At 45.0% G+C, this 72,089-nt stretch overlaps 1 protein-coding gene across 1 annotated transcript; it reads right to left on the bottom strand.

The window, feature by feature from the left end:
• Positions 1-34,649: 34,649 nt before the first annotated feature.
• On the bottom strand, positions 34,650-64,844 carry OCLN (occludin). The gene is made up of 9 exons (XM_044276036.1): positions 64,623-64,844; positions 56,850-56,933; positions 54,374-55,043; positions 52,684-52,845; positions 43,411-43,547; positions 41,434-41,634; positions 41,088-41,259; positions 39,274-39,315; positions 34,650-35,827 (listed from the first exon to the last, which is right to left on the bottom strand). Exons 2-9 carry the CDS (start codon positions 56,897-56,899, stop codon positions 35,729-35,731), a joined length of 1,533 nt encoding a protein of 510 aa, XP_044131971.1. The 5' UTR covers positions 56,900-56,933; positions 64,623-64,844; the 3' UTR covers positions 34,650-35,728.
• Positions 64,845-72,089: the final 7,245 nt, after the last annotated feature.

The following is a 72,089-nucleotide window of genomic DNA, read 5'->3' as shown; positions in this document are numbered from 1 at the left end:
CATTAAAGGGGTTGTCCGGGTTCAGAGCTGAACCCAGACATACCCTTATTTTCACCCAGGCAGCCCCCCGGAGACTAGCATCGGAGCATCTCATCTCAAACTTCCACCCGGCAGTGTGTTCGGTGACGTCACCGGCTCTGATGAGTGGGCTTTAGCTCTGCCCTAGCCGTTTTACTGGCTAGGGCAGTGCTAAATCCTGCCCATCAGTGCCGGTGACGTCACCGAGGTTCCTGGCAGCCCCATGGAGAGCCCCGGTACGTCACTGGACCTCCAAAAAATGCCTTTGCCATGCGCGATTTTGCACAGGGCAAAAGAGGGCATCGGAGCATGAACTGCTCCAATACTCCTGTCACAAGTCGCTTAATAAATGACCCCCAGTCAGTGTTTTATCAGTGATTTCCATCAGTGATTGTGAGCCAGAACCAGGAACGGGTGCTGTCCACATCTTTTGCGGCCCCATTGAAGTGCTGTCCGCATTTTTTGCGGCTCAGATGCGGAACCAAACCACGTTTGTGTGAATGCGCCCTTATACCTGATCTCTGTGGAGGCTTCACTCCCGGGTTTGGCTCACAATCGCTGATGGAAATTACTGACCAAAACACTAGGGCACTTTGACTAAGGGACTTGCAAAACTTTTAGACGTAAAAAGTGTTACAAGTCCCCTTTTCTGTCTGGCTGTGCGACACCATTTTGGCGCATGGACGGTTTTGCGCTTTGTAGCCAGTTGACCATGACAGGGGCAAGGTGAAGGCTGAAACTCTAGCCTCAGCAAATTTGAACTGCTCCGATACTCCTGTCAGGAGGGCTGCCTGGGTGAAAATGAAGGGATGTCCGGGTTCAGCTCTGAAACCGGACAACCTCTTTAAATTATGGCGCAAGGTTATTTTCTCCCAGGCTGTGAGCTCTGCAATGCGATTGGCCAGCACTACAGAAGAACAAGGGCAGACTCCGCCTACTATAACTTAGTGAGCGGAGATACCGGAGGGCATAGCAGGAGAACGGAGCGGCACCCAGGGATAATAGTAAGTGCAGTGAGATCCCCGGGCGCCGCTCTCCATGTCTGTATTCTTAGTTCACAGTGTAATAATCGGTGAAAGGTCCTCTTTAAGTCTGACACCTAGTGGTTTCTTGTAAAACAGGTTCATATTCACTAAGACTGGTCTAATTAGTTAGGCATTAAAGGGGTTGTCCGGGTTCAGAGCTGAACCCAGACATACCCTTATTTTCACCCAGGCAGCCCCCCGGAGGCTAGCATCGGAGCATCTCATCTCAAACTTCCACCCGGCAGTGTGTTCGGTGACATCACCGGCTCTGATGAGCGGGCTTTAGCTCTGCCCTAGCCGTTTTACTGGCTAGGGCAGTGCTAAATCCTGCCCATCAGTGCCGGTGACATCATCGAGGTTCCTGGCAGCCCCATGGAGAGCCCCGGTACGTCACTGGACCTCCAAAAAATGCCTTTGCCATGCGCGATTTTGCACAGGGCAAAAGAGGGCATCGGAGCATGAACTGCTCCGATACTCCTGTCACAAGTCGCTTAATAAATGACCCCCAGTCAGTGTTTGATCAGTGATTTCCATCAGTGATTGTGAGCCAGAACCAGGAGCGGGTGCTGTCCACATCTTTTGCGGCCCCATTGAAGTGCTGTCCGCATTTTTTGCTGCTCAGATGCGGAACCAAACCACGTTTGTGTGAATGCGCCCTTATACCTGATCTCTGTGGAGGCTTCACTCCCGGGTTTGGCTCACAATCGCTGATGGAAATTACTGACTAAAACACTAGGGCACTTTGACTAAGACCTCATGCACACGACCGTTGTGTGCATCCGTGGCCGTTGTGCCGTTTTCCGTTTTTTTTCGCGGACCCATTGACTTTCAATGGGTCCGTGGAAAAATCGGAAAATGCACCGTTTTGCAGCCGAGGCCGTGATCCGTGTATCCTGTCCGTCAAAAAAATATGACCTGTCCTATTTTTTTGACGGACAACGGTTCACGGACCCATTCAAGTCAATGGGTCCGTGAAAGAACACGGATGCACACAAGATTGGCATCCGTGTCCGTGATCCGTGGCCGTAGGTTGCTTTCATACAGACGGATCCGAAGATCCGTCTGCATAAAAGCTTTTTCTGATCTAAGTTTTCACTTCGTGAAAACTCATTTCCGACAGTATATTCTAACACAGAAGCGTTCCCATGGTGATGGGGACGCTTCTAGTTAGAATACACTGCAAACTTTGTACAAGACTGCCCCCTGCTGCCTGGCAGCACCCAATCTCTTACAGGGGGATATGATAGCACAATTAACCCCTTCAGGTGCGGCACCTAAAGGGGTTAATTGTACTATCATATTCCCCTGTAAGAGATCAGGGCTGCCAGGCAGCAGGGGGCAGACCCCCCCCCCTCCCCAGTTTGAATATCGTTGGTGGCACAGTGTGCCTCCACCATCGCCCCCCCTCCCTCCCTCTATTGTATTAAATCGTTGGTGGCACAGTGTGCCAACCACCATCGGCCCCCCTCCCTCTATTGTATTAAATCGTTGGTGGCACAGTGTGCCAACCACCATCGGCCCCCTCCCTCCCTCTATTGTATTAAATCGTTGGTGGCACAGTGTGCCAACCACCATCGCCCCCCCCCCCCTCCCTCTATAGCAGTAACATTGGTGGCAGTGTGCGGTCTCAACAGTAGAAGATTCATACTTACCTGCTTGCTGCTGCGATGTCTGTGAACGGCCGGGAGCTCCTCCTACTGGTAAGTGACAGTTCTTTAGCAATGCGCCGCACAGACCTTTCACTTACCAGTAGGAGGAGCTCCCGGCCGGACACAGACATCGCAGCAGCAAGCAGGTAAGTATGAATCTTCTACTGTTGAGACCGCACACTGCCACCAATGTTACTGCTATAGAGGGAGGGGGGGGCCGATGGTGGTTGGCACACTGTGCCACCAACGATTTAATACAATAGAGGGAGGGAGGGGGGGCCGATGGTGGTTGGCACACTGTGCCACCAACGATTTAATACAATAGAGGGAGGGAGGGGGGCCGATGGTGGTTGGCACACTGTGCCACCAACGATTTAATACAATAGAGGGAGGGAGGGGGGGGCGATGGTGGGGGCACACTGTGCCACCAACGATATTCAAACTGGGGAGGGGGGGGCTGCCCCCTGCTGCCTGGCAGCCCTGATCTCTTACAGGGGAATATGATAGTACAATTAACCCCTTTAGGTGCCGCACCTAAAGGGGTTAATTGTGCTATCATATCCCCCAGTAAGAGATCGGGTGCTGCCAGGCAGCAGGGGGCAGTCTTGTACAAAGCTTGTAGTGTATTCTAACCTGAAGCGTCCCCATCACCATGGGAACGCCTCTGTGTTAGAATATACTGTCGGATCTGAGGTTCACGAAGTAGCTCATATCCGACAGTATATTCTAACATAGAGGCGTTCCCATGGTGATGGGGATGCTTCAAGTTAAAATATACCATCGGATTGGAGAAAACTCCAATCCGATGGTATAAAAGAACTCCAGACTTTACATTGAAAGTCAATGGGGACGGATCCGTTTGAAATGGCACCATATTGTGTCAACATCAAACGGATCCGTCCCCATTGACTTGCATTGTAATTCAGGACGGATCCGTTTGGCTCCGCACGGCCAGGCGGACGCCAAAACGACTTTTTTTTCATGTCCGTGGATCCTCCAAAAATCAAGGAAGACCCACGGACGAAAAAACGGTCACGGATCACGGACCCACGGACCCCGTTTTTGCGGGCCGTGAAAAAAAACTGTCGTGTGCATGAGGCCTAACGCTGGGTTCACACCTGAGCGTTTTACAGCGCGTTCCTACGCGCTGTAAAACGCACAACAGGCAAGAACCAATGATTCCCTATGGGAAGGGTTCACACCTGGGCGTTTTACAGCGCGTACGATCGCGCTGTAAAACGCCCGACGCTCAAACAAGTACAGGAGCTTTTTTTGGCGCGTTTGACGCGCGTTTGGGCCATAGACTCTTTGGACAACACTGCTGTCAATCACCCAAACGCGCGTCAAACGCGCGTTCACTATTAAAAAAACGTGCATAAAACGCGCGACAAAAACGCGCATAGAAACGCGCGTTTGAGAAACGCCTAGGTGTGAACCCAGCGTAAGGGACTTGCAAAACTTTTAGATGTAAAAAGTGTTACAAGTCCCCTTTTCTGTCTGGCTGTGCGACACCATTTTGGCGCATGGACGGTTTTGCGCTTTGTATCCAGTTGACCATGACAGGGGCAAGGTGAAGGCTGAAACTCTAGCCTCAGCAAATTTGAACTGCTCCGATACTCCTGTCAGGAGGGCTGCCTGGGTGAAAATGAAGGGATGTCCGGGTTCAGCTCTGAAACCGGACAACCTCTTTAAATTATGGCGCAAGTGTGCTGAATTATGGCACACATCTCCATGAAAGTAGTCAAATTGTGGCACAACTCACCACTCAAAGAAGAGACAAAAAAGTACGCCAGACTTGGGGTGGAGTAGAAATGAGACTGTTTTTACAACTAAACTAGACACACAGAAAAAGCCGCACTTACATAAATAGATCGGAAAATAGGCGTAAAAGTTTAAAAACTTCCGAATTAGGGCTCATGTACACGACTGTATTTTTTTTCCATGTTCGTTCCATTGTTTGTTGTCCAACTGTCGAGAACAGGGTAAAACTGCCCGGTCAATAAAGGGACGTGCTGCTTTTTATTGACTAAAATAGTCACAAGTCGCTTAATAAATGACGACCCCCAGTCAGTGTTTAATCAGTGATTTCCATCAGTGATTGTGAGCCAGAACCAGGAGCGGGTCTAAAACACAGAACAGGTGCACGTTTCCCTTAGCGCTCATGCACACGAACATGCCATGCAAATTGCGGATCTGCAAAACACAGATGCCGCCCGAGTGCGTTCCACAAATTGCAGAACGGAACGGACGGCCCATTATGGAAATGCCTATTATTGTCCGCAAAACGGACAAGAGTAGTACATGATCTATAATTTTTGCGGTGCCACGGAACGGAGCAACGGATGTGGACCGCACACGGAGTGCTGTCCGTAACTTTTGCGGCCCCATTGAAGTGCTGTCCGCATTTTTTGCGGCTCAGATGCAGAACCAAACCACGTTTGTGTGAATGCGCCCTTATACCTGATCTCTGTGGAGGCTTCACTCCCGGTTTTGGCTCACAATCGCTGATGGAAATCACTGACTGAAACACTGGGGCACTTTGACTAAAGGACTTGCAAAACTTTTAGACGTAAAAAGTGTTACAAGTCCCCTTTTCTGTCCAGCTGTGCGACACCATTTTGGTGCATGGAAGGTTTTGCGCTTTGTAGCCAGTTGAGCGTGACAGGGGCAAGGTGGAGGCTGAAACCCTAGCCCCAGCAAATTTACTTCCATTTGCACCTGGAAACAGGTGCAAAGGTTGGCTAAAAACTACACCAGCCAGGTGCTGGCGCGGTTTTTACTCCAGGCGCGCAGCACAGAAGGGAAAATGAAGACCGACTTAAAAAGCCGGTCTTAGTAAATGTGTCCCACTGACTGTGTGAAGGCGGCCTTAAGGGCTCATTCATACGACCGTATTGGTCGTCGTGCCCGTACTACGAACTGCAATACATGGGCACTAGTCGCGTGAGCTCCGTGCTGTGGTGCGGACCCATTGACTTGAATGGGTCTGCGATCTTCAAGACACAGCAAAAGATAGGATATGTCCTAAATTGTATGGCCCTGAGAGAAAGCCCAGTGGAGGGCTGCAATGCAATGTGGAAGCAGTCTAAGGGCTTATTCACACCTCAGTGAACCATGGACAACACACAGATCCACTGATTGGAGCAGATTTATCAAAGCTGGTGTAAAGGAAAACTGGCTTAGTCGCCCATAGCAACCAATCAGATTCCACCTCTTATTTTTCAGAGTTCCTGTAGAAAATAAAAGGATCAATCTGATTGGTTACTATGGGTGACTAAGCCCATTTTCTTTTTGTAGATTTCACTTATTCCCATCTAAAACTGCCATAGAATCCCAAGCAATACACACTTCTAACACATGCAGATTTTCAAGCTAATTCTACAGCATGTTTTCATGTTGGGTGGTTTCGTACATACAGCATTTTTTATTAAATGCTATAGTGTTTGTGCCAATTTTTCGAGCCAAGGATTCAAAAGAAATGGAAGTATAAAAGACAGACTTACAATATGCCGATACTTCTTGCTGTATTCACTTCTGACCTTGTCTCACAGGCTCAATAAAAACCTGCACTTAAAAAACAAAAGAACTAAATGTTTTTTGGCCTAAAAACTTGTTAACTGTTTTTTGTAACTGTTTTTAGGTGTTTTTGTCCATATTTAGCACCTGGGATTTTTTAATGTTATTTTTTTATATGACTTCGTGCAGAGCAGTTTGGGGAAAAAAACCATTGGGAAAAAATAAAATAAAAAAACATTCAAAAAAGCAAGACACTGCTACTTTTGCTTTTTGAGGCCGGACAGAAAAGCAAAAAAATTGATGATTAATGGGACAAAAACGCCAGACAATGAGGGAAAAAATGCCAGACCCAGAGGTGCTGTGGTATTAATAAAACGCAATCGACCCAAAAAAAAAAATCACCACAAGAGTGAAAAAAACACCTCTACCAAAAAAAAACTATTGTGTATTCTGTGCTTAATATTTTCCATAAACTTCCATATAACATCTGGAACTGTTTTTTTTTTTGTCTAAAAATGCTGCAAAGCTGTATCCTAAAAGGGCATAACCCCACCGTCTTTTAATTAATACCTTAATTTAGGATTCATTCCTGGATTTGGGTTTAAAAACTGCATCAAAAGCTATGGTCCGCATTTATCAATCCTGTACTCCAGAAAACTGTAACAGATCTCCTGGCACCCCGACTGGGTACCTCCGTTGATGGATGCTCCTAGTGCTTCCCGAGAATTCCAAGCACTCAACTTGACACCATAACCACCACAGACCCCATGAACCGCCGCAGCTTGGTTGGGGTCTCACTGTCCTCCACTCACACTGGACCCAAGACCGGGCTTCAGCTTCCAGTGAATGAACCTCTCCTAAATCCAGAGAGCAGGAACCATGAACAAGCTCTTACAAGAGCTTATACTCAGGGGAGTGTTGTGATATAGCAATCCCCATGAGTGTAGTTATCCCATCCCCCAAACATGAGCCAAAACTTCATGAAGGGGTAACTGGACTTTGTGTGGCTGTCATGGCCCATAACAGGTAAGAACTAGTGTTAGGGACCACTCATGGAGGCGACCTTGACGTGGTGAGTGGCTTATTACGCTTTGGCCAAAATGTACACCAATGCCTCATTCAACATCCAGCATAGAGGCAGGGCAGAGTGCTGGTTGCAGAATGCGATTGCATTTGTGTTTTTGCGTTTGTATCTGTATTTCGCCATAGCAATGTGCACCTGCATAGGGTTGTGCGGACTGAACCCCCCACATTTTTTTCTTTGTAGTATATATTGGAGGCGTGGCGATCTCCATGCAGTCATGCACACCTGACCAGTTAGGCTGCCCTGGAGGCTGGTTTTAAAGTCAGTATAAAACTGAGTCTGCATATAATGCACCTACCAGAAGCCATTTGGTTCCAGGAGAAGTATATAGTGGGCTCAGCATGCATGTTGGTACTTGCATCCCTGGATCCGATGAAAGCTGGAATGGCACCGGATGGGGTTAAAAGCAGAGTGTGCTTGGCGTGCATGCTGTACCTGCGCTCCCTGGACTTTGTGTGGCTGTCATGGCCCATAACAGGTAGGAACTAGTGTTAGGGACCACTCATGGAGGCGACCTTGACGTGGTAAGTGGCTTATTACGCTTTGGCCAAAATGTACACCAATGCCTCATTCAACATCCAGCATAGAGGCAGGGCAGAGTGCTGGTTGCAGAGTGTGATTGCATTTGTGTTTTTAAGCTCTTACAAGAGTTATTGTGATATAGCAATCCCCATGAGTATAGTTATCCCATCCCCCAAACATGAGCCAAAACTTCATGAAGGGGTAAAGCAGGTCTCTTTATTGAACACACAAGCATTCACTTATATATACATTTTCCAACAAGGGTACCACCCCCGTGGACCTGGTTGGGAACTGAGGACATAACATAGCAGCCAATCCTTACAGTTTTACAGTTTAAACACAAAAACTATACATTCAACAAACGCAATGGCATTGTCTGTGATGCACTCAATAACAGAATAGGCATTGTCTTTGACGCAATCAACAAAATACAATTACCAAAACAATGGGCTCTGCCTGTGATACAATTACCAAACATAATGGGCTAACTTAATCACTCACAAGCAGAAAACAAATTTTTCCCGAAAACACATCTAAACCCCACATATACCCATAATTTATACATCCATGGATAGCTCTGATCTGGGTGAACAACATATCCAAAAATCACCCAGATCCGAGCAGGGGTTCCCAAATTCCATGGAAGTCATATTTGGCCGACTGCAAGCATGGCTTTCCTGGCCAAAACAGTTCCACAGATTTAGGTCTACCTTCTTCTTGAAAGTTAGTATATGGGCCATAATCCTGAGGAAAGAGGCTGGCAAACAGGCCCCTCCAAAACCCAGTGGTGAGGTTATTTTCGCCACACATCTCCCCCTCCCAGGGAAGACTAACCATATACCTGACCTCACACCGAACGGTACCTGAGTTAGTCTGGCAGCCCACCCACAACCAAATACTGGATCTGTTTAATTTGGTAGCCTGTCTCTGTCCAGTGAGTCCACCAAGGTTGTGTGTTGCTCCATGGCTTAGAGTGGAGGTTGCTTTGTGGGCACGGATCAGCGGTACTCTGCCCTGGTGCCAGCGCATCAGCTATGCTAGTCTGTGGGGAGTCAGCCTCTGGACAAGAGGATAGGGGAGGGCAGAGGCCAACTGCGCTCTGACCAGATGACAGCTCTTCCGCTGGGGTAGCCTGGGGGGAGTCAGCCTCTGGACAAGATCATAGGGGAGAGCAGAGGCCGACTGCGCTCTGCCCAGATGCCAGCTCTTCCTTTGGGATGCGGTCAGGCAATCCTACCCCCAGGACCTTGTTGCGGATCGGCTGTGGAGAGGAGGGATTGCTTAATCCTCCTCCTGGCATATCCTGCAGGGTTGGTGGGGGATCTGTACCGGCTGTCCAGCATCCCTGTAGGTCTGTTGCAGAGACCGCTGATCCATCTGCACCATCGGAGTTAGGGGTGCTGTCCCCCTGTGGTTGGGGAGAGAGACCGGTTGTCTCCTCTCCCTTCAAGGTACACTGCTGCTGGGGAATGGAGACGATGCTCTCCTCCCCCTGCAAAACATACTGCCGCTGGGGAGCAGGAACGACTGTCCTTACTTCCTGAAACTCCGGCTGCCGTTGGGGATCTGGGCCGACCGCCCAGCATCCCTGTAGGGCCGGTGGAGAGATCTCGGTCCCATCTCCACCTGCCATATGGGTTCCCCCCAGGACCAGTCTATGAGGTCCCCTACCTCTGTAGCTGGTACTTAAGCAGGGGATACTTCAGTCGGGTCTTCCCAGCTGTAGGGTTGTAGGTCTGGGACTGCCACCCAGCTCTCTGGCAGTGTATATTGGGGTCGAATTGAGCTGAAGAAGTATTGGTAATCCTGCTCCAGCTCCCACTCCATTGTTACTAGAGATGTCAGGTCTTGTCTCACCTCTCTCGCTGTAGCCCAATGATGCATAGCCTCCCTGTAGTCATAGATATCCCAGAACCGGGACTCGCCAGCATCTCCGAACTCCGGTTCTGCGAAGGACTCAAACAACAGGCCAGGGCCATCATAATCCTCATCCTCAGGTCTGTCATGCTCAGCCATTCAGGGGGAGTGCCGAATCACATACCACCAGAGCGCCTGGTAGGCGTTGTCTAGCCAAAGCTCCTTCCATACCAGGCTCTCGAGTTCTGTCACCCACTCATCAAGGGGCTGCTCTCCCAGAAGGGGCATTCGCAGGGCCACTCGCATCCGCAACTGCTTCTCCTCACTGGGGATACTCTTGCCCCACCGACGCTGTACATCTTCCAGGGCCTCGTGCCAGACGCCTTTCCGGACTGCATCCCTCCAGTCCCGGCCATCCTCCTTCTCATAGTGGAAAGCTGTCCGAAGACTAGCCGATTCCATCCTGCTGTAGCCAGGGGAGCTGTACCTCAATATACTCCACAAACGGTGTCTCCGAGCTGCTTCTCCTCACACCAGGACGCCATCCCACTGCTGCCACGACTGTAACGGACTGGGTACCTCCGTTGATGGATGCTCCTAGTGCTTCCCGAGGGCTCCAAGCACTCAACTTGACACCATAACCACCACAGACCCCACAAACCTCCGCAGCTTGGTTGGGGTCTCACCGTCCTCCACCCACACTGGACCCAAGACCGGGTTTCAGCTTCCAGTGGGTGAACCTCTCCCAAATCCAGAGAGGAGGAACCATGAACAAGCTCTTACAAGAGCTTATACTCAGGGGAGTGTTGTGATATAGCAATCCCCATGAGTGTAGTTATCCCATCCCCCAAACATGAGCCAAAACTTCATGAAGGGGTAAAGCAGGTCTCTTTATTGAACACACAAGCATTGACTTATATACACATTTTCCAACAAGGGTACCTCCCCCGTGGACCTGGTTGGGAACTAAGGACATAACATAGCAGCCAATCCTTACAGTTTTACAGTTTAAACACAAAAACTATACATTCAACAAACACAATGGCATTGCCTGTGACGCACTCAATAACAGAATAGGCATTGTCTTTGACGCAATCAACAAAATACAATTACCAAAACACAATGGGCTCTGCCTGTGATACAATTACCAAACATAATGGGCTAACTTTATCACTCACAGGCAGAAAACACACATTTTTCCCCAAAACACAGAAAACACCTCAAAACCCCACATATCCCCATAATTTATACATCCATTGATAGCTCTGATCAACATACCCAAAAATCACCCAGATCCAAGCAGGGGTTCACGAATTCCATGGAAGTCACTTTTGGCCGATTGCAAGCATGGCTTTCCTGCCCAAAACAGTTCCACAGATTTAGGCTGTGCGGCCGGTCTGTCTTCTCCTTCAAAGTTAGTATATGGGCCATAATCCTGAGGCAAGAGGCAGGCAAACAGGCCCCTCCAAAACCCAGTGGCGAGGTTATTTTCGTCACACTGGCGCACACCCCACTTGTACAAATATTTGTGACACCCTACTGGGAGAAGAGGTATCTTTTAATAATTGTGGTACATCTCATGTCAGCGTCAATGAAATGTCCCCCCACTTGTGTAAATGTGGCCTATTGATGTTATGCAGTCTAGTTATTTTGTTAAAGCCAACAGAAGAGAAAAACTTCAGGTTTTTTATTTATCATGTTTGAGGAAAAACATATTGTCTTGTTGCAATCCAAGTTTTGACTGAAAAAGTCTTCACAACTGTACTGTGAAGGCAAGGGTGCACTTTGGGGTACCTATTACAGCGGCACCACCATTTTTATCTTCTTTTAGGCTTTCTTTTTTATACAGTTATGAAAAAGTAATTTTTGATATGTGAAAGTAGAAAGGGAGTTAATCTCGAGAGAAAGGAAGGTATGCCAGGAATGTGAACTATCCACATATAAAAGCCAGGCACACTGTGTCCGGCTCTGGGAACCCTGAGACAATATATCTATTGTAGTGTGTAGCAGAACTAGTTTCAGACTTGTAGTGTATTATAACCACATAGATGAGGACCTACTTCCTCTCTGCATTTAGAGCCCCCATTTAGAATAGTAATGGGGGACACAAAACCCTGTTTTCCCAGCTGATGGGGTCCCAGTGTTGGAACTCCTAAGGCTACTTTCACATTCATTTGGTGCGGATTTGGTGCGGATTTGTCATGGATCTGCACAGACGGATCCGTTCAGATAATAGAACCGTCTGCATCCGTTAGAACAGATCCGTTTGTATTATCTTTAACATAGCCAAGACCCATCAGTCCCCATTGACTTACATTGTGTGCCAGGACGGATCCGTTTGGCTCAGTTTCATCAAACAGACACCAAAACGCTGCAAGCAGCGTTTTGGTGTTCGCCTCCAAAGCGGAATGGAGATGGAACGGAGGCAAACTGATGCATTCTAAGTGGATCCTTTTCCATTCAGAATGCATTAGGGCAAAACCGATCCGTTTTGGAGCGCTTGTGAGAGCCCTGAACGGATCTCACAAACGGAAATCCAAAACGCCAGTGTGAAAGTAGCCTTAGTTGTAAAGCCATATCTATTAAATGGGAACTGTCATTTCTTATCATGGAAAATCCCTTGTTCTCCAGTGATCAGCTATCCCCCCTCTCCTAAATTAACATTCTCTGAATTCTTTGATAAATCCATTTTGTTACACCAAGATGAGCTGCCTGTTCACTGAACGATCGGAAGACATCATGCCATAGGAGTCCATGAAGAGTGGAGGAGGAGAGTGAGACAGAGAGACACATGCATGATTCAGCAGCAAACAGTAAGTGTTATATCTCATCCCAAGTGCTTTATTCACACCACTACTGCTCAGTACTTTTCTATAATGCTTCTGTGTGTGTTAGAGAGCAGCACCTCCTGTCTGTGTGTATTCTATGGAGAGACATGATGAGCAGCTAGTCTACAGCCACAAGTTCAGGCACAACTGAAAAATTATAAATTGAGACTGTCGAAGAGAAAATGGCTATAAATTCCAGATATAAGTCGTATAATGACCAGACACAGTACAATAACTCATGTATACACACACAGCAACTTATTCAGAAAGGTTATCTGAAATGACAGGTACATGTGGATGAAACCACAGCTATTTACATGGTGAGCTCCACTTTTGCATTTCTGAATCAGCACTAAAGGGTGATAATATATAATAAAAACAAAACCACAAAGGAACACGCTTGGGGACAGCTATAAAAACAAGCAAAAAAGGGCTCCATTTGCCCGCTGTAGCCCCCGTTGTATTCTCCCGCCTGGTATGCTAATTTTAGCATCAGAGCAATGAGGAGGAGACTGAGTCTTCCTCCGTGGGCGTATCCTTCTTGCAGCAGAGAGCGTCACAGCCAGGGAGAAAAAAAAATCTCACCTTCTACCTGGCTGTGACGCTCTCCGCTGCGATTGGACAGCGCTGCAGCCAGGGGAGAAGGAGACGCCCACGGAGAAAGACTCAGTCTCCTCCTCATTGCTCCGATGCTATTAATTAGCATACCAGGCGGGAGAATACAACGGGGGCTACAGCAGGCGAACAGAGCGGCGCCCCCCCAAAAATAGTAAGGGCAGTTAGATCCCTGCACTATCCCCTACGTATGCTGATACTTAGTTTATAATGTTTGGACCCATGAAAGGTCCTCTTTAACCACTGGTCCCAGCAGTTAGGCCCTGCTGGCGACCTTCTGCCTACTCTCTGCGGGTATCTCTGCAGCTTTGCTTGTCCACTCCACACAGGGCACAGCCTACACCTTCCTGCTATCTTCCTCTACCCACATGGTGCACACACACTCTCTTAAAGTGCCAGAGCTCACACACACATCCTAATTAGTCCTAGCCTATGACAGAACTTCCTGGGGTATTTAGGCACCTTCTCCTGGAGAGGTGGGCTCAGCAACAGGTTCTAGTTACCTAGCTTCTGGCAAAGGTGTGTTATTTGTCTCATTTTCCTGCCCATGTACCAAAACAAACCTGTTATCCAATTTGACTCTTCACTGCCTGACCAGACCTCTGCCTGTTCTTTGTTCTGACCATTGTTATAAATTAGGAGCATCCTCCAGCGATCTGTGCGCATAAAGGGGTATTCCCATGTTCAACATTAGGGGCATATTACTATGATATGCCCCCAATGTCTTATAGATGCTGGTCCCACCTCTAGGACTCGCACTTATTCTTAGTTTAATTATTTTTTTACATTTAAGACATCATAATTAAAATGACAAACCGTACATACAGTAGTCTCACAGTAATGTTTTGACATGCCACTGGATGAGAAACGTCTCAGATACAAAAGATGTCAGTTTCCAAGCATATACATAGCATAGTTGTATCAATTATCAAGACAATGGATAGTCTACATAAAAGGCAAGGCATGTCATCATGTAGAAACATATTTATGTAACATATACTTATGTAACAACACTAACTGGGGAGGGGAGGAGAGAGATAGAAAGAAAGGGGGGAAGGGAGCAGTTATAATGGAGATTTAGTAAGTACCCCATCTCACACAAGAGACTATCAGTCTATAAGGCTCGGACCTATTAACTAAACTATTCTGTTAAGGCAAGGTGTCTATATCGTCTCCAGTTTTTCCATATCCTGTGGAATAGGTGAGGGGTACCCGCAGCCCAGTGTGCTCTTTGTTCTAATCTGTAGACCTGATTGCACTTCAGTTGCCACAGGGACAAGGGGGAGTCAACTCTGATTTCCGCTTGGAGGCTACTACTGTCCTCGACACTGCATAGATGTGTTGACCCAGGCGTTTCTCATCTGCCGTCAAAGTCACCCCCTCATATAACACCAATAAGGCTAGCTTTGGAGACAGCCGGAATCGTCTCCCAAAGATCTCGGTCAAAGCCTCCTCTATTTTCTCCAAGAATAGCCCAATAGCAGGGCAAAGCCATCAGATGTGGAAAAAAGTGCCCTCCTATTTCCCACAACGCCACCACAAATGGCTGGTTGCAGGAAAGATTTTGTGTAACCTTTCTGGTGTATAATACCATCGAGTTAAGATCTTATAGTAGCTTTCTTGTAGACGCACACATCTTGATACTTTAGGAGTAAGTGCTAGCATATATGTCCGCTCCCTGGGGTAAAGGATGTCTCTAAGTCTCGCTCCTAATGAGATAAAAAACTATAGGTTTGCGGCTTATTGTATTCTAGCAATGATTCGTATATATTGGATATTATCTTAGTAGGGGGTCTACGGAATAGGACCATAGATTCAAACTTAGTTGGGGAAGTTTGTCTTGACGAGGGTTGTCTCCCTTTTAAATGTAACACATGCACCAAATGAAAATGGGTAAGTGAACACATTGCCTCTGACTGCTGCAGTGACTCTAGTGTCATTCCCCTGTCAGAATACAGATCCACTATCGTGGTGGATATCTTTCTATTGGGCTTTGTAAGGGTGGCCTGGAACTGCGGTGGGGCGTCTCTCAGCACATCTCTCACTTGCAGCAGGGGAGAGAGGGTAGGAGACAGTAATATACTAGAAAGAGCAGTGTGCCAAGTTGTCGCTGTGGCCCTAGTGAGAGGGTCCATAGAGCCCTCGCTATCCGCTTATACCTTGAGGAACTCAGGAGCAACAATCTGAGGGGGACTGGTGTACCTGCTTGTTCTGCCGGGAGGTCAGGTCTCCCACCATCATGTCTGAGCCACTCCAGCTCTCTCATCCCCTGGACCACCTTATAATACATGTGAAAATTAGGGACACCCAATCCACCTTTCGAACACAGTTGAGAAATCAACGAATGGGGCAAGCGAAGCTTCCCATTGTCCCATAGGAATCTAGTGAGTATTTTCTTAATTTTCAGAAAGTATGACTGGTGGAGTTAAAAGGGAAGGGCTTGTATAGAATTATAAAAGCTTAGGGAGGATGATGGTTTTAATTAAGGGCCTCCGGCCAAACCAATAAATAAATAGTGTTGAGCGCGAATATTCGAATTGCAAATTTTAATAGCGAATATTGCCACTTCGAAAATTCACGAATATTTAGAATATAGTGCTATATACAGTAATTGTATATACGAATATTCTAATCGCAAATTTATTGCGAATTTATCACGAATATCGGCACTTAGCAACATCCCTAGCAACCAATAGGAAAGCTGCCTATAGGAGTAGTGTTGATCTCAAATTTTATTGCAAATTTTCTGATTGCCGATTTTCACAATCAAGAAAATAATGACTAGAGATCACGAATTCTCAAATTTGCGAATATATGACGAATAGTCGCCCAAATATTCGCGAAATATTGCAAATTCAAATATTGCCCCTGCCGCTCATCACTGGAAATAAACGGGACATCCCAGGAGTCTATCAGTTTTTTGAAGGATAATGGTAATGCTTGAAAATTCTCTCAGTAGAACAGTCCAAGTTGGGAGGTGACATTAACCACCTCCTGACCGCCTAACGCACGGATGCGTCCGGAAGGTGGTTGATTTACTCCTCCTGGACGCATCCGTGCGTCATCTCGCGATAGCCGAGATTTCCTGTGAACGCGCGCACACAGGCGCGCGCGCTCACAGGAACGGAGGGTAAGCGAGTGGATCTCCAGCCTGCCAGCGGCGATTGCTCGCTGGCAGGCTGGAGATGTGATTTTTTTAACCCCTAACAGGTATATTAGACGCTGTTTTGATAACAGCGTCTAATATACCTGTTACCTGGTCCTCTGGTGGTCCCTTTTGTTTGGATCGACCACCAGAGGACACAGGTAGCTGTGTAAAGTACCACCAAACACCACTACACTACACCCCCCCCCCTGTCACTTATTAACCCTTTATGAACCACTGATCACCCCTGATCACCCCATATAGACTCCCTGATCACCCCCCTGTCATTGATTCCCCCCCCTGTAATTGATCACCCCCCTGTAAGGCTCCATTCAGATGTCTGTATGCGTTTTGCGGATCCGATCCATGTATCCGTGGATCCGTAAAAATCATAAGGACGTCTGAATGGAGCCTTACAGGGGGGTGATCAATGACAGGGGGGTGATCAATGACAGGGAAGTGATCAGGAAGTCTATATGCGTGATCACCCCCTTGTCATTGATCACCCCCCTGTAAGGCTCCATTCAGACGTCCGTATGTGTTTTGCGGATCCGATCCATGTATCAGTGGATCCGTAAAAATCATACGGACGTCTGAATGGAGCCTTACAGGGTGGTGATCAATGACAGGGGGGTGATCAATGACAGGGAAGTGATCAGGAATGTGTTTTGGGGTGTAATTTGACATATACCCATGCTGGGTGAGATAAATATCTTGGTCAAATGCCAACTTTGTATAAAAAAAATGGGAAAAGTTGTCTTTTGCCAAGATATTTCTCTCACCCAGCATGGGTATATGTAAAATGACACCCCAAAACACATTCCCCAACTTCTCCTGAGTACGGCGATACCACATGTGTGACACTTTTTTGCCGCCTAGGTGGGCAAAGGGGCACACATTCCAAAGTGCACCTTTCGGATTTCACCGGTCATTTTTTACAGATTTTGATTGCAAACTTCTTCTCACGCATTTGGGCCCCTAGAATGCCAGGGCAGTATAACTACCCCACAAGTGACCCCATTTTGGAAAGAAGACACCCCAAGGTATTTTGTGATGGGCATAGTGAATTCATGGAAGTTTTTATTTTTTGTCACAAGTTAGTGGAATATGAGACTTTGTAAGAAAAAAAAAAACAAATAATAATTTTCCGCTAACTTGTGACAAAAAATAAAAAGTTCTATGAACTCACTATGCCCATCAGTGAATACCTTAGGGTGTCTACTTTCCGAAATGGCGTCATTTGTGGGGTGTTTGTACTGTCTGGGCATTGTAAAACCTCAGGAAACATGACAGGTACCATAGTTTGTAAACGCTATAACTTTTACCCAAACCATTTTTTTTTGACCCAAACATTTTTTTTTATCAAAGACATGTAGAACAATAAATTTTGCGGAAAATTTATATATGGATGTGGTTTTTTTTGCAAAATTTTACAACTGAAAGTTAAAAATGTCATTTTTTTGCAAAAAAATCGTTAAATTTCGATTAATAACAAAAAAAAGTAAAAATGTCAGCAGCAATGAAATACCACCAAATGAAAGCTCTATTAGTGAGAAGAAAAGGAGGTAAAATTAATTTGGGTGGTAAGTTGCATGACCGAGCAATAAACGGTTAAAGTAGTGTAGTGCAGGAGTGTAAAAAGTGGCCTGGTCATTAAGGGGGTTTAAGCTAGCGGGGTTGAAGTGGTTAAAGGGAACCTGTCACCTCCAAAACACATATAAAACTGGCATCATTACATTACAGTAGCCCCCAGTGTGTTCATAATCATTTGTTTCATTCCTCCATAGGTTGCTGCATACTTTATAAAAACGCTGTTTTAATCTCCATTCGCGCTATCTTCAGAGCCAGCTTGAAGTCAAGGGGCAGCGGCTTTCTTGCTTCAATTCAAGCTAAGCCCGCCCCTTACTCCTTGTTACTGTGCGATCCCGTTTCCAGCTCCCGCTGGAATCGTCTCACTGCTATCGTCTCACTGCGCATACGCCGGCCATTTCCATCGTGAGCGTGCGCCCGGTGATTCTGGTCCTCAGTGCCAGCGTGATCACGATAGTAGCCGGCTGACTGCGGGAGCCGGAGACGGGATCGCGCAGTAACAAGCAGTAAGGGGCGGGCTTAGCTTGACTTGAAGCAAGGAGTCTGCTGCCCCTTGCCTTGCAGCTGGCTCTGAAGATAGCATGAATGGAGATTAAAACAGTGTTTTTATAAAGTATACAGCAACTGATGGAGGAATGAAACACATGATTATGAACACACTGGGGGCTACTGTAAGGTAATGATGTCAGGTTTATACAGTATGGGCCAGATTTATCATTAGCTCAGGTCAGAATAATGGAGTGAAAAAGTCCCCCAAAAAGTCCCAAACGCTAAAACTGCGCACAAATTTGCGACTTTTTCTGCTCTGCACTATGCTCGCCAGTTTTCTGAAAGTGGGCGTGTTTTCTTATGTAAATTAATCTCTAGACAGATTTACTATTGGGACTATTTAAAAAGTCACAAAAAAAGCAATTTCACTCCAGTGAGGACCATGCTTATCTTATGAGACTTTTTAATAGAACATGCGACTTTTTCATTAAAACGTGCGACTTTTTCGTAAAGATGTGCGACTTTTGTAAAGCTGCTTACTGACGGATAAACTGCTACCCTCAAACCACATTTATTACAGTCTTAAAGGGCCGATCATAAATCTGACTTGGCTAAAACTGACTATAGCCATATGTTAAAGTGGAGTGAGCTGTCAGAGTAATGATAAATCTGGCCCTATGTGTTTTGAAGGCGATAGGTTCCCTTTAATGCCCAGAAACTTGATGGATGTATTGGACCAGACGAATGGAGTGGATCTCTCTAGATCTCGTTGAACCTCCATGGTCAGGGTGACATTTAGCACTTGCGATTTAGCCAAATTAATCTTAAAGTTAGACAAGGCGCTAAAATGGTCAAGGATAGCAGTGACAGCTGAGAAAGCAACTTTCGGGTTGGAGATAATTAGTAATAAGTCATCTGCGAAAGCTGCCAGTTGATGTTGGTGATGGTTGAAGGTGATACCCTGTATTTTGTCATCTAATCTAAACGCTTGCAATAGCGGCTCTACTGTAAGAATGAAAAGCAAGGGGGAAAGAGAACAGCCCTGCCTGGTACCTTGTGTATGGGGAAAGATGGTGAGAGCGTGTCGTTTATCAGGACCCTAGCTGAGGGGGTGCCATACATTGCCATAACTGCCTCAATGAATGGTTGAGGTAGAACAAATTTGTTGAGGACCCACTTGGTCTCTGTGGATCAATGACAGAAGGAGAGGTTGTAAGAGTAGCGCCAACATTTAGGCAATCGGTTTTAAATAGCAGTTCAGTAGAGAGATGGGTGTATAGCTCACACACAAGCTTGGGTCCTTCCTTCGGGATAATAGTGATCTGGGCTGCTAACATATGTGGGGGAAGGGACTCTCCTGTCAGTATGAAGTTGCAGACTACCAACAAACGCGGTAGCAAGACCTCTTTAAAGGTCTTATAATAGCAGGTAGGTAACCCATCTGGGCCGGGACTCTTGCGCAGTGGTGTGCGCTTCAGAGCTGTACTGAGTTCAAACAAGGTAAAGGGCCTAGCTATTGTGGATGTCTGAGTAGGGGTAAGCTCTGGTAACTGCAAGGAGCGAAGCCAGTTATCTATTCCCCTTGCCCACTCTTCCAGTTCGTGGGGGGTGTCAGGCGGTCTAAGGTTATACAATTGTTGGTAGTAATCCCTAAACTCCTCCGCAACTTGTTTTGTAGTATGTACAAGGCGATCAGATGTGATTCTGGTAGAGTGTATGTAGGATGTAGCGTTACTGTTTTTAATTTGCGAGAGCATGAATCTTGAGGTCTTATCGCCATGTGCATAGTAATGAAAGTGGTAAGATAGATATAGCTTAGCAGTGTGGGTGTTCAAGAGATTTTTGAGCTCTGATCTCAAGACATCTAGATGTGAAAGTACCTCCTCCGTCAGTGCTTTTTGTGGCTCATTTCCAGAGTGGATATCTTCTTATGCAATTCCTGAATTACCCATTCCCTTTGTCTCTTAAGATAGGAGCTCAAGGAAATCAGCTTACCCCTCACCGCCGCTTTATATGCCTCCCAGATGACCCCTGAAGGTAGATGAGGAGAATCATTTAGAGTGAAATACTCCTCCAGGAGGTTTGTAATATTGATACATGCTCCAGCTTATCCAGTAAAGTCTAATTTAAGCAACAGCAAAATTCGCTCTTTGTGAGTTGCGGAATAAGGAACTCTAAGAAAACCGGGCCATGGTCCAATAAGAGAATGGAGCCTATTGAGGTAGAAACACATTGGGTCAAGAGAGGGGCGAGACAAATAAGTAATCTAATCTCTGGTATGATTTGTGCGCTGTAGAGTAGAACGTGTAATCCCTATCTGCAGGGTACATCACCCTCCAAATATCTGTCAAGCCCATATGGTGTAGGGATGCCCTCACTCTCCTCAAGGTTACCTGGCTGGGAAACCGCTGAAGTTCCTTTAGATGTATCCATTTCAGGTTCCAGGGTCAGGTTAATGTCACCTCCCAAGAGGACAATACCCTCTGCAAAGTCCTGTAACAGTGAGATAGTAGACAACACCCAGGTGGACCATTATTAGAAACATACCAATTACCAAAAGTATACATCTGAGAACCGATTACCCCCTTAATAAAGATATAACGACCTAAAGGGTCTGAGAGGGTCGGACGCACCACAAAGGGAAGTTTCTTATGGATCACTATACTAACTATACTACCCTTTAGTGTGGGACTCTGCTGAAGTGCTATGAAACCATTGGTTGTATATTAGGTGGTCGAGGCGTGGGATATGTCCAGCCTTGAAATGAGTTTATTGCAACATCACTACGTCCACATGCTGTTTACGTAGCATATGACATATTTGGCTTCTCTTGGATGGCGCGTTGAACCCCCTCATGTTATAGGAACAAAGTTTTATAGAGGCCATAACGAACAATTGGGAGAGCAATATGCAGAAAAGACATTATATAGGTTCTCCATCTGTTTCTTTGGGTAGGTAGCTTTAACTATAGCCAAATCGTTTTCTGGCACACAGAGTGGTGAGTTGAAGGGAATAGACAGGTAAAGGGAGGGGGCAGAGAGGAGGGGGTGCCAAACCAAGAGTGCAATGTAAAACAAATATAACATCCTTAACATCCATCCTTAGTGTCCATAGACAGTTGGGGGGGGGGGGGGGGAACGTAAGCTGTGAAGAGGTGGATCTTAGGACATGTGTAATGTTCCGGAGTGCCATTAGCACTCTTTTACACCTTGCTACCATCTCCAATATGCTAACATATGTCATCAAAATGTCTTTCATGTCACCTCTTAACAGACTAGGCCTTGTGCAATAAAATCTAAACCAGGGATGCAGAACCAGTGTTCCTCCAGCTTTTGCAAAACTACTACTCCCATCTTTGGCGGATACCCCACAGCTATCAGCCTACAGAAGGCCATGCTGGGAGTAGTAGTTTTACAACAACTAGAGGTCCGCAGGTTGAACATCTCTGATCTACAAATCGCTGTGATTGTCCATGTCCAGAAGCAGCATAGAAAATGTTCTAATGAGCACCCAAATATCACTGACACTCAAAAGTACACTTTCTATGCAGTTCCAGGACAGATAGGACACAAAAAACAGACCTTGATTTGAATCTGTACACAAAAATTAGACATTACATATTATAAATACTCACTAATTTTATCTCGTTGGGCGATTTTAGCCGACTCCCAGGCTGCAGTCATCAATTCAGTGGCAATCTCCTCCCAACAACGGTCCTTCAATGTACGGTCCTGATATTGCTCCTTTCTGGTATACCACAAGGATGGCCGCTCCTGGATCATGATGATCAGACGTTCTACTTCATATGCCATGTTTTGCAGAAACTTTGCACAGAGCAGAGACTCAGCACAGCTTTCCCTGGTGCTGAAAGCACATGGCACAGGGGGCTGGACTTTTTTTTATTTTTTTCTGTCAACGGATCCAAAAATCTGGATGACATGAGGATGCTTTTGCATGTCTTCCGCATTTTTGACGAATCCATTGACTAGAATGGCATGACGGAACGCAAAATCGGACAAATAGTAGGACAAGGTATATTTTTTTCCTGGATCCGAATAAACGGAACCCACGGAACAGGACGGAACGGAATCACGGAATCGGAGAGCACCATGTGTGCAGTCCGAATATTTGCGGAATCCATTGAAATGAATGGATCCGAATAACGTTCAGTTTTTTATCGAAACGGATGCGGAATACAAAAACAGACGTGTGAATGGACCCTTATGTATACAAAACTGTTTATGTTCATGTAATTGCCTGGTCTACCAGCAGATGGCCGTAACAAGGCAGAGCTCGTTTCCCTGGAGAGGAACCTTCTGGTTCCTACCAGCCCTCTCTAGAGAGGGAGGAGTTTAGTTAGTTAGTCAGTTCAGAGTAGCCCCTGTATTGGAAGCAGCAGGCTCCCTCCTGGACGAGCCAGCAAAGTCAGTCTACCCTACCCCCTCGTGGGGAGAGGTTATGTGAGGAGTCTTGTCTGACTTAACCCCTGCTAGGGGAAGGCAGCAGGCCTAGTCCTGTCTGGACGGGTTCTGTTAGTCCTACGTCAGCCTTATCACTGGAGGTTGTGCACATCCAAGCTGAAGCTAGAGTATGAGGTACTACAAAGCCAGGACAAGAAGTTCCTAGGATTCAGTAAGAGACAAACTACAGCTACACTAAGTAAGAGACAGACTACAGCTACACTAAGTTGCAGCAGAACAGGAAAGTTCCTATTTACTCCAGCTAGCATAGCAGAGCTGAGAAGTGTTTGCCTGCCAAAGTTAAGCCAATACCTGCTGATGACCAAGATATCATTTGGAAACTGTTTGGATTACTGTTTATGCCAAGTAAATTTATTTATTCTACCTACTCATCATCCAAGTTCACCTACCATTTTTTTAACTGCTTCGGACCACACCACGTCTGGGATCCACAGATATCCAGGTAGGAACACCGTGACACGTGTATATAACATATACAGAGACTGTAGGCCACCCTGCACCACTCTGGCAATCCTACCCCTGGGTACCAACATTACCATCTACAAAGGGAGCCTTGTGCTTCCGCTACTTGACCGCAGCTGGCGTCATGTTTACTTGCTTTATAAGAGAGACATATTTCTTAGAAACCTCCTAAGGGACAAGGGATACCCCAGGCGCGGCCTAGTGGGCCTGTTGCACATGCGGGCCTTCAAGACGTGGCCAACTTTCTCCCCACAAGGAGGGGGGGTGCAAATACCTTCATTAAAAGAAATGACAATAAAAATAGAAAATAAAAATGTAGTAAAGGGATCAACTTTGCTAATCAAATGAGTGTAAAACCAACGATAAGTGCAACTTAGAACGAAGGGTTAGTCCCTGGTTAGGACCCTTAGGGAGCCTCCCTCGGCCGACTTACTGAGGGCAAGGCCACCAGAGAGGTATCGACTCCAGCAGCGGCTAGGTTCTGGGCCTTGTATAGATAGCAGAGAGCCTATCGCAGTGATGGCGAACCTATGGCACGGGGCCAGAGGCGGCACTCAGAGCCCTCTCTGTGGGCACCCGCACTCTGGAAAAAGTCTATAGTGTACAATATGCCTTAGACTTTTCCTGCCATTCATCAGCGCAGGGCGCTCTATAAACAGCACAGGCAGCGCACTGAATGTAGGCAGGATATTATAGCTAAATAATAAAGTACATAGAGGATATACTATATTGGAGATATAGTATTCAGGTTAAATTGCTTTGTTGGCACTTTGCAATAAATAAGTGGGTTTTGGGTTGCAGTTTGGGCACTCGGCCTTTAAAAGGTTCGCCATCACTGGCCTATCGGTACCTCAGTCTGGGTTAGCTTGAAGATGATTCGGGGACAGCTTTCTGTGTTTCCTCTTGTGTCTTGGCGTGCGCCCAGGTGACCACGGCTCTATGATTGGGAGCTCCGGTAAGGATGATAATTCCCTCGCAGGCTTCCAATCTTCTATCTGCAAGGCCTCTATATCCAAGGCAGTATAGACTATGGGGAGGTCTCCATGGGCCCTGACGACCAGCTTTTTATCCGGGAGGTTTATAAGGAGGCCATAGGGATGTAACCAACGGTATGTCAGCTTCCTTTCCTTGAGAACCTCTAGCAGCAGTCTTAACAAATGCTGCTTCTGCAGAGTTAGGGAGGACAAGTCCTGATAGATGGACACAGGAGAGGCGCGGCGCCAGTTGAGCCATTTTCAGAATCCTCTCTCTCACCTGAAAGTTTGCCAGCCGGCACCCTTTGTCTTTGGATGGCTTGTTGAGCTTAGGTAGAGGGCGCAGTGCCCTATGGGCTTTGTCCATGGTAAGGTCGACTGTGTTGCCAGCCTCTAGCAATGAGGTAAAAAAGTCAGTCAGGGCAGCAATGATAGAATCCTCCGGAATGGATTCGGGAAATCCCTTCAGACGGAGATTGTTTTGACGCCCTCTGTTGTCTTCATCCTCTGTCATATTGTAGAGAGCGTTAATGTGTGCTCGAGCAATGTCCAAAATCTGGGTCACCGCTGTATCGAACTCAATCAGCGCCGTCTGGTTAGACTGCAAGGCCTTAAACTTGTTCCCCCAGCTGAAGCAGATCTTTCCCCATGTCCTTTAGCTCCTGAACCAAAGGGTTCATAGCTTCTGCTAGCAGTTCTCTCATAAATGATCTGTAGATGGGTCTCTTATCAGGGTCTCTGATATCTGCCGAGTCGCTCTCACTTTCTTGCTCAGACTCTTCTGTGTGTCCTCTTGCTTGGCGTAGTATCTTACCCAGCGCCATCTTGTTTTCTTGGCGCCTCGGCATCGGCTCCGCTTTCCTCGTGAATTTCTCGAGGCCCCCGAGGCTGGAGCTCGGTTTTTGAGAACCATTGGTGTCCCTCGTCTTATCTCTCCCGGTCTTGCCCATTTCCAAGATGTAATTAATAGCAAGTAAGATGCCCGCTTTCCAGCGATCCACAGCACAGCTCACTCACATGCGTGCATCCAACTCCGCTGCTAGACTCCGCCCCTGTCGTACCTCTTCTTAGAACAGAGCCCGTAAAGTGCTGAAGGGTACTCCTCGAATGGGTGCCGCCCTCTATTCATTTCTATGGGACTGCCGAAAATAGCCGAGCACTAGCTTAGCTATTCCCATAAAACCCATAGAAGTGAAAGGAGTAGTGGCTGCACTTGCTCTGTGCTCGGCTATTTTTGACACTCCCATATAAATAAATGGAAGGCGGCCATGCTTGCGCGGGGCTCCCTCCAGCACTTTGCGAGCTCTGTTCTAAGTATATAAACCTACAAGCAAATCACCCACACGGAGGAAAAAAGCATGAAGGCTGCATATTCACACAGATTATTTGCAGAAATGTACCTGCCTATTTTGCTCATTTGAATGGGGCCTTCAGAAATCCATGCACATGCTGCTGCACAATCAACTCTATTCAGATACATTAAATATTAATATTAACCTTTTGGGATTACCTGAATTCCTGCATTAATTACTAAACTAATTGTCACTAACCAGCGGGTGTGAATCCACTGTGCCACGTGACCAACCTCCTCTAAGGGTGTTGTCTAAGTGAACCCCTCGTTCTTTGCAGAATCCCTGATGGTGGTGATAAACTTTTCTGAGGGGAACACCAGGTAGCTACCTCTTGAGGAGGATTGGCACACGAGGCAGTTGGTCCAGAGGGTACTAGTGCAAAGGTACAGTCATAGTCATTAGGCCGAGTCGTAAGCAGGAGCGACAGGACTAGGACCAATGGATGAGGCACAGGCAAAGTCAAACAAGCAAGGTATAAGGGCAGGCGGCACAGGTAAAGGTCAGGCAATATGGATTGATATATATTTTTGTTGGAAAAGATTCTGTAAAACTTGTAAACTACATTTATATCTGCAGCCCTGTGAAAAGCTATCGGTACAGGAGGGAGGGGTTATCAGTGATTGACAGTTATCTCTGTATGGGCACTTATACACACAATGTTGTAAATCACTGATAACCCCTCCCTTCTGTACCAATGCTGTTCACAGAAGGGAGAAAAGGCAAAGTTATAAATTACAGGTTTTACTGAATCTTTTCCGACAAAAATATATATCAATCTGCTCAGCTCCTCTTGCTCTAAAAGATTGTGCTGTCAGATTGCACTGCATTTCTAAGTGACAGGTCCTCTTTGATATTGATGGCATATCAGATACCCCCTCAACCCTGCCGATCAGCTGTTCGGCAGTTGCTCCTTCTGTAGGGAGCAGTGCTGCGTTTACCAGGTCCGTCCATTATACATTGGATGGAGCTATGTAGTTCCAGGGCTAACATCCGGTGTTATGGTGGCCTCTCCTGAAGTCAGACCATAAATATTAAAATCCCAGAAAATCCCTTTAAGCTGAAAAGACTGTTCGATGCAACAATACAATGATCCAAAGGACACAGGTAAATCAACTAAATAATGGTAGAAAATGAAGATTTCTGTTTTGGAACTGCACCTTTAAAGCTATGTATACCTTTGGGTGCAATTTTTATTATTACATTGCAGCTATAAATAATTTTTTCAAATTGGTCTTTATTAAAAAAAAATGTATTTAGTCTTTGTGCAGCCTTGAGTTTCTCTAGTAGCAGGATCTAAATGTTCACTCTGTTCCGCCAGGCAGCTCACCTGATGGGCTCCTTATCTCTGACCTTATAAACACTCATTATAGCTCAGTTCTTATCTTACTGGTAAGGATGTGGCTTAAATAAGTGTTATGACCTTTTAGTAATTTAGAGATAAGATTTATTAGATGAGGGCACAAAGAGAGTAAAAAGTACATTCACACAGTTAGAAAAACAGTTAACTCTTTCTGACAGAACAGCTAAATATTTTTAATAAAGACCAACTGAAAAAATAATGTTTTGCCCAAAATGAGTAAAATGCTATCATTAAAAAAAAATTGCCCATAAAGGTGTACATAGCCTTTAACCCTATTGAGATGCTGTGGCATGATCTGAAGAGGGCTGTGCTCGCAGGGCATCCCAGAAATATTGATCAACTGAGAGTGTCTGTGCAAAATTCCAGTTGTTTAGAAGACTGCAGAACTGGACTTCATCTATAGCAGTTGCCTTTCCCAGGTACTAACAGTGTCTACTGATACTCAGGTACCCCCAGGACTTACAGTAGGGCTGAAATGTATAGCAACCGGATGGACTGGTAGCAACATTATTATGAAGCACATATCAGTGAATGATGATGGAAAAATGGATGAAGGACACATCAGTCAGGTAATAAAGCAGGTGCAAGATGGTGATGGTATTCAGATTGGAAGTGGATGAATGATGGTAAACAGAAATAAATGACACTGACAGAAATAGACCCTTTTCTGCAGTACAATTTCAGCAAGATAACAAACAAGCCCCAAGATCCAGCGATAAGAAAAAAAAACAAAAAACTAAATTTGGCAAACAGACTATGAACAGATTTCACAGGAAAACAACAAACTACAAAGGTAGATGCAAGTAAGCACTAGAAGGACTGCAAGAACCAAGTGTAACTGGGTGCCGAAGGCGCACTCGATCTCCCATCAGCCGCAGACCTGCTGCTTAGCTTCGGGAGCGAGGATCTGTGTTTGGCCTCGTTCCCAGGGAGGCTTTGCTAGCTGGGAGGCTCCCTGCTCCTAGGTCTGCCTTGAGTGCCGAGCTGATCACTCGGTGCTCGACTTGTCTTTCGGTCAGTTGACGCTGGCCACGTCACATGACCCTCACTCCCCACTATGAATACAGACGGCCTGCTGGCTACAGGTTGCCTGAGATTTTAGTCTCTTAGGCTGTGTGTATTGTTAGCTAATCTATTGATTGACCTCTGGAATTTGACCTTGACCGTTTCCTGACTTCACTTTGCCTGCTCCCTTGGTTTTGACGCTACATCTCGGATTCTGACCTCGGCTCGTTCTCGGATTTGCCACCTGTCTTGACTGACCTCGGCTAGCTGACCTGCCTTTGCCTTCTCCTTCACAGGGTACCTCTCTCTTGTCCACTTCCTTGTCCATTTGTCTGCCTGCATCTCATGTATCGTTCTCAGTCTAGCTCTCCGGTACCCTCTCTGTTCCTTCCACCCCTACCCGGCACTTACTGAGGTTAGGGACCGTCGCCCAGTTGCGCCCCGTCACCTAGGGCAGGTGGTACAAGTAGGCAGGGACAGGGTTGAGGGTGGCAGTCTAGGGGGTGCACTTCCTTCTACCTTCCCTTCACCAAGCTTCCTGACACCAAGCTACACTGACAAGATGCAAATTTAGCCTAGGGACAAGATAAACGGAATAACAAGGATTCTGGATACATATTCACAGAATTCATGCTATACACCACACCTTCAATGCAGAAGGCAAGAATATTTAATGAGAAGCTAACCAATCTGAGCAAAGTGGTCACCTGACCCACACTAATTGATCAACTGTAAAGCAGTTGTATAAAAACTACCACCCTAAACAATACTAGTGACAGGAGATGAGACACCAAAACAATCCCCTGCGGCTACTAAAGGCCCCTTTAAACTGCAGGAAATTGTCAGGAAGGAAACATTCCTTCCCGACAATCGCCTGTTCGTCGGTGGAGGAGACTTTACTTACATGCAGAGAGATCTCCTCCACAGTATGGGGATGATTGATCGCTAATGCTGTTGCTCGTCCCACTACAGAATCATTGTTTATTAGCAACATGATCTGCTTCTGACAAACTCGCAAGAAAGATCCAGTTACCTGATGAATGAGCGTTTTACTCATTTATCGTAAAATCGGCGGCACCTTTACAGTGATAGACTCATTCCCGTTGCATCCTGCTATTGCCCGCCCGCCCCCCCGGCAGTGGGTAGGCGAGCACATTAGTGATGAGCAAACCCGTTCATTCATATACATACCTCATAATCCTTCCCAATCCTATCTCCATTCATGTCTATAATGCATTGTCTTCTATGAAGCTTTTTCAAGATGGCGGTGGGTAAAGCAAGACTTCAATAGTCTTGTGCGTGCATGCGCCGTTAATGTAAGTAGCAGTTCATTATTGGGTTAATCTATAGCAGGATAAATCCGGTTCGCTCACCACTAGAGCAGATGTATATTCTTCTGTTCGATAGTCTTTACACATTGGAGTCTTTGGGGAGGTTCAAGAATAGAGGATGGAGACGCAATCTCTTTGGAGAACAATGTGGTGGCTATTTCTGGAAGCAGAACCATCATACGAGTATGCAACAATAGCAATCAGATACAAACTATCATAAATTACTATGATACAGTCAGTTCAGCTCATGGGAGCCACAGTCAGCCCGGGAGATGCAGCTGAAGCCCGTACTGCGTTTCCCAGGCCATTCATGGTCGTGTGTGTGGCGAAACCAACATCGCCACGGTGTTTTGGAGGGGGCTGTTTAAAAGCCTCTTGCCTCAGGATTATGGCCCATAGTAACTTTAAAGGAGAAGACAGGCCGGCCGCACAGCTTAAATCTGTCTGTGGAATTGTATTTTATGTTATTATGCGTTCGGTTAAATTGTATGTTATGTGAGGGTACCCAGATAGCTAATATTGTATTCGTGTATTCTGATGATATGCACTCAGACTTGAGCTATCTGGGGATATGGGGATATGTCTGTGTTTGCTGTGGGGGTGTGCCATTGTGTGTTTAAATGGTGATGTCTGTCCTGTTGTCTCCACATGTGTATTGGTGATCTCCCTTTGTCCTGAGAGATAATTGGATTGCCTTCGGTTGTCTCCGGGACAGAGAGGAGGAAACCATGATGCATTGTGGGGATATGTTGTATCTGTCCTGTGTCGCAGTCTCCCTTCTGGTCCTCTGGGGGCGTGAACGATTGGTTGCTGCATTTACATTGTGTGTTGTGAATTACTGATTGGTTGGATTTCAAAACCCCGTGGGCGGACCTGTATTTGCAACAACTGTAATAAAAAACCAGGCTGGGTGTGCCAGCACGTCAGACCACTGCTGACCCTCAACATGGAGCCTTGTCTCGTTATTGGGGGGGATTCCCTGTATGCTGTTAGAGACTGATTGCCAGGAGTGTAAGCCGTTTGTATGCTTTTCCTGTTCGTCTGCCAGCAGCTATTTGCGAGGTTCCAGTTTGGAGTGCCATTTTGTATCCAGTTCGGGAGGTTGGTGTTCTGCAGTAGCTGTGCCTGTCTCTCAGAAAGGGGCATATAGCCTAAACGGATTTTAACCCCTTGTCTGCTGAAACGGTCCGTTACAGTGTGAATCATCCTTTACATCATAATCTAGATACACTCACATTAGGAAATGTGAGCCACTATACCCAATGTCTAAAAGGGAGATTTGTTACTATGGCTAACTCAGTCATAGATGTAGTATATAGTTGTAATTTATCTGTTCATATGGAGAACTGTGACAGCACATGTCATGATTCATCGAGACAAATTTATAAACTCAAAGTAGTGACAACTCCTTTAATTAGCTATAATAATTAAGTGTTCTTGCATGCAAGACCACTTACAGTATATTATTATAGCCAAATTTACCACCCTAACTCCTCCCACAGTTTTTACACTACATAGACAGTAATATACCGAAACATGTGGATTGTTCCCGATTGGTGTGCTATTACTTTGTGGAACGTTTCGCCGAATGGTTCACGAAATATCGGCTTTTTTGTGGCGACATTGGTCCCATAGGAATGAATGGCGGAATGTTCAAAACTAGAGTGGGAGCTGACAAAAGCTAGAGAGTGAGCTTAAAAATCCGGACATTTCTAAACTGCCACCACTCCCTCATTTTCAAGCCCACCTACACAAATCTTATATCAAAACGTTCAGCTATCCCTGCTGCCACTAGAAAATGTCCACGGCTAAGCCATAGTCCTGATAGTTTTCACAACATGACCATTTGTTTGCAACTCACGCCGCCCATTCACATTCAATGAAACTCCACTCTAGCCACCTCAAATTTGAAGGGCAATTTCTAAACTGACTGTGCCTTCATTTTTAATATTTCGGAGACACTGTATTTTTCGCCCTATAAGACACACTGGCCCATAAGACGCACCTAGGTTTTGGGGAAGGAAAATAAGAAAAAAAAATTAAACCAAAAAGGTGTGCTTTTGGTGGGTTTGGAACTAATGGTGGTCTGTGGCTGACACCGTTACAGGGGGGAAGAGGAATCTGTGGCTGACACCGTTACAGGGGGGGGCGTCTTATGGGGCGAAAAATACGGTACTATGCATCAAAATGTAGGTCTGGGTCTTGCAATTCTCACAATAAAAAGCTCTTCACTGTAGGATTTATAACTTTTAAACTACAACCGTTTGAAGATGGCAACCACCAGTGAAGTGAGCCAGTTGGAGCAGTTTGTTTTTAACCGCTCTTCTCTGCCCTTGCTGTATAATGAGTTGCCATAGGAACCCAGGTGAGTGAGCAGCCAGCAGAGAGATAAAAGCTATGATTTCTAAACTGCCACCACTCCCTCATTTTCAAGCCCACCTACACAAATCGGCTGCCAAGGATTTTATAAATGTTTTAATGTAACTGTGAAGCACTTTGGGCAACATCATTGCAATTAAATGTGCTATATAAATAAATTTTGAAATGCATTTAATCACTATCAAGCTTGGCATGTGCACTTTTTAAATTTGATCAATTGGTTAGTGTAATGTTTACCATCTTTACTCACTCCATTTACTCTGCCCACTCCAACCTTTCCACAGTTACTCTAGCCACACAACAGTTACTCAAGACACTCCTCCCAGTTACTCCACCCACTCCAGTTGTAGACTACTGGAGGAGGCAAGAACACTTCACACAATTTCCCCAGAAATTGTAGCTTTTCTAGTTATATAACAGTTTTGGCAAGAAGTAAGAAAAAACACACATGTTCCTATGCAAGAGATTAGAAAACCAATTTATTAACAAATAGTCACAGTACAAGTACAATATTGCATCTATTAAATTTCTCCAATAACCCTTAAGAGGGAGTTTCCAATCTTTAGATGTTGATAACCTGATAGGACATCAATATCTAAAGGGCAGGGGAATGCCTTTAAAATAAAAATAAAGGGCTAAATGATTTACTATTGTAAGTTAAGAAAAACAAAAAAAAAAAAAAAAAAAAAAAAAAAAACAACTTTGTCTACTTATAGGCTCGCTATACTTTTTACAAACATTACATAAAAAAATATATACAATAAAATTCACAGGAAACATTGTAAAATCTTAAGCATGACGACACGTAAATATAAAAATATGCAAAGTATTTTATTTTTTGTAGTTCACATATATTGATTTAAAACTACTTGAAAAAACAAACACTTCTCCCCCCCCCCCCAAAAAAAACTACAAAGCAACTTTTTGGGTTATGGGAGATTAGAAAAATTCTGCTTATTTGTCTCCAGAAACGGTGTCCCTCTTTGCATTCGACCTTTGGTTTTGCAGTTCAGTCTCTCACTTGAAAATCGTACTGAGCTGTAACACCAGGTGTTTTTGGGGAAAGAAGCAGGTCTGTTTTTTCTAATCTTACAAACCATTTAAAGAAACACTCCAGAATTTTTTGGGGACCTAGAATGCTAATTCACCAACAAGATTCTAGTAGTGCGACTTGTTTTATTCCAAATCAGTTACAGCCATACATGCTAAGTACTTTCAATATGGTCGGCTGTGTCATGTGATCCCAGTTGACCACCAGACCAGAACTGCTTTCCTGTCAGTCTCCTCTTTGTGAAAAACCTTCTGTGAATTACTTGATGGCATCCTTCCTGGCAGCTCTCAGACAACTCTTTGTCCCCATCAAGTTCTGTTCACTTTGTCCCTAAGTCTCCCCATACAGAATGCCGCTGAACCCATCATTCCTGCTGTATCCAAAGGAACAGGGGTGCAGATAGAGTAGGAAAGTCCCTACAATGATGAGCTGCAAAGTTATACAACTCACTCAACTCATACCACCCATCTATACCATCTGTGTCTGCACAATCTCCAGTGTATGTCTATGAAATGCAGGTTAAGGCTACATTTCACACGTCAGTATTTTTCTATATGCCGAATTTCGGTCCGTTTTTTGCGGATCAGTTGTTCCTGAAAATGTTTCCGTATGTCATCCGTTTTTTGCGGATCCATTGACTTTGTATATACCAGGATCCGATTTTGCTGGATAATAGGACAAGTTTTATATTTTTTCGGACATGCGGAACGGAACAACGGAAACGAACAGCACACATTGTGCTGCCCGATTTTTTTTTTTTTTCAGGACCCATTGAAAATGAATTGGTACAGAACTGGTCCAGATCTGTTCCGCAAAAAACGGAACAGATCAGGAAAGAAACAACGAACGTGTGAATGGACCCCAACACTGCTCTTCCGGCCTCCTGCTTGTATGGGGGCAGCAGTTGAGACTCATGCAGCCATGCAAGCCACGGCAGTATTTGACTAAATCATTACAAAACGTATTGTTTTTTATCTTTTACTGTCCATTGCTAATGGTCATGAGAATCAAGCTGCACCACAGCCATGTCTCAGCAGTGCCGTGCCACCATACCTAATGTGCTCGTAGAGAAATACATATCACAAGCAGGAGGCTAGGGGAAACAGCCTAAAGCTGCATCACACAGGAATGCACTGAGACTCTGCAGTGCGAGGGAACAGAGGTTCTATGTAACTTAGCTATTACTTACTGCGCAAAGATAGCACTCACAAGAGCAGCGCAGTGTGAGGGGACAAGTGGCATAGCAGGAAACGTAATCTGCATTAGATCCAAATCAGAGGTGGCATAGTATTTTTTATGGCCTACAATGCACTTCATACACAACCCTCCCCCCCAAAAAAAAAATAAAGATAAAAAATAAACGCTAAAGTGTTTAAGATAACAAGAACAGCAATGTGTGCATTTACCAAATAAGCAGCCCTAGTCTTGCCAATGAATGAACAGGTTTAATACTCCAGTGGTTTATTTCACAATATAAAAGAAAATATAATCAGTTTTGCTTTTTCTGTTTAAAGAGCATCTGTCAGCAGATTTGTACCCATGAAACTGGCTGACCTGTTACATGTGCGCTTTACAGCTGAAGGCATCCGTGTTAGTCCCATATTCATATGTGCCCACATTGCTGAGAAAAATGATGTTTTAATATATGCAAATGAGCCTCTAGAAGCAACGGGGGCGTTGCAGTTACACCTAGAAGCTCAGCTCTCACTGCAACTGCCACGCCCACTCCACTTTGATTGACAGGGCCAGGCATGATGTTTTCACTGCCAAGCCCTGTCAAAATGCAGCGGGCACGGCAGTTGCAGAGGAGAGAGCTGAGCCTCTAGGTGCAATGGCAACGCCCCCGTTGCTCCTAGAGGCTCATTTGTATATATTAAATCATCATTTTTCTCAGCAATGTGGGCACATATGAACATGGGACCAATACAGAGGCCTTTGCCTGCCAAGTGCACATGTAACAGGTCAGCCAGTGTCATAGGTACAAACCTGCTGACAGATGCCCTTTAATGGGAGCCAACCAACTGGATAACTGATGTGCTCTTACACACAAGGTGGCTGAACATACAATCTGGAGTGGAGCACAAAAGCTTGTTCACACGCCTTTATCTCCTCTTAGAATTTGTATTACATTTTAAGAGAATATACAACATAATGAGATATGAATAATCATTCACTGAAATTTTGTACAAACAAAAAGCAAGGCAAAAAGCAAAACACGTGACTGTATTTGAGGAGTCTATGTATTTTTTTTTTTAACCTAAAAAAAAATGTTATGGTGTTGCAACATATCCTACGATTAAACATTCACAATGCCAACAATGGTCTTTAGGGATATTAAAATAAAGATAAGGCTGGATAGCACATTAACTTGCACACACTTTTACAAAACTGGTAGAATGAGTTTTATTTAAGTCATACGCTACTCATGTCTAAAACTGGCTTACTGGGGTGTAAAGATGGCCATCAGATCAGGCCAGAAACTAGACTGTTCAGAAGCAGTGTCCCGCTATGATGACCAAAGTCTATTATGGCCAAAAGATCCTCCAACATGCAGAAGATCTTCTTGCCATTACGGATGCCTACTTTTTCTTACAGTAAAAAGAAAGGGTTAAGCAGCATTTAGGGGGTCTAGTGCCCATTGACCAGACAGATCTTAAAAGAAAAAAAAGTCAATTGTCGTTTACGTCGAGAAGACTTCTCGTGTTTGGTCACAGTTACTGGGTTAGTAGGATTAGATATAAAAAGGACTTGGATTAGAAATAGAAACTAGTAGATCTATAAACTCCTTATAAATATAAGCTTATGTACATTTTAAAACCTTTGGAAAAAAAAATAAAAAAAAAAAAATCAGTGTGCGAGTGGGAATGCATATCCATCCTTTTGTAGAAATAAGAAAACATGACTACACAGGAACAAAATTGTGGCCAGTGACCTCTTCCGAAAGTGGAAACACAGAAGAAAAAATATCTTCCCATATCTTGAAAATAAGTTGCTTTTATTTGCCCCGGTCATAGTCGCTGACCATACGCTTGATGTGGTTCAGCTTGGCTTTGAGTTGCTTGCAATGTTTCCTCTTGTTCTTGTAATCAGAAGACTGCATTAAGAGAACAGATTTTTAAAAATCACAAAAACAGTACAGCAAAAAATACTACAATACCAGGCATTTAATCCCATATACAAATGAAAACCCAAGCTCGTCTTACAATCGTTCAGCAGGGTTGCTTCAAAAGACATTGGTGACATATGCCAACGATGTGCAACTGGCAGAGGTCATAACATCGACTGGCAGGGGCCACGTTTCCTGTCGGCAATTTTTTGGCTGCTGTCTAATCATTGACTGTCATGGCCATCCATATGGCTGCAGGAAAAATACAAAGGGACAGTATCTTCCCAGGTCTTCATTATTGGGATCACAAAGGTTAAACATCCCAAATCACTATTCCACCAGTGTCTTGTGAAATATCCCAATGTAGCAAAACTTATTTTGACTTGTACTTGATGTTTTTTTGTGTTGTGATATCACAATAAAGTTAGAAACTGCTCCTGTATACTAACATAAGAGCTGCACCTTTAAGGCTACTTTCACACTAGCGTTCGATCGGATCCGTTCTGAACGGATCCGATCATATTAATGCAGACGGAGGCTCCGTTCAGTACGGATCCGTCTGCATTAATAACTTAGAATTTTTGAAAGTAGCCTGAGCGGATCCGTTCAGACTTTCAATGTAAAGTCAATGGGGGACGGATCCGCTTGAAGATTGAGCCATATGGTGACCTCTTCAAGAGGATCCGTTCCCATTGACTTACATTGTAAGTCTGAACGGATCCGCTCGCCTCCGCACGGCCAGGCGGACAGCTGAACGCTGCAAGCAGCGTTCAGCTGTCCGCCTGTCCGTGCGGAGGCGAGCGGAGCGGAGGCTGAACGCCGCCAGACTGATGCAGTCTAAACGGCTCCGCTCCATTCAGACTGCATCAGGGCTGGACGGAGGCGTTCGGGTCCGCTCGTGAGCTCCTTCAAAACGGAGCTCACGAACGGACCTATGAACGCTAGTGTGAAAGTAGCCTAAACCTACTTTTTTTTTCTATTTATTTAAAATTAATAGAGTTGTCCAGGACATTGAAAAATATGTCAGAATGTAAGCAATGTGTTGTAATAATTAAAGTATTATGCACCTGGAAACTCCACCATAATTTTGTTATTTTATAACACCCCTGCTTTCTGTCACCTTTTGTATGTCTGGTACCACCTTTCCTTTTACAAAAAGCCCCAAGACTTCTACAGAAAGGTTTGTAAAGTTTTTGCAAAACCCTGAATTCCCCAACACGGGCCTGACTTGATTCATGATAAAGCTTGGCAAGAATTTTTTTTTTTTTTAGTAGGAATACACTTTTAATGAACATGCCTGCATAAACCCCAATGCACAAAGCCATATTACAACCTTTGTACAGGAGCATAATATGGCTCCCTGTATAGGTAAACAATACTAACTGTACCTCTGTATGCCTAAGATTTCATATCTCACGAAAAAAAATAAAAAAATTGTGCAAGCTCCAGTGAACATGGTAATTAAGAAAAATAGCACCATGGGCAGGACCACCAACATACAAAGATTTGCTGTGGCAAGAAACCGTCTAGGTAAGTATTACCTACCTTTCCCTGCTGCCCCCACCAGGGGTTAACCTTCCTCCCCTCTCTGTACTGGGTTCTAGGTGTTAACCTTCTGCTAGGTCCCCTTCTCCTGTGTTCTCTAAAGTGAACATAGTAAAATGGGTTTTGTTTCTCAAAACTTTGGCCTCTCACCGGCCCTCAGCTCCCCCACCTTCCTCCAGGCCCAGCAGTTCTGTACGCCCGTTCCCGGCCTCCTCTGTTCCGGGGGCAAGATCCCTCTAACACTTCCACTCCCTCCATGCGCTGCTCTACCAGCCGGAAGTTCTTCCGGTTGGCCGCACCTGTACGCGAGGCCCCGGCTCTGCGTCCTACTATGCCGCGTTCTCCCAGAGGGTTTGGGGGGGGGGCGGGGACTGTACCCTCAAAGCGCGAAACTTCGCGCCCATATCTTCGGCCCACTGAACTCTGCCCCCAACCTACTTAACCCCTTCCTTCCCTTAGTGCTTATGTGGCTGGGGGGAAAATAAATTACCCATCACTCTCAAAAGGGTCAATAGGGTTGGGGCTGAATGTAATTCCCAAAGCTATTCTTCTTTAGGCGGATATGGTCCACAGTGGCGGTCGATAAAAGTTGCGTAAACCCATCAGACATTATGTTTTCAGACATGTACTTTGCTTCTATCTGTTCCCTTGGCCTCTGTACTTTTTCTTTAGCTTCCAGTTAGGTCTGCCAGTTCAGGCAGCCTTCCATATGTATCAGACTGCTTCTCTCTTCTCTTGTTATGGAGCTTAAGGTCCTCCTCTCCATATCTCTGCTTACCACATTGTTCCCCAAGGAGAATGACATTCTTATGAGACAAACCCCTTGACCGTTGGTCTAAAGGGGACTTTTTTTTTCTTTATCCCGGTGGAAACTCTTTTCCTACCAGGTTACTCCAATTATTTTGCAGTTTTTTGGGTCGGTTCCACTGCCTTGTTCCCATTGTGTCTCTTCTCTCCCTCAATATTATTTTCTTATGGGCCATGGTCATGCCTGACATCCAGGTTCTCTAGCCCTGATTTGTTAATGGTTCTGCTGGAGTACTCTTCTTTGACAGCCTGGTATGGAGTTGGGGGTTGTCACCTTCCGACACCTCTACTTCTTCTTTCCCCATGGGAGGGGGGGGGGGGGGGGGGGCAAGATTTGTCATGTCTGCAGTTCTCTGGCCCCTGGTATCCAACACCATTTTCTGTTTGTTTTCTTCTCATGCCATGTTGTGTCTGTTGGTCCTTAGGTATCACCTTCCTTAGAAGTCTTCTGGGCTCAGGTTATGTTTTCTCTCTCCGGTATGTCCTGTAGTCGCTCCGTTGGTCTGGCGCCTGATTTGTTTTCATTCTTGTCCATCTCGTGGATATTCTGTGTGCTCTCCCCTTCTTCCGAAGTCTCCTAAGCCATGGCTTATGTCCCCGGGGCAGTTATTCTTCTGCCCAGCCAGGGCATCTGGGTATTCAGTCGATCTCTGGCTGGCCTTCCTGGCAATGGCTCTTCCTGTCTTTTTTTTCAGGGGTCTGGTTGTGTCCTCCCCCCACAATTCTCATACTGCTCTTTAACCTCCCATGGTGTCCCCCAATGATACGAGCAAGAAAGTAGGATTTTTGTCTTACCTTGTTTCAGGACCACATCGGTCCGTTCATCAGGTCATCACCTGAAGATTGACCTGATGAAGGGATGCGTTGCCATATAACTAATGAAACCTTCATCATTGCTTTCGATGGGGAGTTTTGCCTCTTAGCAGCGACGCTATCAAGTCCTGCTTCTGTGTATTCTTCCCAATGAACATAGTAGGCATAGAGTTACTTTCCTAGAAGCATTGCCGTTTATCTACCAAGCAGCTTGATCTTGTGGTATCACTGACATGCACATCATTATTAAAGCTAGAAAACATTCTTACCGATTTAATATCCTTTAAACGATTATATTCATCCGCAACGGCCTAAGAGGAATAAGAAGAAACATTAGTGCTAAAGTTCTTACAGCAGTATACCTAGTAATTACATTTGTTATCAAACCTATTAAAGGGGGTTGTCTGATGAATACAGTCCCCATTTTAAACAATGCTGGACCATGTGGAGAAATGTCACACCCCCGCAAGAGGAATATAGTATTACATGGATGAGATGTCTACTTAGAGGTTCTCCACTCTGGCTCATAGAAAGAGAGCCTCAATCAGGAGACCCCCCCCCCCCCCTCTTTTATCGGGTCCGTATGAATCAATAGGGCATAAGCTGTCTTTGCTAATGTAACCCACTTCAGAGGGGTTATCCTAATATACCTACTGAATATATAAAACTAAAAGACTGCAACAAAAAGAATTAGACAGGTAGACATTCATGATAAGGGTCAGCACTGGTTTATCATGAAAATCCCAGATTGAAAGAATTTGTGACCACTTTTTGAGAGACTGCAGATCCACCAGAAGGTCACTTTAATGAAATACTAAAGGCAACTTTAGTAAATTAAAGCTTTGCTGTAAGGCTACTTTCACACTTGCGTTTGGGGTTCCGCTTGCGAGATCCGTTTGAAGGCTCTCACAAGCGGCCCCGAACTGATCCGTACATCCCCAATGCATTCTGAATGGATGCGGATCCATTCAGAATGCAACAGTTTGGCTCCGTTCCGCCTCCATTCCACTCAGGAGACGGACACCCAAATGCTGCTTGCAGCGTCTTGGTGTCCGCCTGGCCGTGCGGAGCCAAACGGATCCGTCCTGACTTATTGACTTTCAATGTAAAGTCATGAGTCCCTATTAATATACCATCGGATCTGAGTTTTCTCCAATCCAATGGTATATTTTAACTTAAAGCGCCCCCATCACCATGGGAACACCTCTATGTTAGATCGTGAAAACTCAGATCCAACAGTGTATTCTAACACAGAGTTAGACGCTTCAAGTTAGAATATACTAAAAACTGTGTACATAACGGGCCCCTGCTGCCTGGCACCACGCGATCTCTTACAGGGGGCTGTGATCCACACAATTAACCCCTCAGGTGCCGCACCTGAGGGGTTAATTGTGCGGATCTCAGCCCCCTGATCGGCCAGACCCCCCTCCCTCCCCAGTATTAGCATTGGTGGCCAGTGCAGCCCCCCTCCCTCCCCAGTATCAGCATTGATGGTCAGTGCTACTGCAGTCCTGGCTGCCATGGTTACTTATCTTATACTTACCTGTGCTGTCTGTGGCCGGCCGACGCTCCTCCTACTGGTAAGTGACAGGTCTGTGCGGCGCATCGGAGGAGCGTCGGCCGGCCACAGACAGCCCAGGTAAGTATAAGCTAAGTAACCATGGCAGCCAGGGCTGCAGTAGTATCCTGGCTGCCATGGTAACCGATCGGAGCCCTAGCGATTACTGGGACTCCGATCGGAAATGCTGCTCCGCAGGGGGCAGTTATGTACACAGTTCTTAGTATATTCTAACTTGAAGCGTCCCCATCACCATGGGATTGCCTCTGTGTTTTCACGATCTTGAAATCTCAGATCTGAAAAAGCCATTATGCAGACGTCTCCGTTCTGAACGGATACCATCGTTTGCATTATAGGTGCGGATCCGTCTGTGCAGATACCAGACGGATCCGCACCGAACGCAAGTGTGAAAGTAGCTTAAGTCACACATGCTCCAAAAACTGAAGGAAAAAAGATTGCAAGACAAAGGGCAGCCAGTGAACCTGAAAAGTAAATTACTCCCATAAACACCTATTATAAACAGACCTTGTACGACTGGCTTCCTTCTGGGTGCTGATCCAATTCTTCATCTAGCTGAAGCATGGATTTCGAAACTTCCTCCAGCTCTGCTTGTAACCCCTTGTATTCATGGAGATCGGCATCAAACTCTCGCTTGTAGTCTTGTCTCTGTTGGTCTGAGGTGATGCGAGGGTATTCACTGCATGAAAAAACTGATACGTTTGTGTTTGCAAAAAACCAAGACAAGACATAAACTGGCCATGAAATGTCCCTACACCGGCCTAACTGGTTCTGCTCCATTTTATCTATGTAGGCACCTGTATAATCATGTCAATGCTGGTTTATGGAAATGTTAGGTCTCCACCAAATTTACCTTTCCCAATCATCATCATCATCCAGTTCGTCACCAGACTCTCCTCCTGTTATGTAGTCTGCATCATAGTCATTGGGAGATCTCATTGGTCTGCCTGACCGTTTTTTCGGTGGCGCTTTCTTGCTTGTATCAGAGCTGCTGCTGTAAGCATTTGGCGAAAAGCCAGATTCATTTTTCTGTGGGTATACCTCTTCCGGAATTCTGAGAAAAAAATCAAATATAAATTTGTAACGTGTGTATATCAAAAACACTATAGGATGGAGGTAATTATAAATCACTTCATGGGTTCTTTAGACATTAGATTTTTAAGTATATTTCCGACACTGGATTATTTTACATAGTTACAGGATACATCATCTACCCATGGTCTCCCAATGTGAAATGTCATCTATGGTTCTGCCATGCAATACTATAAAGTTGGCCATACACATTAGATAAGTGTCAGCCAAACCTGATTTCAGCAGGACCGGCCACCCACTTGATTTACATGGGGACATCCCAACTCTCCCCCGATAGAAGATGGATTTCAACTGCCCAATCCCTTTGTTCTTGGGGAAATGAGCTGCTGACAGAAGTCTGGCAGCAGGTTTCTCCCCTTTCCCCCTTTAGGACACCTGCACATTCAGCTGAGCACATGTGTATTGGGGAGGAGGGAAGTTGGGATTAGACAGTGGTCAGCTGAAAGAGTGTTCAACCAACAGCTATCTAATCAATGTGTGCGGCCAGGCTACAACTGGTGTGTTATGGCCCGCACCCAAGGGGGGAGTTCCCGACAGAGGATATTGAGGGGAGAGATGGACTGGGCAAAATGAATATTTTCTCCTGATCCTTTTGTTCTCCCAGGAGATATGCCACTGCCAGAATTATCTGGCAGCGGCTTTCTCCATTTTCCCCATAGGAAAAAAAAAAAAAAAAAAAAAAAAAAAAACACACATTCAGTCGAGCCGAACTGTATGTGTATGAGGGAGCTTGGGAGGGAGTTGGGAGATTGTTCGGCCAGCAGCTATTAAATGTGTAAGAGAAGTGTGCACTGTACGTTAAATAATCTGTCTCTCGCAGCGCAAGGCCATAAGAGCATTTGAAAAGCTCTAGTCTTGTTTTTTAAGAAATGCTGTTAAGGCTAGTTCAATGGGTGCAATAGTGCCATTCGTGCCAACTGTCCCGATTTTGGCAAGGAAACCCCTGGAATCTAACCACAAAATGGCAAGGTTTATGCAAATTTAGCTCAAAAGTGACTCTTGGAGGCTTACCCATGCAGAGCTTTTATGTCCCAATTTTGAGAATTTAAAGGGCATCCATCAGAGGCAGGCGTTATGATGTTTTCATTACCTGGACCCGTTAAAGTGCAGAGGGCACAGCAGTTGCAGAGCTGAGCCTCTAGGTGTAATAGCAACACCCCCATTGCATGTATTAAAACATCCTTTTTCTCAGCAATGTGGGTACATATGAACATGGGACCAACACAGAGGCCTTCGCCTGCCAAGTGCACCCACAACAGGTCAGCCAGTGCCATAGGTACTGCTGTCTGCTGACAGATTGTAAGCTTAAGTACAGAACTGTTTCTACCTTCTTGATTAATTTTCTAGTTCTCCAAAAGGTCATCATCAGAAGGTGAGTAAACTGCTTAGTCTTGGTAGACATTTTAGAAATCTATTCAGAGAATACAATGTCATGGCTTACTGAATATTATACAAATCAGTACTTCTGATACAAAATACTGCTTAATTGTTAATTTCTATATCCATTCCTGCTGAAATCCACTCCTCACAGATCTGTGTACACACAAAAAGGTTTACAGAGTTGATGGTTGTGTGCAGTCATCTCTGAATACTGTAATACAAGATCTACAGTAAGCCCTTTACAGACCACCCTCTGACTGCAGCTGCAGAACGGTGACAGATGGGAAATTAGCACATAAATGACTGACTGCTACACGGCCTATGGCAGGAACAGCACACAATGTAGAAGTAAACTCACGGTTGTGATCTGAAGCTGTGTTCAGAAAAAGCTTGAAGACCATTCACACTCCTGTGCTCCATAACAGATCCATTGACCTTCTCGTTGTATTCTGACATGGCCGGAACCCGCTCAGGATTTGATGGCACATTCTTCACCTGTTGTCAAATTGCAGAAGAATACAGTCAAGGATGGATCAAAATGATTATTATGAACCTAGAAGAATATTAACGCCAATATAGTTAAATCATTATTTTAATAGGTCAGTGGACCATGAAAACAGTCACACTGGTCCCTGAAAGCTGCAGGATTTTGTCCAGGATATTTAACGAAATCTTATAATGTGACAACTTCCACTGCCTAATTTGACGCTAGCTAACCGGTTCAACAAAAAGCTCGTCAAGTTATCAGTAGCACCTATATCAGTACAGGAACCCTGCTTACAGAAGAATAGGTTCCTGAGCATGATAGCCCCTAGCTAGTTAACCTTGAATGGTCCGCTCGGGTGGTAAGGAAGCCTACCTTAGGTTTATCGGGTAGCTGCTGGCAGGTGGAGCGGACAGGTCGAATAGTTGTACCAGCCGAAATCAGAAAATAGGGTAGGAGTCAGAACCAAGAGAGTAAAAGGTACAGAGACCAAAAGGCAGGAGATTGTCACTAAACAGTTTTAGGTCAAGCACACTAGCAAGCAAGAAGTAGGCAGAGGATAATCCGGTAAACAAGGCAGCACAAAAAAACAAGAACACGCAGCATATGCACAGAGTAATCTAACATACACAAGAACCAGGCTGAAAATTCAATATCTGATATTCAACAATAGCACACCAGGAATTAAGTAGAGCACACCAATTGGCCCCCTCCATCTTCATTCCATGTCAGAAGCAGAAACAGGTGAGCTTGTCACAGCTCTAAGGGTCTCCTGCCTCTTTGCCTTGCTTCTGCAGCAGAGACTGTTACTATAAATCTAGGGGAACACTTTACATCTGTAAGTACAGCTTCAGCTGTAAAAACCTGTAATGGGCTGTGCGTCACACTGCTGCAATGTGTGAACCCAGCTGAAGAGGAATTTTACTGCATAAAAAAAAAAAATATGTTCACACCTGCATGGTGTAAACACTCTGGGTATGTGTACAGAAAATATGCAATCTTTTACAGTAACGGCAAAGTGTATGAGAGTAAAAAAAAAAAAAAAAGTCACCCTAGAACTACTAAATAAGAAATCCAGTGTCAATTGGCCGGTGGGGCATATTTTAAATCCACAACATGTCAATTTATGGTGCCGATATCAACTGTGGATTTCACCGTTTGCCATGCATAGGGTGAAATCCACAACAAAAAAAAAACAGACAATTAAACCAATTCCTACTGTGAAATTCCTCCAGTGTAGCTCTACTCCAAGAGTCCCGACCCATTACAAAGGGACAGGAAGGATTTAGATTTGTACAAAAGTGAGATTAGAATTATAATGCACATGTACACAATAAACACAGCTGCAAACATACACTTTGCAAAGCAAGATAAACCTGTCTTTGTTCCACCAAGTAATACATCGTAGAACTGGAGGAAAAAAAAAAAAAAAAAAAAACAGGTAAAAAGGAGCAAAGTACAACAATGGCATATGTGACAAACCGTAGCATAGTAACAATTTAAAGGGAACCTGTCATCAACTTTATGCTGCCCAGACTAACAGCAGCATAGAGTAGAGACAGGTGAGTGGATTTCAGCGATCTGGCTTTTAAAAGTTAAAATTAAGTGGTTTCCGAGAACCAACATCACAATCCTTGCAGACTGGGCCTGGAAAAGAGTCCCGGCCACCTGAGAAGAGTCCTGGTTATTCATGAATTCCTGCTCTCCTGCCCACCTGCTGATGACTGACAGTCTTCTACCTAGTTTTCTCCCTTTCCCTGTAGGAGAGAACTGCCAATCATCCCCCCCCATAACAGTGCCCGCCAACCACAGATCCCCCCCCCCCCCCCCTTCTGTAGCGCTTTACAGACATCAGCATCCAACTTTCCCCATTAGGGCTCACAATCTAAGGTCCCTATCAGTATGTCTTTTGGAGTGTGGGAGGAAACCATAGAACCCGGAGGAAACCCACGCAAACACCGGGAGAACATACAAACTCCATGCAGATGTTGCCCTTGGTCGGATTCGAACCTAGGACCACCAGTGCTAACCACTGAGCCACCGTGCTGCCCATATCAATAATAATATAGTATTAAAAATGCTTCAGAGCCAGCAGTCAGCGTCTGTAATGGGAATTATCGAGCAGAAACATGCTGCTAGTTATCTGCTGCACTGAAGGAAACTTCATAATATTATATATATATATATATATATATATATATATATATATATATATATATATATATATATATATATATATATATATATATACACATACACACACACACACACATATACACTACACACACACACACATATATACAGATCGCTGGGAATTCTACAGACCAGCTGAGAACCTTGGCACCAAGTGTTTGCCTAGACCGAGATCTGTCCTACAGAGCAAAAGACACCAAGGTCATGGTCACACGTGCAGATTGCAAATCCAACACATACACAAGATCACAACCATGCAATGGTCTTCTGGCTATTATATCCCATAATATGTACACAATCTTTGTAAAAAACAAAATATATATAAGATATACACACACTAATAAATATATTATATATATATATATATATATATATATATATATATATATATAGTTTTCTGATGGAAGTGTCCCTTTAACTTAACCGACAATTCCCATACTCTAAGTTACTGTTAACTGAACAAGAACATTAGTCAAATGCATTTCAGTTCCTGGTAAAAAAGGAGGCTAATCATACCAGATATTACTTGATGAGACTAAAAACTTCCTTGCTATTGCTTGGCAACACAGTGTAAGCAGAAACACAAGTTTATCTACAGATTTCTAGAAAGCTCATCATATACGTGGCAACAGACGAAACTGAGAAACATCTGAAGATTTTCTCTTCACACCCACTGCTGCACTCTCTAGGGCCCCTTGCAGACGAGCGTGTCCGGATTAGGACCGATGCGTTGCGTCTGCGATCAGGGAAAATCACGTGAGTGCATACGCAATTTCAGTCAGTTTTGACTGCGATTGCATTGATCATTTTTTTCCGTGCGAGTGCATTGCGTTTTGTACGAGCGTGAGAGAAAAACTGATTGTGGTACCCAGACCCCGGACTTCTTCACTGAAGTTCAGGTTTGGGTTCGGTGTTCTGTAGATTTTATTATTTTCCATTATATCATGGTTATAAGGGAAAATAATAGCATTCTTAATACAGAATGCCTACTAAAATGTGGCATGAGGGGTTAACCACGTGGTGAGCATGATTACGTCAAAGGTCTTTTGGCAGGTCCTGCGTTGCGTGAAAAAAAAAAGCAGAATATAGAACATGCTGCGATTTTCACTCAACGCACAAGTGATGCGTGAAAATCAAAGCTCATCTGAACAGCCTCAGTGAAGTGAATGGGTCCGGATTCAGTGTGGGTGCAATGCGTTCACCTCACGCATTGCACCCGCACGGAATTCTCGCCCTTGTGAAAGGGGCCTAAACCTATTGGATGCATTTTGCAAACAGAAACCATTGGAATTGGATACTTTGAGGGGCATTTTTGAAGTCTGCAACGTTTTAATGTTGCACGATATTTGATAAATTCAGTGCATCTTTAAAAGGGGTTGTCTCACTTCAGCAACTGCAGATGGATTGCAGGGCGGTCGTAACCATGGAAACAAGCAGTGTATAATGTGATGGAAAAAATGAATCCAGCCAGCAAAGGAGACAATATGGACAATCACAATACATTAGTAAGAGCCTTGTTTTAACTTTCTCTATATAATAAATGCTATTTGCTGAAGTGATACAACCCCTTTAAGTCTTACACTTCTGTCTTGAGAAGTTAGTCCACTATCTATACTACCCCTATTGAGACTTTTTTATCTTGCTTGGGCTACTCTCACACTTGCATTCGGAGCGGATCCGTCTGGTGTCTGCACAGACGGATCCGCTCCTATAATGCAAACAATGGTATCCGTTCAGAACGGATCCGTCTGCATTATATTTTAGAAAAGGATCCACGTCTACAGGGAGTGCAGAATTATTAGGCAAATGAGTATTTTGACCACATCATCCTCTTTATGCATGTTGTCTTACTCCAAGCTGTATAGGCTCGAAAGCCTACTACCAATTAAGCATATTAGGTGATGTGCATCTCTGTAATGAGAAGGGGTGTGGTCTAATGACATCAACACCCTATATCAGGTGTGCATAATTATTAGGCAACTTCCTTTCCTTTGGCAAAATGGGTCAAAAGAAGGACTTGACAGGCTCAGAAAAGTCAAAAATAGTGAGATATCTTGCAGAGGGATGCAGCACTCCTAAAATTGCAAAGCTTCTGAAGTGTGATCATCGAACAATCAAGCGTTTCATTCAAAATAGTCAACAGGGTCGCAAGAAGCGTGTGGAAAAACCAAGGCGCAAAATAACTGCCCATGAACTGAGAAAAGTCAAGCGTGCAGCTGCCAAGATGCCACTTGCCACCAGTTTGGCCATATTTCAGAGCTGCAACATCACTGGAGTGCCCAAAAGCACAAGGTGTGCAATACTCAGAGACATGGCCAAGGTAAGAAAGGCTGAAAGACGACCACCACTGAACAAGACACACAAGCTGAAACGTCAAGACTGGGCCAAGAAATATCTCAAGACTGATTTTTCTAAGTTTTTATAGACTGATGAAATGAGAGTGAGTCCTGATGGGCCAGATGGATGGGCCCGTGGCTGGATTGGTAAAGGGCAGAGAGCTCCAGTCCGACTCAGATGCCAGCAAGGTGGAGGTGGAGTACTGGTTTGGGCTGGTATCATCAAAGATGAGCTTGTGGGGCCTTTTCGGGTTGAGGATGGAGTCAAGCTCAACTCCCAGTCCTACTGCCAGTTTCTGGAAGACACCTTCTTCAAGCAGTGGTACAGGAAGAAGTCTGCATCCTTCAAGAAAAACATGATTTTCATGCAGGACAATGCTCCATCACACGCGTCCAAGTACTCCACAGCGTGGCTGTCAAGAAAGGGTATAAAAGAAGAAAATCTAATGACATGGCCTCCTTGTTCACCTGATCTGAACCCCATTGAGAACCTGTGGTCCATCATCAAATGTGAGATTTACAAGGAGGGAAAACAGTACACCTCTCTGAACAGTGTCTGGGAGGCTGTGGTTGCTGCTGCACGCAATGTTGATGGTGAACAGATCAAAACACTGACAGAATCCATGGATGGCAGGCTTTTGAGTGTCCTTGCAAAGAAAGGTGGCTATATTGGTCACTGATTTGTTTTTGAATGTCAGAAATGTATATTTGTGAATGTTGAGATGTTATATTGGTTTCACTGGTAAAAATAAATAATTGAAATGGGTATATATTTGTTTTTTTGTTAAGTTGCCTAATAATTATGCACAGTAATAGTCACCTGCACACACAGATATCCCGCTAAAATAGCTAAAACTAAAAACAAACTAAAAACTACTTCCAAAAATATTCAGCTTTGATATTAATGAGTTTTTTGGGTTCATTGAGAACATGGTTGTTGTTCAATAATAAAATTAATCCTCAAAAATACAACTTGCCTAATAATTCTGCACTCCCTGTAAAAGTTAGTCAGACGGATCCGTCCTGACTTTGCATTGAAAGTCAATGGGGGACGGATCCATTTGAAATTGCACCATATTGTGTCAATGTCAAACGAATCCGTCCCCATTGACTTACATTGTAAGTCTGGACGGATCCGTTTGTCTGCGCACGGCCAGGCAGACACCCGAACGCTGCAAGCTGCGTTCAGGTGTCCGCCTGCTGAGCGGAACTGAGGCCAAACGCTGCCAGACTGAGGCATTCTGAGCGGATCTGCATCCACTCAGAATACATTAGGGCAGTACGGATCCGTTCGGGGCCGCTTGTGAGAGCCTTCAAACGGAACTCACAAGCGGAACCCTGAACGCAAGTGTGAAAGTAGGGATGCTTCTAACAGAAAGAGGTAATCTTAAACTCCATGTTCATAGAAAAATTTCTCTTTGCTTAAAGGCGTTGTGCAGTGATTTACAGGATAGGTCATCAATATCTGATCGGTGGTGGTCCGACATCCCCGATCAGCCGCTTCCTGTTCATTAAACTGCAATTCATCTCGAAAGTGTAGTAATATAAGTACTCCTTACACTACGCTACTGCTCCACAGGAAACAACGTGCAGTGTAAATACCAGAAAGCTGCACTTGCATGGAGCGCCACCTCCTTGTCGATAGGTCATAAATATAAAATCGCTGCACAACCCCTTTAAGTTTTGAGTAAATAAGCTCAAAAAGTCTCAAAGCCCTATTATCGTGAGACTATCAAGCCGGAATCCTTGAATGTGCGTCTTGCCAAATTCTCCCCTATATGTCCAGAAAGGAGCATGAAAGAAAAAAAAAAAAAAAAAAAAAAAAAAAAAAAAAAGAGTGGACTTAGGACCACCACCCAATCGCCTATAGGGTAAACTGCTATAATGGCTCTCTATACAATATATAAACAATGTATTTTTCATAGTGAGAGAAAATGGTCTAGCATGGTTACCAATATCGTGCACATCACTCTAACTAGACACAGCAAAAGCAAACTTATTGCACAATGTTTTCTTTAAACCTCCCCCCTCCCCCCCCTCTATTGCGACACCACCAATAACCACGCCATCAGATTTATAATACTCTTCTCTGTGTCTAAAAGCCACATTTTAGACCTTGCTCATATAGTGCAGTTTTGGAGAAGTTTATGAATCCTGGATTCATCCAAAAAGATTACTTCTCTATGACCAGCTTCAGACGTGCGTGTTCACTGCATGTAGGAGCGTCAATTCCCATAGTGGACTCTGCTTGGTTGACCAGACGGCATTACAATGATTTATAACGCTGTGAGTCTCTGCCCCCACCTTAAGGGCTCATTCAGACGGCAGTATGCATTCCGTTTTTTAGCTGACCCATAGACTTCAATGGGTCCATGTCCTGATTTTCACTGACAAGTATAGAACAGGTTTAATTTGTTTTACTGAGCTGTGCAATGGAAGAAAAGGCCTCATAGAAGTGAATAGGACAGTATCTTATCCGCATTTTTTGCGGACAGCATACGGTCGTCTGAATGGGCCCTAACTGTAATGATTTGTACTGACATAATGCAGTCCGTATAAATCATTACAGTGGAGGTTGGGCAGAGACGCACAGCATTATAAATCATTGTAATGACATCTGGTCAAAGGATCAGAGTTCACGCTCCCACACACAGTGAACACACTCGTCTGAAAGTGGCCTATATCTTTATGATCCACTACTGCCCATGGACAACCTACGTTTAAAAAAAAAACAAAAAAAAACAAAACATTTGACTAGCACAAATAACTAGGCCGTGTTCACATCTCCATTTTGGAGATCTGGCAAAATGCCAGCTGTGGGACAGACAAAAATAAATGTTTGTCAGGCCAAAACTCTGCATTTATGCCAGAAATCAGACGGATCACTGCAGTCAATGGGGATATGGCGGTGAAGTAGAGGACCAGGCTGGCTGCTCGGTGGCTGAACTGGCCGACGGATCTCCTGACTGATATGTGAATGAGGCCTAGGGGCCTGTATAACATCGACAGATTATCTGACCAATCGTTGGTGTGTATAAGATCTGTCTTTAATTGGCCATCTGACCAATTTATGGTCAGAAAATCTGTGGGTGTAATACAGGCCTTGGTGATTTGAACATGATATGGTCCTAAAGATCGGATGGACATTTCCACCTGAATGACCCTCACGGCTGAAGAGCAGGAGTCTCTCAGTATAGTTAGTAAAACTGGGTTTTCCTGAAGGATCAAAGTTCTTTATGAAGCTAGAAAATCTTGAAGAATGTCACATTCAAAAGACGCATTTAAATGACTGGAACAGAGACCTGAAGCCATAGTCCGCCAGAATAAACAAGCTGAGAATATAATGAAACTCCAGGCCCCGCCCAGAAACTGCAGGCTCTCATTACAAACACGTCTCTGTCATGAGATATCACATTACATCACTAGCAGAGAGCAACTCAAACACGCTTATCTGCCAGCACATCTCTATACGTGGAATGTTCACCTCTGCCCCAGGATATTCTTACCTGCACGCAAATATAGACCTTCCACTAGTCTCCAGAACAAACTGTGGCCGCAGTTACCCATCCCACTTGTATAAACATGTAATGTAACCATCCGGTCCAATCGAAGGTGAAAACACTGCACGCTTCCATAAACCAGGCAGACAAGCAGGTTCAGAGAGCAAACTGATAAGCCACATCCGAACTGATCCGTCTCAGCCAGAGTTGTACACTACGCAAGCGCAGAGGCTGTGTTTCCAGAGCAGCAACTGTTCATGCGCCACTACTTGGAAGCGTAGAGCCAAATGCACAGTCACTGCTCAAGGTGAGACTCTGTGCTGCTACTCGGAGCATCGACATAGGCGCAAGATTGTCTGGGCCGGCATATATGTCTAGCCCTGTCAATCAAGTGGCAGGCAGAGTATCTTCAGGGACAATTTCCCCCCCCCCCCCTCCCCCACCTTGAGGAGACAAATAGATTCCCCATCTGTAAATATTTCAATCAATATTTAAAGGGGCTCCCTGGGACTTCTACACAGATTACTTATGCTCAGAACAGATCATCAATATCTGACTGGTGGGGGTCTAACTCCTTGCATGACGAGCGCTGTGGCCTCATCATTGTATACCAAACCAATGCCGTATAACCATCCTTGTATACCAAGTGTACTTAGCACTGCCTCTCCCTATCCATCCTATGTAGACACAGAGCCGCTTCTAAAGATCATGTCAAGAAACGACAGGCCGCCCACATTCTACTGAAAGACTGGTATAACGGCCATCTCCTACAGGGAGACCACACGGCAGTATTCTCTCCAGCGTGAATATAATCACAAAGAGGGTCCAGAGATGAGCTCATTACTAGTGTTGAGCGAACTTGTGTTTTAAGTTCGGCATCTAAAGTTCCGTTTATCGAAGTATCCCGTTATGGATTCTAAATTCGGTTATGGTCCGTGGTAGCGCAATCTATAACGGGATACTTCGATAACCCGAACTTTAGACGTCGAACTTAAAAAAAAACCAAAAAAAAAAAAAAAAAAACACAAGTTCGCTCAACACTACTCATTACTATTATATTATCCGCTTCCACTAAAAGGATCTCTGAAAAGTCAAGACCAGCACTGCTCTGTTCTTACCCACTCCTCCACATTTGGATCTCCCTGTTCGTCAAAATGATTTTTCTTCCATAAAATGTTCGACTTCCCAAACTCGTTGATCTTCCTCCTCGTTTTTACGGCAAAGAATATGATAATGGCAAATGCCACGACGATCAGGAACCCCATGACAATGGCAATAGCCTAGAAAGAAAAAAAACATGTTTTAGACTTTCCCTTTTCATGTAGTTTTCACATTTCCGGTAATGAGATGCAGGGTACACAGGGACGCAGGCATTGTAAATCAAAGGTCACATTTATCTATATTAAAGGAGTTTGCCGTTTTAATCTTGTTCTGCGATGTGCATGACAAAAAAAGTTAATACACTCATGATGGTTGTTGCAAGTTTAGCATGAATTAGCTGGTGCAAACTAATGGTGTATGTGTACGATAGCCATGGGGTTGCGATTCTTAAAGAGGACCTGACACCTCTACTGACATGTCTGTTTTAGCAACAACTTGCATCCTCCGTGTAATAATTCAGGAGTTTCTATTCTTATGACTATGTGGTGCCATTCCTTTAGTATTCCTGCTAGAAGTTATGAGTGAACCGCCAGCAATTTCCAATGTAGGTCCAACTGGGAGTGTGTCCCTGCACAGTCTGACATTGCAAGTGTCAGACTGAAGCACCAAAAGAATCGGACAGGATTAGTAAACCTGCCCTACTCAGTCAATGGGTGCAAAACAGTGCCTGAAATCTGGATAGGCAGGGAAAAAAATAAAAAATAAAAATAAAAAGGTTCCTGAATTTCTACAGAACAAAATTAGCCTTGCTTGAAGATCTAGTCAATCAGCGCGTACATCACTGAGTAATTAAACAGCACATCCTGGGAATGCAGAACAATTGGAAGATCTGCTGTATCAGTCACTCACCAGCTCTGTAGTACAAATGCTGTAATCAGCAGTACAAAGAAAACTGCAAAAGGAAGATCTCCGTCTACAATAGTACGAAGCGGATATTACAACGGTACTAAAAACTGTGTGTGCGCGCGCATTTCCAGTGCAAGTTGGTTGAATAGTTGCTGCCATAGAAAATAATCTTTAATGTGCGGCACTAGGGTTGCACTGGGGGGAAAGCACTGTGGGGGGTGAGAGCTGGGAGACCGCACTTGGAGGTTTACTTCATTTGTGGGATCTGTCACCCATCTGGCCCACCTGGTGTCTGGACTGCGCGTGTCTCTGAAAAAAACTAACCCCTTCGTCATCCTGTGATAGTTGTGGAGAACAGAATATAAACAGATCTTAGACGGAAATTGCTCTGACGGATCAGAAGAATGGAAAAATAACGGCGATGTGAACTCTCCCTTATACCGTGTACAAGTTGGTGCAGGGGCCATGGAGCCAGGAGTATGGTGCATTTACTTTTGCGGAAGCAAGTGACAACCTGTTACAAGCCACACTGGTCTTAATGACACCAGGTAAATGCCAATAAATACTTTTATGTATTTAATATGACATCCACTATTGATGGTAAGATAAAGAGCTGCCTGTTGTCCTAGTACTTGTCTAGCTGGGAGTTGTAGAAGCATGCAGCAGAGCTCCAGGGAAGACTGGAGAGAGGGAAATGATGCTGTTTTACATGGGACTGTATATTACAGAAGACTGAAGTGTCATGGCCGTGTTTTACATGGGTGTCATGGCCGCACGTCATATAAAGGCACAGATTCTTACCTCTTGTGGTTCCACGACACAGTAGTGGTAGAGATACTGGTTAACAAACATTCCAGTAGTGACAGGGGCGTAAAACTGGTTGCAGATGGATACGATCTGTGTGTAGAAGGCTGATCCAGATGCTTGGGCTACAGGATTTACTCCAATGGTATAGACAATTGAAGCAATAAAGACCAATCCCCCCATGATTCCGCTGACGATGATGACAATCAAGTAGAATTTTCTAGTGGTAGCAGTGGCTGACCTGGTTACAGTCATTACGAAGATTACCATACCACATATAAAGCAAAACGCAGCCATGGCAAGGATGAACCCTTTGGCAGCACGGGGATCGGTGTAGTTCCCTCCATAAGCAAAGCCCATGCCCATCTGAGATCCTCCAAAACCATAGCCATTGTATGCACTGGAACCAGAATACCCTCCTCCTCCGAAACCATATCCCATAGACTGTCCAGTGATATCCAAGTCCCATGGTAATGTGGAAGCTACACATGCAAAGATTCCCACACACATGACAACAATGAGGATAGACATGAGCTTGATGACTCCTGGTGGAGAACTCCATTTGTAGAAGTGCTGGACTTCATCCTCTGGATAATACGAGTAGGCAGGCTGTGAGGGCGGCCTCCCTCCGTACACGTCTTGACTGGGGGCATAAATGGATGGTTTGCTGCAAGAATGTGAACACTGGGTTAGAACAAGAGAACACCGAATCATTAGCTTCTGCCCTCATCTGTGACATCTGTAGCACAATGCATCGCTTGACAACATTTTTCCTTTACTTCGCTACATCATTTTGATCACTACATGCTGGAATCATTTACTAACAGTCACAGAAAACATCTCAATCCCCGTATAAACCTCTGCTGGCTAATAAATAAGTCAGTGGACCATAAACCATTGTGTTCTCCAGTGCACCATGGTAAATGAGACAAAAGGACCGCTGAAAGAAACCCGAGTAAGTCATAAGTCGAGAGGTTTAAAAACGAAACCGTATCTTGTTGAGGTGCAATTGATTTACAAAGGTAAAAATGGCTGACAATCATCTGGTGAACGTTCATTTCACAGACGCTGCCATACTGGCCGTTACAGACCTTCAAACTGACCATACATGTTCAATGAAACCAGGTGATGGAGGAAATATCTTTCCGAGTGTCATTTCAAAGAAAGATCTTTCATCAAACTTTTGAAAGTAAAATTTTTTATCTAACGAATATATTGAACACGACTTTTTAAACAATGGTCTGTCATCTGTCGGCTAAAACAATGGGTCGTTAAATGTGTGCATGAGCCCTTAGACCAGGCATCCTCAAACTGCGGCCCTCCAGCTGTTGCAAAACTACAACTCCCAGCATGCCCGAACAGCCTACAGGTATCAGCCTACAGCAGGGCATTGTGGGAGTTGTAGTTTTACAACAGCTGGAGGGCCGCAGTTTGAGGATGCCTGCCTTAGACTAAGGCCTCATGCACACGACCGTATGTATTTTGCGGTCCGCAAAAAACAGATCCACAAAAAAAAAAAACGGATGACATCTGTGTGCAATTCTGTACAGCTGGCCCCTAATAGAACAGTAGTATCCATGTCTGTAATGCGGACAATAATAGGACATGTTCTATTTTTTTGCATAATGGAAATACGGACATACGGAAACAGAACGCACACCGAGTACCTTCCTTTTTTTTTTGCGGACATTGAAATTAATGGTTCCATATTACAGTCCCAAAAAAAACTAACAAAAACAAAACAAAACACAAGAACGGACACAGAAAGAAAATACGTTCGTTGATGCAATTTTGCCACAGATCTCACTCTTCCATTGAAAAGGGTGAAATCCGCAGCTAAAAACGCAAGCATAATTGACATTCTGAAGATTTTGAAGTCCACAATGCAGGTCAATTAACGCATGGAAAAAATCTGCAAAGTGTATATCAGATTTTGTGTAATCCTATACACTTTGCTGGTACTGTAACATGCTGCGGTTTTTCTGCATGGGAATCCACAAGGAAAAACCACACATATTCCGCAACAAGGTGTAGGTGGCCTAATGGCAGCATAAACTAGTAATAGAACCTTTTTCTAAAATCTTGTAATGAACAGCTCCGGAAATATGTAAATCAGTTATGATGCGGAAAGCAGAGAGCTCATGAATGTCAGGACTTATTGGCTCATGCGGTATGTTTAGCAGACTCCAGTGCTGGATGAATTAAAGAAAGTGACCCAGCATTTTGCTAAGGGGATCCATCGCTAGTTTATGCTGCCCTTAGTTTGAACAGAAAAAAATAAGATAAAATTATACCCCAAGCACTGCACTCCCAGACCTACTAATACAAGGGCAAGATCTAGGACTAAAGACAACTACATGTGCATGGCCGCACTCTTATCACTTACTCACTGAACAATAGGCAGTTTCCCAGATTCAATTTGTATTACTTATCAAATGTTTACTTGGTGCAAAAAAGCAAAGTTGATACATACTACTCATCTGGCCGATAAGGTGGCGGACTTTCAAACGGTCTGGAAGACATTTCGGCAAGCAGGGAGGTTGGTCACAGATGGAACCTGAATTCAGAAAGAAATAGGAACAATAGTAAGTGACAATGTATAACCAAATGATCAGGAAGATACATGGAGGTCATCTCAAATCCCTAAATGCAAGAGGTGTATATCTTACCCCAGGATAGGGGGTAGAACAATGTAAATCATTCCTTTTTTTGTGGCCTTCTACACGTCTAGAACCAATAAAGGCAAAGATTCACCCAAAAATGACAACTAGTTTTTCCTACTTTGCATACTGCGGTTTCAGGGCTAATCTGTGTAATGGAAATTGCTCACTTGATGGATGGACCCCACAAGCCATTCTAGAGGCATAGATAGCCACATGAAGAAAAATACATGGTTTGGCTCTTGTGATGCGATTTTACAAAAACCATCTATATTACAGTGGTAATGCTGCGCTACAGTCTAAGTAGAGAGATTACTGCTCATCCCAACCTACCATAAACTCACCGAGTAACCATACAGGTTGTACTCAACCTACAGGATATTATGCATACACTCTTTATGAGGCTCAATGATCTAAAACAGCAAAAATGCAATAGATTATTGTCTGAACCAAGATCTGAAGAGGTCTAATGACATTCAGTGTATGGCCAACAATGGACTTACTATACAGAGTCATTGCAGCATACTATTTAGAAATAAATCACCTCCCGAACCAGTCAAAAGTCGAACAATTGTCGTGAGCACACAGCACTGCCATTGTGCCAAGTACCATAATAAGTATAAGCTCCTCGTGACTTGGAAATGACTACCTCTCCAAAATTACACTGTACATTGAGATTCCGGTCGGAACAATAACCTATTTTAAATTTTCCAAATTAAAGTTAGTTTCACGAGGTTTAACAACTAACAAAAAACACAAAAATTACCAGCAAGCCCCAGGATATGTAGAACATACATTACAAACAATATACCGGTAGATCTCTACGTTCAACAAACATAACGTTTGAAGGCGTTCTGCTGTACCTGGCAGTAGACACTCTAAGGTTTCGTTCACATCACTGTTCAGCTGCTCCGTTCACCTGCTCCGTTTAGGGGCAGGAGAACGGAAAGGACGGAGAAGGCACATAACTGAGCCAAACGGAGCTTTTAGGACCCTATAGACTAAAATGGGGTCCGTTATGTTTCCGCTAAGATGATTTTGAAGCGGAGACAAAAGTTCTGCATGCATTATAGTCTTTGGGGTTCTTAGGCTCCGTTCGGGTCAGTTATGTGCCTTCTCCATACTTTCCGTTCTCATGCTCCTAAACGGAACAGAAGAACGGAAAGGCTGAACGGTAATGTGAACGAAGCCTAAGCCATCTAAGTTGCCAGGAGGATCCTCCATGGATCAGAGTTGTTTTTCCAGCACATCAAACAGATCATATTAAGATTAGGGGGATCTGGAGACCAAGTCAACTCCTTGAACTTTGCCACGTTTCTCAAAATACTCCTGAAAGATTTTTGTAGTGTGACAGGACACATTATTCTGCAGAAAGACACCCCTCCCATTAAGGAATACTGCTGCCATGAAGGGGGGTAACTTGGCTAGTGCAATGCTTGGGTAGGTTGTACATGTCCTGCCAGGACCCAATGTTTCCTAAAGCATCCCACCACCTCCACCGATGTGCCTTCTTCTCATAATGCATCCTGGTGGAATCTCTTCCCCAGGTAAACACACTCCTCCCACTATGTAATGTAAAAGAATGTGATTCAGACCAGACCACCTTCTTCTATGGCTCCCTTGCTTACATATCCATTGTACGCAATTTCAGTGGTTGACAAGGGCACTCTGACCGATCTGTAACTTAATGAACAAACTGCTCACTTGCTGACCACCCTTTGACGTGTACCACTTTAATGGGACATTCACCTCAGCCGTCAGTGGTTTTAAATAGACACTGTGAAAAGTGCCTCTTTCTCCATTTTGTGGATCCGTACATCCTGCCCTCTGTTAAAAATGCCTATTCTATTAACTCCGTATTAGACCCATCCCTGGACTCTACGTCCCCAACATGTAAATCTGACATGGGAATTGCTTTATTCTTACATTGAAAAAGCCCAATTGATGTCTGGAGAGCTCTACACAGTCAGAAGAGGGATTATACCTCCTTTTCACCGCCTCATTTATCATATTCCCGTATAGATATGTTTTTGGTTGACCACACTACTCTGCTACACACCCTCTCTTCAAATATCGGACTCATTCAGTGGTCTGATCATGCCCCCGTTACCATTACCTTGAACAAACTTTACCAATCCCAAAGAGCCCCTATATGGAGGAACAATACGCTCCTATTCAATAACTCCAAGTATGTTGAGGAAGTATAGGCCTGAAAGAGTACTTCCAGTTCAACGAAGGGTCCGTTACGGACACATTTGTCTTATGGCAAGCTCATAAAGCATATCAGAGGGTCCCTAATTAAATTGGGCCATAGAGCGAAAAAAAAAACATAGAAAAAGAGGGGGGGGGGGGTTGGGGGAAATCGCACACCTACAACTAGTTAAAAATGCCTATTCTAGACATGTTCTCTTTTGCAGGGCAGCGGAACAGAAACTGATGCGGAGAGCACACGGTGTGCTGCCTACATCTTATCCGACCCCATTAAAATTAATGGGTCCACATCAGAGCCACAAAGAAATGAGGATCGGACGCGGACAGAAACTGAGGTCGTGTGCATGAGGACTAAACCAGAGATGGCTGTCAACCCAATTTCTACTATACTGGCTCCATTAACATTTTCATGCAGATTGCGCGTGTCCTTACAGACGCGACATGAAGCAAGGGTCAATCCTACTTTTCCACAACAGCATTAGAACCACTGGGCCAGAACTGAGGAAATCGTATTTTCCTTGGGACAAACAAACACGTTCCAGTTTAACAGGATAAGGAAGACAATTCCCTGGTACAAGTCATATTAACAGTCTCCAGCTTCCTTTTTTCAAGGAAATGAAAAAAAGAGGAACTTTTTTTTTATGGCTCTTATAACCCACGATATCTCGGTTCACTGTTTAGGTGCCATGTCCATTGCCCAATACATTTTCTTTACAATCCAGCAGCCTCTCTGAATTGGCAGGACGTCTGTATACGCACTGGGCTAAGTACATACGAGTCTGCACAGCTTTATTAGTGCGTGAAAGGTGCTCAATGAGGGCCGGATGTAAAGAAGACCAAGCATGTACAGCAAACATATTCTTCACCTCCTCAAAAATCTAACAACATAACTATGTAGAAAACCTTAAAGGGGTTTTGCCATCTCAGACAATGGGGGCATATCGCTAGCATATGCCCCCATTGTCTGATGGTGCGGGTCCCAGAGGTTTGAATCACCTTACGAGAACGGAGCAGGGAAATGAACGGAGGCTGCACTGCGCATGCGCAACCGCCCTCTATTCATTTCTATGGGGACCGCTGAAAGATACCCAAGCACTGGCTCGGTTATTTCCGTCTGCCCTATAGAAGTGAATAGGAGCAGGGGCTTGGTGGTGAGCTCCCATTCACTTGCATGGGAGCAGCGCTTTGTGGTGGAAGGACCCCGGGAAACCTGGGGTCCTCCAGCCACAGCTCTCCCCGCTCCGTTCTCCTTGTAGGTGCGGGTCCCACTTCTATCAGACAATGGGGGCATATCCTAGCAATATGCCCCCATTGTATGTGATGGGACCACCCCTTTAATACAGATTAATATGAAACATGGCCGTTATGGTTGGAACACATACAGGTGTTTAGAAACCTCCTCCTGGTCATCTCTTAGACAATAGACCTATAAATAGTTTCATGGAGAAGCAAATGTGAAATTCTTCTGCCCTGTTTTGCTAAAGGAACACACCAAGAATCCTGCTGTGATCAGAGTCCTGACCGTACAAGCCAAGAGAGCATTATACTTGGAGGAAGAAGAAGGAGAGGCCTCCTTGCAGGGAGCTTCCTGACATCAAATGCTTTTCAGGCCGACACATTGTTCATGTAAGTTAACATTAGCCAAGGAAAAGCAAAAAAATTAAAATAATTTATTAGTACATTTTTAATCATGTACCAGGCTGTATTAAGTCAACCAGCTCACCGCTATAAGCCCTCATCTCTCCCATACACAACCATGAGATCAAGGTGATTACTAACCAAAGGAATTTATATACTTGGCTGCCAACTATGGAATTTTACATGGACAGCCTTATTTAAAGATCTCAAACTGGAGAAAAGCAGAATCTCAGTAGGGGCGAACTGGGAACTTAAAGTGGACCTTGAAAAAAAAATACTAAAAGTGGCCCCGTTTTGCAGTCTGGTCCAAATTGATGGCAGGCAGGGCCAGCAATACCATATTGTAGCACATTATACCTCCCCAACAGAGCCAAATACTACAGTCCATCACAAAATACATCCCCAAAAACTACCATTGGCTGGTTGTGAGGAGGGCTCAGGCAGCCCCCTGGGCACCGGCCCACCGGGAAATTTCCCTGTAAGGTCTATGGCCAACTCGCCTCTGAATCTCAGGGTACTTTTTATGAAAGTTTTTGCAAGTTTTTCCAAACTTTGCAAGTTGAAAATAAAACCCAGTAGCTACACATGACAACCTTTCATGGGGCCATAAAATTCTCCTATTTACCTATTGCAAGTTGGGAACAGTTTCTACAGAGATTTAGTTGTTTTGTCACCAAGGGACATTGAGTTCAAGGTCCAGTCTGAACCACTGTATATTGAGCAATCCAAGTGATAACAGTGATCATCTGAACAGCAATGGCTACTTGCAGAGAAGCAGGACCGCCTGGGACATAGACCGTGTGTCCCACTAGATGATCACTAGGTCAGTGGTAACAAAACAATTGAGGAAAATCTGCTTCAATCAGCTCGTCAGGGAAGACAGGGAAATGCAGCATTACAAGGCGCCTATTTAAATCAATGGCCATCCATTTAACGGCCGCGTGCATTCCACATTTTGCGGAAGGGAAAGGCCGGCCCCTGATAGAACAGTCCTATCTTTGTCCGTAATGCGGACAATAATAGGACATGTTTTACTTTTTTGCGGAACGGCCATATGGACACAGTGATTTGAGTTTTTTTGCGGTCCCATTAGAGTAAATGGTTTGATATACGGGCCGCACAAATATGGAACGGACACAGACAGAAAATAAGATTGTGTGCATAAGCCTTATATCTGCAGGAAAGGAAGACAGCCAAGATATAAGAACAATGAAAGACCCTAAACAAGTCTTATGTGTGTCATTATAGCAAAATAACCAACGTTCCATGCAAGAGAAGACACGAGCAGCGAACACAGAAGACCACCTACCACCAGGCCTGTTGAAATCCATATGGGACAGCGTTCTTATACCCCTCCCCCAAGCTTGAAAACCATTGGAAAATGACTATATCTGCAGCAAAAGTAAGCCGTCTCAAGATAGATGGTGACCAGGTATGATGTGGTCACAGCTTTTAGACAAGAGGTCCCAAGACCTATAGCATAATAAGACATCCAGTTGCTTTACACAAAGTAACAAAGCCAGAACCTGCAGAGATATGGAGACAACCGTGCTGGTGTTACATATGGAGTAAGACTGAAGGTAGACTTTCCTTCCCATAATGCCAAGGACCCACGGACCGTGCTAAAACACTGATGTGTGCATACACACATTAAAATGAATAGGGACGTGTGCTGTCGGTGGAGAACAAGTACAGCACATGTCCCTGAAACAGTGACGTGTGAATGAGGCTTTACCATGAGAGAGCCTTCGAAAACAGATATAGCCCTAAGGAACATCTCTTTCAGTTCCTACACACAGTCTCGGGATGAGGAAAGCAGCATATAATTCTTGCCCAGCACGGTAAGCCACCCGAGATATCTTCACCTGTCCTCATGCCAAGGTTCTTTAGGCAGGCTGACAGGAGATTGTCACTCTACTGTAAAAGTGACAGCTGCCATATTGCAGGAGGCCTGGTTGGCAAACTTTTCCAAGGACAGTATCGGGCCCATCCTCACCCCTCCAGTGTTTCCAAGGAAAGCTGACAAGAGCATGGAGCTCAATGAAGAGAGTGTGCTCAATCGCTGGTTGATTATGCAATTTGTGGTCAACTTGAAAGGGTCCGTGATCCGTCCGCACCGCAAAAACAAAACATGTGCTATTTTTTTTGCGGTGCAGTGGCACGGACAGAAACACCACGGAAGCACTTCGTAGTGCTTCCGTGCCTCCGTTCTGGAGTGACTGGCCGGGCAACCACCGTGTGCATGAGGCCTTAGGTTGGGTTCACATCTGCGTTAAAGGATTTGTCCCATCTGGACACTGTGGCATATCCACATGTAATGTCCAAAATGCACGGGTAACACCTCCATCTCCAGAACAGGATCCCGTCTCTTGCTCCTGGGAATGGATAGGTGACCACGAATGCCAGGTCCTCCCCATTCAATTCCATAGGACTTTCGAAAATAGGCGAATGCTCTTCTCAGAGAACGGAGAGCACCTGTTCCATCAAAGGAACCGAAGGAAAAAAAAAAAAAAAAAAAAAAAAAAACTGTATTCAAGCTTTGGCTCTGTTCACATGGGCGCTAGTTATTTCCTTTAGAGGTACAGGACAGTGAAAATCTAGGATTACACTTACCAGTTATCCGTTTTCCCTGAGCCCATGACAGCACCAGGCGAGAAATAAGCGGGTGCTGACAGGGCGGACGATTGATGTTCTGTAAGCCCAAGACAGTACCCGCATGTTTCTCTCAGGATGCCATCATGGGCATAAAGTCCGATGTGAACATGCGCCAAGATGGATCTGCCAAATGATGATGCCAACCTGATAAACCCCCCTAACTTGGGGACTGTGGGATTTCCATCATTTTACCAGAAATATAGTGTGGTATGCCGGGATACTTTTCCCAGCATTTATGATGAAATTTGGACAGGGTGGTGGTGACGTGTGTCCTCTGTTGTCAGGACTCCATGCTGAGGACAGCGCTGTGGCTCCCCCTCGGTGACGGGCAGATCGGCCCCCACTATGGCAGGGGCAGCTTCGAATGGCAAGAGACAAATATCTCAGGAAACGACAGATCATCAAAGAATAAAGAGGCTGCCATCATGATACAGATACTGTTACACCCTGCCGTGACAAAACAACTACTCCCATTGTACGCCGAGGCGATTTACCCCATGAGAATCTGCTTGGAAGAGAGAAAAAAAAAACCCTGTAACATAAGCCATCGCCTTTTGCTTTAGTGTAAATTCACACAGAATTTTTGCGGCACTGTTCCATAGGACACGGGGACGTCATGTGCCGCCATATAGGGTGCATGTAATAGCCCAAGAACTGCTACATGTGAACAGTAACTAATACGCACCTGCTGCGTGCCACACACGTCAATAACCGTATGAAATAAGTTTTATTTATGGCTCTATGGCCGTCTGCACCGCTCCAAAACTAAAAAAGCTATGGACGTGTCCCCAAAAGAAAGGTCTCCTCGGCTGGTTCACACTATGGTAAGAGGTTTCTCAAATAAATAAATAAATAAATAAATACTGCCCCCAAAAATAGTACAATGTGAATAAGTGCATAACAGGAAAATATATAATGTAACAAAACAAACAGGGACAGACATTGGGCTCCTTCCTCAGTCCTTCAGCCTGGGACTCTATAAGAGCAGGATAAATGCTGGTACCTGTGGTTCCACAAGCAAACCGTAGCTACAGGTGTTCATCCTCCCTGCTGTAAAGCACAGATAGAAGAAGACTTCTCACCTCTATCAGCAGCTGAAGGTCTCCACAATGGCCGCACAACACCGGAGCTCGGGAAACTTTCCACAGCAGGAGCAGCGCTGCGTCTTCTAGTCCTGCCCGGGCACAGGGACTGCGGGAGCCTCGCCGCAAGCCCCGCCCCGCCCCTCCCCCGCACCCCGGGGAGCAGGGCGTGGCAGGCCAGTTTACGCACCTGAAACTCGGAGGAACAGGTTTCGCCCGCTGCACCTCAGTCTCGGCGGGGACGACTTCCCGCCGTGTACTTCCTGCTCTGTGTGACTGGAGCCTTGTAGTGAGGCGACTTCTGAGCGGCACTGCGAACTGTGGCTGCATCACAGGAGGCTTCACCGGCAGCCAGGTGTCCAGGGGGGTGTACTAGGCACAAAGTCCATCTACACCTGCTGGTAACCTCTTGTCACATCTGAACAGTGGCAACAAAGAGTCACGTTTTATGCCAGAAAGTGTATGGATATGAGGGTTTCTTCAGGCCTGACCTTTCCCTAATATTCAGCTGAAGGCTGCAGGCACATGTGCCACAGGGATCCAGAGGACTCACACCTGACATATGCTGCCAGGTGAAGGTCTGAGCCACAGAAAAATAACGTAAGGATGGACACCAATGTCCTTTAGTGCATTGCGGCAAAAATAATATTTTTTAACAATAAGCAGCGCCTTTAGGCTAGGTCTACACGACGACATTTGTCATAATGATAGTCTATGGTGTCACACTGCGACGCGACAGTCACAAAGAATCCATTCAAGATGGATTTTTCTGCGACTGTCGCAGCATGTCGCATTGCGACACCATAGACTATCATTATGAAAACTGTTGCACGACAAATGTCGTCGTGTAGACCTAGCCTTAAACCTACCCAGTCCCCTTAGAGCCCAAACACAATAAGGCTACTTTCACACTAGCGTTCGTCGGATCCGCTCAGACTGCATCAGTCTGGCAGCGTTCAGCCTCCGCTCCGCTCGCCTCCGCACGGCCAGGTGGACAGCTGAACGCTGCTTGCAGCGTTCGGGTGTCCGCCTGGCCGTGCGGAGGCGAGCGGATCCGTTCAGACTTACAATGTAAGTCAATGGGAACGGATCCGCTTGAAGATGACACCATATGGCTCAATCTTCAAGCGGATCCGTCCCCCATTGACTTTACATTGAAAGTCTGAACGGATCCGCTCAGGCTACTTGCGCACTTAGAAATTTATTAATTTAATTAAAAGTTATTAATGCAGACGGATCCGTACTGAACGGAGCCTCCGTCTGCATTAATATGATCGGATCCATTCAGAACGGATCCGATCAAGCGCAAGTGTGAAAGTAGCCTTAAACTGTCCCCTTACAATAGTGATGCCCCTCAGACAGTATAATGCCCCTTTAGTTGCCCCCACAGAGTATGATGCTTTTACGTGGCCCGCTCACAGAAGGATGCTCCCTAAGTGCCCAAACACAGAATGAGGCCCCCACACAAAGTGATGCCTGCCCCCCTCAGAGAGTAACATAGTTTGAAGAGCTGAAAAAACATCTGTCCATCCAGTTCAGCCTGCTATCCTGCAAAGTTAAGGCCTCGTGCACACGGCCGTTACGCGCATTGGGCAACATTGGCGCGGCTGCCGGGACGGATGAAGACCCATTCAACTTGAATAGGTCCGTGATCCGTCCACACTGTAAAAAAATATAGAACATGTTCTATTATTTTGCGGTGTGGAGGCACGGCCAGAAACACCACGGAAGCACTCCATAGTGCTTCCATGGGGTTCTGAGCCTCAGTTCCGCACCGCAGCTCCGGCCGCCACTTATAGAAAATGTCTATTCTTTTCCTCAATGGCGGACAAGAATATATTTGTTATGGGGCCACGGAACAGAACTTCGGATGTGGACAGCACAAGGTGTTTTCCGGGCTTTTAATCTTGATGACCTATCCTCTGCTGATCAGCTCCATGAGGAGACAGCCCGTGCAGTGCGCACGCGCCGTCACCCGTCTCTCTTCCTGTTCACTGCTACTTTGCCATAGACAGGGAGCAGGAAGAGAAACGAGAGGCGGCACCTGTGCACTGCGCGTGCCGTCTCCTCATACAGCTGATTGGAGGGGGTGCCGGGTCTCGGAACCCCGCCAATCTGATTATTATCATTTATTATTAAAGCGCCATTCATTCCATAGCGCTGTACATATGAAAAGGGGTATACATAATGCAAACAAACTGGTACAGAAGGACAGAGGGCCTTTCCCATGAGGGCTTACAATCTACATGGGGTAGCAGAGTTGAGGATAGATTGGAGGGGTGTGAGAGTGCTAGATGGAAGGCCACAGAGGAGGATTTTGTAGTAGTCTAGGTGGGAGATGATGAGGGCATGTATAAGCATTTTCATAGACTCAAAGTTGAGGAAAGCGCGAATGCGAGAGATGTTTTTGAGTTAGGAGGCGGCAGGTGGTGGAAAGGGCTTGGATGTGTGTTCGGTAGGAGAGGGCAGAATCTAAGGTCACTCCAATGCAGCAGACTTGGTTCAACAGGGATAGTGTGCAGCCATTGATCATGATAAGTAGGTCTGTTGGGGGGGGGTGTTGAGCAAGATGGGGGAAAGATGATGAATTCTGTTTTATCCATTTTAAGCTTTAGAAAGCAAAAAAAGAAGGAGGATATGGAATAGATATTGTGGGATTCTGGATAGTAAGGTGGTGATGTCTGGACCAGAGAGGTAGATTTGTTTGTCCTCAGCATAAGAGTGATACTGACATCCATGGGACTCTATGAGCTGTCCCAGGCCAAAGATGTAGATTGAGAAGAGCAGGGGTCCTAGGACAGAGCCTTGCGGGACACCAACAGAGAGAGAATGAGACGAGGTGGTGTGAAAGTGGGAGACACTAAATGTCCGATCTGTGAGGTATGATGTGATCAAGGAGAGGGCCAGGTCAGTGATGCCAAGAGATGAGAGTTTGTAACAGAAGGCAGTGGTCAACAGTGTTGAAGGCAGAGGACAGGTCAAGGAGAAGGAGGACAGAGTAATATTTTTTGGTTTTGGCTGTTAGTAGGTCATTGGTGACTTTGGTAAGGGCAGTCTCAGTCGAGTGGTGTGGTCGGAATCCAGATTGTAGCCGGTCAACGAGGGAGCAGGAGGAGAGGTGAGAGGACAGTTCAGAATAGACTTGTTCAAGTAGCTTTGAGGCATACGGAAGAAGTGATAAGGGGCGATAACTGGACAAAGAAGATGGGTCAAGTGAAGGCTTTTTGAGGATGGGTGTAATGGTAGCATGTTTAAAAGCAGAGGGGAAGACACCAGAGGTTAGTAATAGGTTGAAGAGATGAGTTAGGGCTGGGATAAATACTGTGGTGAGGTTAGGGATGAGGTGGGATGGGATTGGGTCAAGTGCACAGGTGGTGAGATGTGATCTGGAGAGTAGAGTGGATAGATCATCAATATTAAAAGCACAGACAACCCCTTTAATATGGGCAATGATGTCACAATCATTTTAATTTTTGTTTGTGTTTTTTATTTAGTGTTCTCTACATGAGATGCTTCATATTTCTGGATGGATTGCGGCACAGTTATCTGTTATTTTATTATATATGACACGCACACTTACAATATTTTTATCACCTGCATAATTATTTGTACATCCTATTACTAGATAATATATGTATCTCCGAGATGTTATCTCACCTTCTAAACAGCAGTGCAGTGTACATAACTTATCAAAGGTAAATTTATTATGCAGTGGAGTTAATGCTTAGTATTTGCCTTCCTGATAAACATATAATCAGCACATTGGCCCGTCGTGTAGCGTATTTAACCAGCTCCAAACCTTAGGAGACAGTATTGACATGTTGTAGGGCTGGGTTCACACAACTCGATTTTTTTTTTTTTTATGTTTAAGAAATGTTCTGCATTTGGGTATGTCATCACTTAAAGTTATGTTATCCTCCACAGGAATGGGGGCCCCATATCCCAAAATGACTGAAGAAGCTGGTCCAGTATGCACCCTGCTGCTCTACAGTATGAGGTCTCATGCACATGGCCATTGCCCAGCCGTGCCTGTATTGTGGCCCACAAACAGCAGGTCCGCAGTATGTTTCACCGGCCATGTGCTCACCGCATCACAGATACGGACTCATTCACTTGAATGGGTCCAAATTCCTGAAGGTGCAGAACGCAGGCACAAAACCCCACAGAAGCACTACTGAGTGCTTCCGTGGGGTTTCTCTCTGTGCGTCCGCACAGCAAAAAATAGAACATGTTCTATTTTTTTGCGGTGCGGACGGATCACGGAGCCATTGAAGTTGAATGGGTCTGAAAAAAAATGGAAATGACTTCATGTGCATTCCATTTCCGTATGTCCGTTCCAGAAAAAAAAATACATTTCCTATTTTTGACAGTTTTTTGGACAAGGACAGGCATTGTTACAATGGATCCTCAGAAAAAATTATAATAATTTGGGAAATTAAAAAAGGGAAACTTTTGAGGTTTGGTATAAATCACTATTAGAGTATCAGCAAAAGTGAATGTTCGGTCACATTTTGTTCCATGTAAATAAAATTTAGAGGGGCACTCTCTAAAGCAATAGGAGCAGTGGATATTGGTAAATAAACTTTTATTGATAAGACAACGTTAATATTCAATTGATTCACAGTGTATTATACTTATATATAGCAGCATAGATTATAAATAGCTTGCTAAAAACCACATTGTGAATAAACCAAGGTAAAAATATGAATATAGCATACAATAATAAGATAGCAATCCAACAGTAAAAAGATGCCAGTCCAGCAATAAAAATCAATCCAGAAAAATTGATAGAAATTAATAAAAGATGCCAGTCCAGCAATAAAAATTAATCCACAAAAATCGATCTGAAATCGATAGAAATTTCACATTTGAAAAAAACTTCAATATCGATTAATAAAACTTCGGTCTCAGGTTTCAATTAATAGCACTTCCAATAGTAAGTCTTGATTTTATGGTAGCTGTACACAGAGTGGCGTGCCACTCATTAGCCTGAAACAGCGGCGTCCCACTGTAATTTGCAAAAGCGATCGCTTAATTTTCAAAGGCAGTTCGATCTTACCAGGAGGATTTTTCGACAAAGATCTCCTACCCTCGTCTCGATGCACCTGTTGAATGTATCGGTGTTACAGTCTCGAGGGCTGTTTAATCTTCAATGGAGACCCATGCCAATGCCGGAAGTCCACGTAGTCTCGCTGAAGGTGAGCTTCCCTTATCCCGCAAAGACCTCCCGCAGTCTGCGTTCTCAGGGTCGTTGTAGTATTAAAGTGTTCACCTCCAAAATCGATAGATCGAGAGTCTCAATTGAGTGAGCCGTGATCCCGGGTGGAGGAACCTTGTCCCTGGAATGATAGGCCTCGGCAATGGCCGAGCGAATCCACCAAGCAATAGTCACCTTTGAAGCTGTCAAATCTTTACGAGGGCCTTCCGAGATAACGAACAGAGCGTCAGTGCGTCTAAAGGGGGCCACCACCGACAGATATATCTTTAAGGCCCGTACTACATCCAGATGATGGAGGGAGACTTCCCGCGGATGAGAAGGCTGAGGGCAAAACAATGTCCTCATTCACGTGAAAGTCAGAAACAACCTTTGGTAAAAAAGATGGCACTGGACGAAGAACCACCTTATCTTTGTGAAACACCAAAAAGGGTTCCTTGTAAGAGAGAGCTGCCAGTTCCAAAACCCGTTGAATAGAGGTAATGGCCACTAAAAAGACCACTTTCCAGGAAAGTAGACGGCCGGAAACTTCACTCAGAGGTTCGAACTGCGCTGTCCTGGAGTGCACCGAGAACCAGGTTCAGGTCCCAAGAATGTAATGGGAGCTACTCCTTGCAAGAAAGTCTTGACCGGACCTAGGACGGCTAGAGTACGTTGGAAAAAAATGGACAGGGCCGAGACCTGCCCTTTGAGGGAACTGAGAGCCATGCCCAGGTCCAATCCTGACTGAAGGAACGCTAGAACCGTCGGAAGGGAAAAACGCCTGGGAGGAAGAGCTCGTTCCTCGCAGAAACGCAAGAAGGATTTCCAGGTCCAGTAGTAAATCCTAGAAGAGGAAGGTTTCCTGGCCCTAATCAATGTTCGAATGACTGCATCAGAAAAACCTCTGTGTTTCAACAGAAAGGTTTCAACAGCCACGCCGTTAAATGTAGCGTATTTAAACTCTGATGGAAGACTGGGCCCTGGGAGAGTAGATCGGTTCTGATTGGCAGAGGCCACGGAGCATCTCTTAGCAGAAGAATGAGTACCAAGCTCGTCGAGGCCAGTCTGGGGCGATCAGGATCGTCTTGATGCCTTCCTTCCTGATTCTGCGTAGGATCCGAGGTAGAAGTGGTAACGGTGGGAACACGTAAAGAAACGCGAAGCTGTCCCAAGGCACCACGAGAGCGTCCACGCCGTGTGCTGTTGGATCCCTCGCACGAGAGAGGAAGCACGGGAGCTGGTGATTGAACCTGGACGCCATCAAGTCCACTTCCGGACGTCCCCACATAAGGCAGATGGCCTCGAACACCTCCGGATGGAGGGACCACTCCTCCGGGTCCACTGTTGTCCAGCTGAGAAAGTCTGCTGTCCAGTTGTCCACTCCCGGGATGAAGACTGCCGAAATCAGCGGAACATGGGACTCCGCCCACTAGGGATCGACCGATATAGATTTTTTAGGGCCGATACCAATAATTTGTGAACTTTCAGGCCGGTAGCCGATAATTTATACTGATATTCTGTGAATTTTCATTTTTTAAAAAAATATATATTCCTACACAAATCTGCTGAAAATTAATGTTAATGTGTAGTTTTTTTTTTGTAAATCTTTATTTTTCATTTATACTTAATATTTTGGTGTTTTTTTGTTTTTACGAAGAAAACGTTGATGAGCGGGTGCGATGGGAACGTGTAAGTAGGCGTCTTGGATATCTATCGATGCCATGAGTTCCCCCTGTACCAAAGAGGCAATCACGGAGCGGAGTGACTCCATCTTGAACCGTTGAATGTGGAGGAAGCGATTCACTATCTTGAGGTCCAGCACTGGGCGAACATCGCCTTCCGTTTTGGGTACTACAAAAAGGTTTGAATAGAAACCAGTAAATCTTTAGTGTAAGGGGACCGGAATTATCACGCCCCGTATGAGAAGGGACTTGACTGCTTGGAAGAAAGCAGCCACCCGACCTGGATCCTTGGGCGGCTGGGAGAGGAAAAAACAGTTGGGTGGGATAGATTTGAATTCTATCTTGTATCCTGATGTCACTACCTCTCGTGCCCAAGTGTCCGATATATGAGTTCGCCACATTTCCTGAAAAAGAAGGAGACGACCCCCCACCTGTAAGGGTGGGCCCGCAACCTTCATGCTGAGGGCTGTTTCCCGGGAGCGGAACGAGGCTGTTGCGCTTGCGAACGCCATGCTGGCTAGGGTTTGAAGGATTGGGCCTTTTCGCTGGTCCTCATTGGGTGGCCTAGATGCAGGTGGGGCCGCTGGA

Source organism: Bufo gargarizans, chromosome 1 (genome assembly GCF_014858855.1).
Source record: "Bufo gargarizans isolate SCDJY-AF-19 chromosome 1, ASM1485885v1, whole genome shotgun sequence".
Lineage (NCBI taxonomy): Eukaryota > Metazoa > Chordata > Amphibia > Anura > Bufonidae > Bufo > Bufo gargarizans.
Note: the sequence above shows the minus strand (reverse complement) of the source record. Positions and strands in the feature narration are given on the sequence as shown.

Excerpts from the sequence above, each read along its gene's own strand:
- OCLN (XM_044276036.1), bottom strand. The coding sequence starts at position 56,899 with ATGTCTTCCAGACCGTTTGAAAGTCCGCCACCTTATCGGCCAGATGAG. Across the intron at positions 52,846-54,373 it reads GTGTCGTGGAACCACAAGAG|GCTATTGCCATTGTCATGGG; the intron begins GTAAGAATCTGT and ends TTTTCTTTCTAG. Across the intron at positions 43,548-52,683 it reads ATCCAAATGTGGAGGAGTGG|GTGAAGAATGTGCCATCAAA; the intron begins GTAAGAACAGAG and ends ATTTGACAACAG.